Source organism: Crinia signifera, chromosome 5, assembly GCF_055691185.1.
Source record: "Crinia signifera chromosome 5, ASM5569118v1, whole genome shotgun sequence".
Taxonomy (NCBI): domain Eukaryota; kingdom Metazoa; phylum Chordata; class Amphibia; order Anura; family Myobatrachidae; genus Crinia; species Crinia signifera.
In genome coordinates this window covers 66,321,006-66,393,094 of record NC_139221.1, presented here as the reverse complement: position 1 = coordinate 66,393,094, position 72,089 = coordinate 66,321,006, and the positions used below count along the sequence as shown (strand labels likewise).

Genomic DNA, 72,089 nt, shown 5'->3' with positions numbered 1-72,089 from the left:
AATTAACACTTCTGACTGGGGCGCGCGTGCGTCTCACACACACGCACATCCCAGTTTCAGGATGGCGCAGCTGTGGGTCCCTGCCCCTCTCCACTTCAGGGAGATGAGCAGGGATAGGGGGGGCGGCGAGGGGCACTGGGGAAGGCGGCAGGGGAGGCGGCGGGTGGCGGAGAAAGCTCCATAGCCATGGGGCATGCGCAAGCGTCTTGTGATCGCGCGCCTAAGGAGAGCTGGCCGCTGGCGGGGGCTGGCGATAGAATTGCCAGCCCCTGCAAGAAAGAGGCCGGCTTTATCTGTATTATCCCATCCTGAGTAAATTTAAAGTATTTCTAATTAAATGTTGTACATTGCCTACATTATAAAATGGTTGGCCTTGTTGAGATGCTATTGTTTTGGTGTTTATATTAAAAGATGAAAAAACAGCTTTTGGTTCCCTTTCTTGAAATTTCAATTAAAAAAACTTTTTTTGTCCATTTAGGATAAATTTGTTTTTATAGCCATGATAGAATTAGTAAAAAGACTAATGATATCTTCAAATTCTAAATACAAATTCTTCGGAAAACAAACATGGAATCTCATGTGTGGGTAAAGCATTAATGGAACGATTTAGACCTAAATATCATATGGGTCAGAATTATACCCCATTATTGGTGATTGGGGGGTCTCGGTGGCAAACGCTGGACTTTTAGAGGGTGGTTTCCAAATGTAATCCAAAATCTCCCATTCTGCAGTGCATTGGATTAAGAATGGGAGTATGGGGGAAAGGTAACAACCCTGAAAATTGGTCTTTTTATTCACTGGATACTGTATGGAATACAGCATTACTATTTAACAGTACAGATGGTCTATAATATAGGCTGTATCAAACATATTTAGATAAGTGGTCAGGAAAAGGTTGAACAGATCCATAATAAATGCACAAACATTATAGAACCATTACTGCACTTTCTAAACTCACAATCACCCACTTCATGGTAAGGCTCCTGTCTCTTCCTCTTGGCAGCTACTATCTTGTCCAGTGCAATGTTTGAGCGCTCAGATCCACACCTACAGTAAATGTGGTAGAAGAATCTGGTACACTAGACATGTGCAGCAGTTCTGCTCTGTCCCTTATGCCGGCCGCACATCAGAACACTGCAATGAGAAGAACAATGTGATGGCAGCTCTATTGATCATATTATATACCAGTGCTATTGTCATAACTTGAGGAGGGGGGTTTTCGAGCACCCAGACACACCCCCCCCCCCCACAGCGTTTGCCTATGGGTCTGCGGATGCGGAACATGCACATGTGCAGACCCCCTGTGCGATCGCCATTCGGCAAATATCATACTCACCATTTGCAGGGGAGGGTGCAGCACCAGTGGAATGACCAGTTCGCTGACCTGTCCGCTAGGCTGCGAGTAAATGCAGTCTAACAAACATGTCTGAATTAGGCCCCAAATACTCAATGACACTCAAGTTTTGGAACCAGGGCCGGTGTAAGGCTTCTCAGCACCCTAGGCAAAACTTAAACCTACTCCCCCCCCCCCAAAAAAAAAAAATCATGTGGTCTTCCCAGCCCACCCAGGGAAGATGGGCAAGTCCCCTGCTTTCCTGGAGGCCCTCTACACCCTTCCCTTTGCCACCCACAAGAGTAGAAGGAGGAATGTAGGCTAGTATGTCTCAAGGGAAAGTATGGAGGTGAGGTCTTAGAAGTTCCACAGTAGCCACCTGCATTAAGGACAACAAAGATCCTCATAGACGTCCTTGATTTTTTAATTTGCAGACTTGGTTGCGCCCCCCAGATCCTGGCGCCCAAGGCAGATGCCTAAAGCTGCCTAATGGTAGAGCCGGCCCTGGTTGGAACGTGATGAGCGCTAATTATTTTCTAAGCACATGACCAAGAAAACTCTCAGCAGTAAATAAGTTGAAGAAATTTGTCAGAACTGTTTTTCCTTAGAGAATGTCATTCACCATTACAGAAATTGTTTCCAATTTCGACTGAGCAAAAATAAATTATTCTATTCCCCTAAAAATTGACTAGCAAACTGTTGTTATTTTTAGAAGTCCACCATCATTTATACATTCCTATCTCCACAGTATAAAATAAAACATGCATTACTTATAGCGCCTCACTAATAAGAAGATGTGCATTAATGCAAGCATTTAAAAGTTGAACTGTATAAAGTATATTTATACTTCACAAGACAGAGTCGCCATGCATTACATTGTACACAGTATTTTATTTTAATTTTGGAAAGCTGAGTAAAAAAAAAGCATTACTAATAATTACTTGTACTCTGTTCGGGATCCATTTGTACATTAACATTTTACACTGATATTTTTGGCTGTTAAACTAATCTGACATGTTTTACACAGCATGCCTCTGTTTCATCTACTTACAGCACACTCTTACCATTTTCAACACAAATAGATGGTATTCAATTAAATATGGTACAGTGGATACATTTAAAATTTGAGAAAATTAGGTCTTTAATTATGCGGTTGCACTATATGGGTTGTGTTGTTATGCCCAAATTGTACTACATTAAATTTCTGAGCACTGCGCTGTTCTGTAAATATATTCAGTAGACTCCTGGTACAAATAAATCAACATCCACTTACCACAAGTATTGTCAGCTTATTCATCTGTCTACGTTTGTCTTACCTAGGTGAGTGTCTATATGTACAGTACTTTCGAGATCATTGAATTAATTACTGGTGAATTGCCATAAATCATGTTTGATTCTTGCACACACTAAAAGTGTTCGTTATTTTAAATAACAGTATGTCTAATGTTTCCAAATTACTATAAATAGGATATTATACCTCCCCCACTTTTCTCTGGTTGGTATTTTGGAGAGTAATTAACGTAATTCAGTTTTGTAAGGATCTCTATTAAATGATGTGCCGCATGTAATGATGCTCGATTTCAGTGACCGGGTGTGGAACGCCAACTGAAATTGGAAGTCTTTTTTAAAGGGGCAATCACTTTCAAAGCAAAACCATGCCTTGTTGCCCCTTTGAAAAATGGCAGCTTACATTTGGCCCAGTGTAGTTATATTCTGTTGTATGATTCCATCATTGGCCCAGATTTTGCATTTCCAGCAAGTCGGGCACAATTGCATGTATGGCAAAATGTGGATATACTGCAGTTTGCACAGTTACATACATATATGTAGCCGCACCCATTATCCCTCCATCTGTGAAAGTAGCCATCATTACATTAACTGAGGAATTTTATTTGCCAACTGTTTGTTTGGCACAAGACATCCATCTGGAACAAAGGCATAAAGAATGGCAACTATAATTTTGATTGGCCTACATTCAGGGCTGGCGTAAGGCCTCTCCGAACCCTATGCAAAACTTCAACCTATAGCCTCCCTTCTAATTACACACACTGCCACCAGTACCCACTTTCCAGTCCCTCAAGTGTACGGTAGTGTAGAAGTTCCAAAGGCCGAAGATATCTTTCTTATGACATCCTTAATTTTGTCACAAAAAGGCTTCTAGCAAGGTACCGGAGAGGGACATTTTGTGATAGGCCATTATCTAAATACCGAATACTAAATGTTGCTAACCAGGATAATTCTAATAAACTCATTATAACACAGAGTAAATTTTTAGGTGCTTAGCATTATTTTGGCCCAAAAAATTGGGCCACCAACTGCGAGCAGGTGTGCTCATCTGGTGGGTCCCTAACACTAAGGTTCAAGGGTAGGGTCCTAAAAAGGGTAGGGTCTCAGCAGGCTTTGCTGAGGGAGGAGGGGGTGTGGCCTAGTGCCTTAAGCCCTGTTTATGTCTTTTTTATGGGGGGTGTGCCCAGTCCTGTCTGAGCAGCTCCTCTACCTACACTTAGATGCTGTGCACATAATCTGAACATGACAATAATTCACTATACTCTACTCTACTGGAACTACATACGTTGGAACAAATCCAATCTCTCATTATTCTCTAATGCTGGCATAAGCGATAAACAATCTCTGCACTTGTTAACCATCCATATTCTTTCCCAATAAGTACTAGAAAAAAACATCAGCTTTCACAATATCCTATCCTGTTCTCCAGCAAATCAAGCACTCTTTAATTTATAGAAACCAGCAAGCAGTCTCACCCACCACCTGTTCCAAAAATTGTAGGTTATTTTTGTTGCCTGGAAGCCTAAAGATTTGAATTGAATGCAGCATTTACTGTACATGTTCCACTTCAGCAGTGGATGGGAAAAAAAGAGAAAAAAGTGCTATATAAAGTGACAAGGTCAACGTAGAAATTAAAAGTAGCAGTTGTTTGTGAAATGAGTTTATAGAAAATCTTCCCAATCTTTGGATTTACAATCATTATTATTATATGCTGAAAAAATGCATGAGAGGTTTTTTTGTGTTTTTTTTTTTCTTTTAAGGAAAGCTGCAATTTTGGCTTTTGGAACATTTTATTCTAAAGTGAAGGGCAGACCTTGAAACGAGATGCTCATCAAGATAATGTCTGCTATCAGAGGGACAGTGATTTTAAGCTGTCTGAAAGCAGTTTCACTTACTGATGCAATTAGCATTTCACTTCCCCAGATGACTTTTTAAATGATAAATTCCAATGGGGAAAATGCTTTTGTCAAACAGAAAAACAACATCAATATAATCACATAGGTGACTGGAAAATGCATCTACATAATTTTTTTGGGCAAAGTCTATCCAATAATATACATTGGCAGGAGTCACCTCTAAGCATATGTTAGTCGTTTTGTGGGCGTGGTATAGCTCACAGACAATGCTAATTTGACAGAGAAAAACAGGAAGTGTTAAGGCCCCCATACACTAGCCGATTTTGGTCAGATTTAGGCCAGATCAGTCGGATCTGGCATAAATCGGACCAAAATCGGCTAGTTTTGATGTCCCCTCAGATCCGATGCGCGGTCCCGTGCGCATCGGATCTGCGTCGGGTGGTCGGACCTGCTGCACGTCCGACCACCCGACTTAGGACCTTGTGGGGCGGTGCGGCGGTGGAGGGAGCAGGGGGGGCTGGGGACACTGCGAGGGACACAGGCGGCATAGAGCCGGGCGGGGGGAGCCGGGAGCTGTCAGCACTGAATAAAAAAAAAAAAGCCCATACAATGAATGGGCGGCCTGTGATTGGCTGAGCGCTCTCTCAGCCAGTCAGCAATTGGCTGAGAGAGCGCTCAGCCAATTACAGGCTGCCCATTCATTGTATACAGTAGGCTTTTTTTTCTAGCACTGACAGCTCCCGGCTCCCTCTGCCCGGCTCTATGCCGTCTGTGTCCGCCGCAGCGTCTGTGTCCCCCGCAGCGTCTGTGTCCCCCGCAGCGTCTGTGTCCCCCGCAGCGTCTGTGTCCCCGCAGCGTCCCCAGCCCCCCTGCTCCTACCAGCAGCCCCCCCCCCCCTGCTCCCTGGGTTTATTACATGTGATAAATCGAGACGATTTATCACATGTAAAAAATGGCACATCAAGTGCCAATCTAATCAAGCTCCCCCGGGGAGCAGCCGGGGAAGCTCAGGGGGAAGTCGGGGGCGACTTGTCCTAAGGACAAGTCGCCCTAGTGTATGGGGGCCTTTAGACTGCACTAAAATCACATAAGTAATTGTAACAGTGATGTTCAGTAATAGGTTATAAATACACTACTCTAGGTTATTGAATTATGATAATACACTAAAATTAAATGGAATAAGTGGGCAGGTGTGCAAAAATCAAGATAAAAAAAGAATATTTAATAATGTAATTAAAAAATTAAAACCAATTAATAGCAAATGACCAGACAGACATTTATAAATAATGATACATAGTCACCCTTATCTCAACTTGTCAAGTCTACAGTAGAGCCTGAATATAGTCCACCCATTAGGCAACGGTGCAAGGAATGGAAGATTGGTTGAGAGTCCACATCCACTTGTAGTGTTCGGGCTTTTTAAGGAGGTGGCATGCCCACAAGAAGAATTCTGTGCCGCAGAGTGGTGAGGAACCAAAACTTTTCGGAAGATAATTTTTTGTAATCCAGGTGGTTGGAGAAACTGCCTTGCTTTTAAATGCTTCACTTGGTCCTCTAGGGTTGAGAGGCAAATAGTGGAAAGTCTCCAGGCAGGGAGATGCGGGTGGAGAAAAGAGATTGCTGTCTGGTTAAAGCCAGAAACACCTTACGCTTTTCACTGCTATCTGCAGCTTTTTCAAAGGTGACTTGTCTGTTACACTGTCAGAGTTTAAATACCCTGTTTGATAATCAAAGGTCACACACCTGACCACTGTAATTACGAGATTAATTAACTAATAAATTACCCAATGCTATGTTGACATTGACAAAAGGATGACACATGAAACGGTTCCTGATTTTTTTTTGGTGGTAATGTCGACCCTAAAACAAGGTGACCCCCAACTAGTGTACCGCGATTGATCGGCATCCTTCGAGTCAACGTAGATGGTAAAGTATCAAAAACTTGTATTGACCTTTTTCATGTGAACCTTTTACTTACTTATTGTGGGATGCAATATAGAAATAATATACAGAATCTGATTGTTGCTATGGGCAACATCACCTCTTTTCATTTTTAGAAGTTTTAGTAAATTGACCTTTGGCCGTCAGCCATCTGGATACAAAGTTATCTTTCAATAGTTCCAATCATTTTCTCGACAGGTGAGCTATCATTCGCTATGGTTAATAAATCATAGACAGGTACCCCACTTGAAATGGCACTGGCTACGTGTCGAGGCCCAGCTTCTAATCTAGCACTGTTATGGTCTCCTTATAATATTCCTATTCAGCTATGTACATTTGGTAAAAAATCTAAATGATTCGAATGGAATTTATAGTTACGGATCATAGAATAGTCAGTACAGTGAAACCAAACTAAAGGAAATATTTTGAGCATTTAATTAAATCTCTAGTAATTATTTTCTTACAATCCACTATGTAACTTCACTTGTCCTTGCACTACGAGTGTCATATCTATTATGGGTGCAGTGCATGGCCCACACTCTCCAACCACCTTGCCGTCACAGCCTGCATCGGCAAGTGTGTATACACTCGTTGCCAAGGGAGACAGAAATTGCTCATTGCCAAGGGGGACTTAAACTGTTAGTTGCCAAGGGGGACTGAAATTGCTTGTTGCCAAGGGGGACTAAAATAGCTTGTTGCCAAAGGGAACTGAAATTGCTCATTGCCAAGGGGGCTAGAGTAGCTTGTTGCCAAGGGGGACTAAAATAGCTTATTGCCAAGGGGGACAGAATCCTGCTGCAGCCCACTCCCTCGCCCGCTCCCTCGCCCGCCCAGCTCGCCCGCTCCCCACTGAGCCCGGCTGTCCGCAGCTATTTTCAATTCAAGTCTCCTACTGGACCGCTAGCCAATATGCGCTTGCAGTCCAGCAGCCACCATTGCTGCTGCTTCTGATTGGCTGCTGCCTGCGGCAGAGTTTGCGATGCACGGCTTCTGCGCCCTTTGATCTCTCGGCGTCCGGAGCTCGTGCTACGCCCTCGCTACGCCCCTGAGTATACACAAGTGTACCTGGCCAATAAAGCTGATTCTGATGAGTAGGTACAGTAGGACCGTACTACAAGTACAACATAATGACTGATCTTTTGCCAAGTTAAATGGTGTTGGAATTTGCAAAAGTTTACCTTTGAGTTCATACTGTAATTATTTGATCAATACAGTATGTACAACATTTTTGTTAGAGTGGAATGACAAGAGAGAGACACACAAACAACTACTTTGTCATGGTTCTTTAATGGGAAAAACAGGGGATGAGCTTTGACAACAACAGTATCTATTGAAGCAAAATAAACAGCAGTTCAATAGGTCCAAAGATATCATTGCTGGAATTGCAGGGGAAAGGTTTGTTTAAAGGCAGTGAGAAAATGTCAGGACTCAGCTACAGTACAGCATACCTCCCAACAAATTGAGAAAAGATGCCATCCATGCCGTCGACACTTGCTATCAAAATGGGGCATGACCTCAGAGAAAATGCCATGATTGCAATCCACTCTCCCCATTGTCATCACTGTGGGGCAGCTGGGCAGCACTCTGGGAGCTGCTATAAATGACCCTGCAGGGTTGGACTGCTCCACGAGGTAACAGGGGAAACCTCCACTTCCTCTTCCTCTGGGGAACTGGTTCCAGGCTGTGCACTTTATTTATACATTATATGTGTTACTTTATACTGCACAGGAATATGGAGTGTTTTCTAGAGGGCATTGCTGCTATTAATCTGGTACATTACATGCATGCACTAGCAATGCTTACTATACTGTATATTATTTATCTATTAACAGGTTTGTATATAGCATACACATATTCCACAGCACTTTACAGAGAATAATTATGAGCAAAAACACATACAGAATTAAAGCACAAGACAGTTTAAGACAAGTACCTGGTAAATATGGATAGTTGCATCAGGGGACAGGACAATGCAGCAATCATCAGGGTGGCAGAGGTTTATATATTCTAAGAAAGGCACATGAGGAGAGAGGGCCCTGCTCGTGAGAGCTTACTGTACATTCTAAAGGGGAGGGTTAGACAGACAGGGGTGACACAGAAGGGGTAGAAGTGGCCATAAACAGGTTAGGATGAGAGATAGTCAGGTTTATGCAGGAGGGTGGGAAGAGGTCAGCTTAGTCTTTGATATTTTAACCCCTTCCCGACATTTGACGTATATATACGTCATGGTCGGGAAGGACTTCCCGACACATGACGTATATATACGTCATGGCTTTAAACTGTCACCGCGTCTATAGACGCGGTGACAGTTTGGAGATGTCTGCTGTCCCTGACAGCAGACATCCCCCCTCGCCGCCCAGGGGGGGCAGGGGTGCCCCCCCGGTCGGCGATCGCTGCGATTGGCTGTTCAAAAGTGAACAGCCAATTGCAGCGTTTTCTGTGTTACCGGCGGCTAAGCCGCTCGGTAACACAGAGATCGGTGGTGATCGGTGCTGTTAAGTACAGCACCGATCACCACCGAGCGGTTTTCCGCCCTCCCACCCGCCCTTCCACCCGCCCGGCAGCCCGCCCTCCCTCCCGGCAGCCTCCCTCCAGCCCTCCCTCCCACTCAGCCAGCAGCCGCAGCGCCAGCCCCCCTCCCACCCCCCCGCCAGCAGCAGCACAGTTAAATATTTGATTTGGGGTAGAAATTCATTTATATGACCTATATATATATATATATAAATATAAAGATATATATATATATATATGTGTATATATGTATATATATATATATATACACACATATATATATAAATATATATATATATATATATGTGTGTATATATATATATATATATATATATACACATATATATATATATACACACATATATATATATATATATATATATATATATATATACAGTGATCAGTGCTGTTAAGTACAGCACCGATCACCACCGATCGCCAGCCCCCCCCCCCCCCCCTCCCACCCGGCAGCCCCCCCTCCCACCCACCCGGCTGCCGCAGCGCCAGCACCCCTCCCACCCCCCCACCAGCCGCAGCGCCAGCCCCCCTCCCAAAGCTGGTGAGCAAAATGGGGTCACATGTGGGGGGGTTCCACTGTATTGGTGCTTCGGGGGTCTTGCTAATGCGACATAGCACCCACCTTTCATTCCACCTCCAAAAATCACTCCTTCCCTTCTGAGTCCTGCCATGCACCCAAATGGTATTTTTGGGTCACATATGAGGCATTGCCGTACTCGGGAGAAATTGGGGCACAGATTTTGGGGTGCTTTGTCTCCTTCATTCCTTGCGAAAATGAAAAATTTTGAGCCAGAACTGCATTTTTGTGTAAAAAATTACATTTTTTTACACAAAAATGCAGATCTGGCTCAAAATTTTTCATTTTCACAAGGAATGAAGGAGACAAAGCACCCCAAAATCTGTGCCCCAATTTCTCCTGAGTATGGCAATGCCTCACATGTGACCAAAAAATACCAGTTGGGTGCATGGCAGGACTCAGAAGGGAAGGAGTGATTTTTGGATTTTGCAGCACAGATTCTGGTTGAATGACCCCTGAAGCACCCATACAGTGGAACCCCCCCACAAGTGACCCCATTTTGCAAACTACACCCTTCAGGGAATTCATCAGGGGGTATAGTGTACATTTCAAACCCCCAGGGGTTTCACCAATTTTGATACAACTGAGCTGTGAAAATGAAAAATTAATTTTTTTCATTTTCACAGCCCAGTTGTATCAAAATTGGTGAAACCCCTGGGGGTTTGAAATGTACACTATACCCCTAAATGAATTCCCTGAAGGGTGTAGTTTGCAAAATGGGGTGACTTGTGGGGGAGGTTCCTAACTTTTAGCACTTATGGTGCCTAGAAACCTACATGGTGCCTAAAAAAAAATCTCATAAAAAGGAGGCTCCAAAATCAAGTAGGTGCTCCTTCTATTATGAAGCCTGTGGTTTGGTCAACGTGCACACTAGGGCCACATATAGGATATTTATGAAAACAAAAGAATTGGGGGAATCAATTTTTAGTCACATTTCTCTAGTAAAATCTACTGTATTCGTTAGAAAAATGTATTAAAATTGAAACTCTGCAAAAAAAAAGAAATTTTGAAATTTCACCTACACTTTGTTTTAATTCCTGTGAAACACCTAAAGGGTTAACAAACTTCCAAAATGCTGTTTTGAATACTGTGAGGGGTGCAGTTTTTGAAATGGCATCATTTATGGGGGTGTCTCACATACAAGTCCCTCAAAGTCACATCAGAACTGAACTGGTCCCTAAAAAAATCAGTGTTTGAAATTTTCTTGAAAATTTGAGAATTTGCTATTCATATTTGAAGCCTCCTAGTGTCCAAAAAAATGAAAAGGAGGTTGAAATAATGATGGCAACATAAAGTAGACATATGGTCTTTGTTAGTTATTAACTATTTTGAGTGGTATGTTTATTTGTCTCTCAAGCAGAAAATGTGACATTTTGCAAATTGCAAAATTTTCCATTTTTTCACGACATTTTGGTATTTTTCACAAAAAAACACAGACTGTATCGACCCAAATTTACCACTAACTTGAAGTACAATGTGTCACGAGAAAACAATCTCAAAATCACTGGGATAAGTAAAAGCAAAAAAAAGTTATCCCCACTTAAGTGAAACATGTCAGATTTGAAAAAAATGGCTCTGTCAGGAAGGCAAAAACTGGCTGTGTCAGGAAGGGGTTAAGTCTAAAAAAGCGCTGGGTCATCCAAGAGTAGAAAGCAGAGAGACAGTTGGAGATATGAGTGAGGATAGAGGGATAGAGATCAGGAAAGGATCGGTAAATTTCAATATTATCAGCATAGAGGTGAGAGTGGAATTCGAGTGAGCAAATAAGCTCAGAGGACGTATAGAGATAGAGAAGAAGAGGGCCAAGAATAAAATGTTGGGGGGACACCTACTATCAATGGAAGAGCAGGAGAGGTGAAGTCATTAGAGGTACAGCTGGGCATTTTCAAAACTGACAGTGCAAGTACAAGCTTTAACAGTGATAGTAAAAGTTGTTTGCAGATGTAAAAATCATGATATTATGGTTGAATAGCCAGATTAAGCAGCCAGGGGTAGTATGTTGTGAGAATGAATTGAACTCACTTAAAGCAGTCTTTGGTTTTCTCAGTTGTTGTTTTCTGTCCTTCTGTTTCACTTCAGTGTATCGCCTGTATAACGCTGCAGTTATATTTAATTTATGCCACACTTTAAAAATGATGCACTTCAAAACTATTATGCACACAGCTACACCATGCACACAGCTACACCATGCACACAGCTACACCATGCACACAGTTACACCATGCACACAGCCTATACGGCCCACAGCCTATGTAGTGATCTTTAAATGCATGTGCACTCATTAATTGGACTCTTCCCACCCAATGAACGGTACCCAACCCCCCTACTACAATGAATGGTAATAAAAGTGGCTTATATAAACACCCATGCATTCCAAGATAGCATGTGACATTATGAGTTATAAGATATTCCTCCCTTCACATAGGCAACAGAGATTTGCTTTTTAACTTAAAAAATTAAGTTGGTCAATAACACATTTCTGATATCTAAAGCAATGTGCAGAATGATCAATTACCAAAGCATTTAAATACATCCAGCACCTGAGGTGGAATAATCTGTTGCCCAGCCCAGTATATATGAAACAAAGTTGTGTACTATCTTTGGTTTTGGAATAATTTGGATAAAAAATATCTGGGTAAGTGATACTTAACCTGTATTTATCAAGAAGCCTAGCCTATGTGCTATCTCATGGATGGCAAACCAATGTGGCGGCTAGCCACACCTCCTTACGAGACTAGCCACACCGCCAAATATGGGCCCTGACCACTGCATTCCCTGTAGGCCCTTCATGCCACAATCTGACACTGGCCCCCTGTCCCTCTGTTAATGTAAATAGATGCTGTGCGCATGCACACAGTATCTATTTACCGCAATACCTCTCATCAGTACCAATTTCTGGAGGACTGCCCCCCTTTTTTTTTTGCACACAGCGTCTATTAACGGCAAGCATTGAGACTGGGGTCATGGCCAGCAACTCACAGGGAGCTCGCCATGCCCAAAAGTGGGCGTAGCTTGAGGCTAGAATCCCATTTTTGGGAATGCAGGAGTACCGATTTAGTAACCCTAAAACTTCCCTACATACTGCAGCCTGTGGGTGGGACAGCAGGACAGTGCCTAAGAAATAGGACTTTCACAGTTAAAAAAATGGGATCGTTGGGAGGTATGAGTACAGAAAGTAACTTTTAGTATTATAGTTTTTACTTACTGACTTTAACACATTCTTCAGTACTTCACACAATTATATTTGTTCTAGTTTTATGTTTCTATTCAATCTGCCAGACGTGATGTGACTTGATATATATATAGGTTGCACAAATGTTGGCGTTTTTGCAGTGATAAATCAAGAATGAAATCGTTAAGCTGAGACTTTAACACACTTTGATATATAGACCTCTAAACTCTCATGCGCTTATACTAACAATTGACTAATAGCTGGTGTGAGACAGGCAGCATTCAAGAACCTCAGTACTGTAGGGAAGGTCAAAGCAAGGAAATAGATTAAAACTGTCTTTGAATTCCAGGTAAAGAGAGATGTGGAACATTTTTGCCTTTTAAGCTAGCACTGCCTAAATGTTTTAGCATTGAAAAGAAAATATATTCCATTTTCCAAAAGTATTCTTAACGCACAGGCGTCTCTGAAATGTTTTATATGTCTTTTGTTATATTCCAGCTATTTTAGGCCGTGTTCACTGTGCACTCACACACCAATATAAACAGCCCTTTATAATTCTGGAATAAATTCTGTTGTCTTATCTTATTTGGCGAAGATCCTTCGGCATTAAATGCATCTAAAATGAAAAATGTTTTCCTGTGGAAAAAAAGTACACAGTGATTTATGGAATCGTGTGTAGTTTCTGCGCAAGATTTTTTATTGCCGATGAAAGAGATGTGTTTATATAACCAATGAACTGAAAGTATTCATTCATTAAATAAAATGTAGACTATGAATGTTGAGGACATTCTTACAGATTCTCCCTGAAATAATGATGATTTCCCTGACTCCCTGAATGGTCTGCTAATCGGGATTAGGTGAAAGGAGAACCGGTCCAAACCTTGGCTGCTGTGGGGCTCTCTGTGCATATCTTACTGCACCATGTGCGGAGTGAAAGCTGTCTCATACATGTTGATGAGCACAGAGAGTTCCACAGGAAGTGATCTTGTTCCAGACCAGTCTAGACCAGGGGTGGGCAATTAGCGTCCCTCCAGTTGTTGATGAACGACACATCCAAACATACATTGCCTTAGTTTTGCTATTTGGGGTACTTGTTTCCTAGCACGGCCACCACGATTTATATTGTGGTGGTCGTGTCGGAAAAAATTGCGTCGGTCGCGTCGGGTGCATACCAGAACGCACACGACGCGACCGACGCGATGTACCCGATTTCTCCATAGGCTTCAATGTTAAAATAATTTAACATTGAAGCCTATGGAGAAATCGGGTCTCCATAGGCTTCAATGCTAAATTATTTTAACATTGAAACTGAGTACATTTAACATAGAAAAAAAAGGTAAATGGCCCAATATGGGCCATTTCTCATTGCCTATGGCCCCGGCATGTGTGTAAAAAATAATGGCCCCCCATTGTGGCCGCCACCCCCACGATTGACGCGAACCCGAAGCGTGGCGAGCGCAGCGAGCCCGCGAGGGGCAGCGGTGCGCGTCCTCCGACCGTTTCATTCCCCTACTATCCACGTCGGTGTGGAGTTGAGAATATATAGTGTGGCGAGCGTAGCGAGCCACCGAGCCCGAAGCGTGGCGAGCGGACACGGATACCCCTCGTGGGCTTGACAGGTATTCTCAACTCCACGCCGACGTGGATAGTAGGGGAATGAAAAGGTCGGAGGATGCGCACCGCCGCCCCTCGCGGGCTCGCTGCGCTCGCCACGCTTCGGGTTCGCGTCAATCGTGGGGGTGGCGGCCACAATAGGGGGCCATTATTTTTTACACACATATGCCGGGGCCATACCCAATGAGAAATGGCCCATATTGGGCCATTTCCCATTTTTTCCTATGTTAAATGCACTCATTTTCAATGCTAAAATATTTTAACATTGAAGCCTATGGAGAAATCGGGTACATTGCGTCGGACGCGCATAGGCTTCAATGTTGAAATATTTTAACATTGAAGCCTATGGGGAAATCGCGGGCATCGCGGGCATCGTGTGCCTTAAAGTTAAGGCACACGATGCCCGCGATTGTGGCCGTGCTAGGAAACAAGTACCCTATTTGGTCATGCTGAAACTAATGCAAGGCATGCTGGGATGTGTAGTTCATTAACAGCTGGAGTGCCGCTTATTGCCCACCCCTGGTCTAGACCATACTTGCCTACTGAAAGGCTGACACAGTAGCTATGGGAGCAAGTAGCCATAGCACAGGAAAGGGTGTAGAGATGGTCTGGGGGCTCAAAGATCCCCCTATAGAAGTTTTTAAAGTGGCGGCTGGGCTATGATGACATGATTTAGCACAAATAACGTCATTGCCCCTGCCACTTCTCATGGGATGTGGGCAGGGGCTTTCTGGCAACGCTAAGCCTGGGTGGCAAGTCCAGAGCACTGGCCCGTAAGTAATGGCCCATTTTCCTCATGCCATGTGCCAGTGTGTTTGTGCGTAGTACTATAGCATATACACATAAGAATCTAAAATGAACTGAAATTGAGCTGGCAATTTGATGTGGTCAGGTGGAAATCAGGGGGACTGCTGCTGCGTTTTGAGATGTCAGCCTGCCACTGCTCCTCCTTGCCTCCCACAAGCAGCCCCCCCCCCCATTGCTGTAATCTAGTAAGTGGCCTGTGGCAGGTGTACGAGAAGGCTCCGGGGAGCAGATTATAGTGAATGATATACTGATATGCTAAATACCTGGTCCATTAAACAAGTGTACAGTAAATAAATGTAGAAAATTCTCCTGGCTGCAAATCTCTGAACCTACCATTTCCGAGTCAATCCTCGCTGGCAGGCTGCTGCGTGCACTTGGGAGGAGCGGTGCAGCTCCAGGTACCGGCGCTGGACATGACATGCCGGCAGGGAACTAGGGAGAGATGCTGGTTGGCTGCTGGAATACTTGCAGCTGAGAGGCGCGCCAGTTCATCTTCTGTGCCAGCCAGCCGGGTGCAGTGAAGCCAGCGTCTGAGCGGGGGAACTTAGTGACTGTGTATGGCTGAGCTGAGGATTGGCTTGCGGTGACGTTCCCTCACACAGTCAGGCCCGGGTCGGCTGTCCCCTGTCATCGGGCCTGCCCACAAGCCAGGACTTGAAGGGGAGGAGTTGAGAGGAGAGGGGAGAGTGGCTCTTCCTCCGCTTACAGCGGCAGCCTGCCCTGCTCTGAACTGCTGTGCTGCTGACACTGATCGAGACAGGGCTGGTGGCAGGTCCCGCAGCGGCTGCTGGCGGTATGTGAAATACCTATACAGTTGGATCACAGCCACTGGACAACCAGGTCTCTGAAACAGGTGGCCTGAGGCATTAGCTCACAGTGCAGCCCATATGGCACTCTGCCCCCCGGCCCAGCCCGCCACTGGATGTGGGAGACTTGCCCACATGATTGGGGTTCGGCATGCCACGTCATTTTCGTGAGCTTCACATCCATTCCGGTAGAGCAAGTAAGTATGGTCTGGACCATTCTGGCTGTGCTGCTCCCATTCTATCTGCCAAAGTGCAACAACTGCATGGCTGGAGGGGACACGCTCTCCATGCACCACTGGCTGTGTGTGATTACATGGGGACACAAACAAAGAGTTACACAGCAGAACAACATTCCGAAGTTCGGACAGTTCTGGCGTTCATCCAGTCCTCTGATAATCTCCCTGATGCATGGTCTGGTGGGTCTTACAAAGTGAGGTGTCATTACTCTCCACCTACAATGGAGGAAATAATGGACTCACCAGCTCACTGCTTATTACTTGTGTGACTTTGTGCTGATACCAGTGCTAGGGGTAGTGATGGGGGCAGTAATAAGGATTGTAATGGAGCAGTGATGGTAATATGGATAGTGGTAGGGATTGGGATAGTCATGGGATCAGTAATAGCAGCAGTGGATGCATGTGAATACATGTGATATAATGCACATTTACTGTATTCCCACTGCCACAATCTGAAAAAAAATGTCAGTTTTACAGTATGTTAATCAAAAAATCAATAAGAGGGAGACTTGGATGCAGAGCAGCAACTTCCAGGGAGGAGTGACGACTGCAATCTGATCCATCAATCATTGGCATTAGTTACAACTTACAAGAAGCTTGTGTGACTGCAGTGGGAGGGGTCACAGAGGGATCCCAAAGTCAGGAGGGTGAAGAAGAGGGGTATCTGCCTGTCATATGTGAAAGAGCAGGATGGGGATGGTGATATCATGGTGGCAGCACTGGGGAGTATCAAGAGGACATGGGTGCAGCATGGCCACGACAAAGGCTTAACGTAAGAACTGCCCTTTACGATAATAGTCACATATGTTAGTGCATATGCAATAATTATCGATGCGGTAGCCAGCGATGTGCGGCAAAGTGTGTGTGTGTGTGTGTGTATGGGGGGGGGGGGGGGGGTCTGGGCTTTATCCTCTCTAGCCAGCAGCGCAATAGATTCTGGGCAGTAGAGTACCCTAGCGCTATCCCAGAGTCTACTACACACGCGCAGGTCTCTGGGAAAATGATGCAGTAGCCATTTTATGACTGACTTTCTTACTGCACATGTGCAAAACACTGGGAAAATGGTTGTTGCACCATTCCCCTGGTGATCCCTACAGCACTGCTGCTGCCGACACAGGACTCCAGGAGATAAGCATTGAAATTAATAGGTGTGGTGTGGGACCCCTGGACCCTGCTGCCCATGTGCACCACACACTCATATCAGCAGTGGAAGACTTGAACCAGGAAGCAGGATTATGATCAGATAAATACTTGCATTACAGTTGCCTATAGGCTATTGCTATATCCAGATGCATTAGGTGTCAAGATCAATCACAGGAATGCTTAGCATTCCTGAGCTAGTTAAATCCAACAATATAGAATATAGCACTTAATTGAAACCTATGGGGATTGCTTTGCATTTGGGAATTGAGGGACCAGGGCATAGGCAAACGCTGGGGGAGTTTCTGGTTGCACAGAAACCCCTCTTCTCATGGCAAGTGCCTTAAATTATGACAACAATAGCACTGGTATATACAGTCGGGCAAAAAAGTATTTAGTCAGCCACCAATTGTGCAAGTTCTCCCACTTAAAAAGATGAGAGAGGCCTGTAATTTTCATCATAGGTATACCTCAACTATGAGAGACAAAATGAGGAAAAAAAATCCAGAAAATGACATTGTCTGATTTTTAAAGAATTTATTTGCAAATTATGGTGGAAAATAAGTATTTGGTCAAAAACAAACAAGCAAGATTTCTTGCTCTCACAGACCTGTAACTTCTTCTGTAAGAGGCTCCTCTGTCCTCAACTCGTTACCTGTATTAATGACACCTGTTTGAACTCTTTATCTATATAAAAGACACCTGTCCAACACTTCAAACAGTCACACTCCAAACTCCACTATGGCCAAGAGCAAAGAGCTGTCAAAGGACACCAGAAACAAAATTGTAGACCTGCACCAGGCTGGGAAGACTGAATCTGCAATAGGTAAGCAGCTTGGTGTGAAGAAATCAACTGTGGGAGCAATTATTAGGAAATGGAAGGCATACAAGACCACTGATAGTCTCCCTCGATCTGGGGCTCCCCGCAAGATCTCACCCCGTGGGGTCAAAATGATCACAAGAACGGTGATCAAAAATCCCAGAACCACACGGGGGGACCTAGTGAATGAAGAAAAAATGTACCAGCGCGGGCTGAAAAAAATATATAATCAGAACGGTATCCTGTACAGTAAATTTTATTAAAACGATTTCTATAAAAAGCTGTATTATTGGTATCTTGATAAATTTATCAATAAAATAGGGGGTTACAATAAAACATTGGACATTCAATATGCATCACAATATATTTTTAAAAAGGCATATATGGGTATATTACCACACGGACATCTCGGATGTTAGTCCCATTTGAAGCATGTGACCAGGTGGCCAATCGCGATCCCAAAAACAGAGTCCAGTTGTTGTATTGGTTTCTCTGATGGGGAGAGATGGTTAACCTGGAGGATGGGTGTAATTCCAGTCGCTGCCTCGGAGTTGTACTTCCGGATGGGGTAGTGCTATTGCACTCGAGAGTCCGTTAGAGGTGTAAATTTCGCCTGCCTTGTAAGGATGCGTTTTAGAATATAGTCCAATCTGTGATGGGGAATTGTAAAAGGCTCAACGCGTTTCTCTGGGTCCAGCACCCAGCTTCTTCAGGAGCTGGGTGCTGGACCCAGAGAAACGCGTTGAGCCTTTTACAATTCCCCATCACAGATTGGACTATATTCTAAAACGCATCCTTACAAGGCAGGCGAAATTTACACCTCTAACGGACTCTCGAGTGCAATAGCACTACCCCATCCGGAAGTACAACTCCGAGGCAGCGACTGGAATTACACCCATCCTCCAGGTTAACCATCTCTCCCCATCAGAGAAACCAATACAACAACTGGACTCTGTTTTTGGGATCGCGATTGGCCACCTGGTCACATGCTTCAAATGGGACTAACATCCGAGATGTCCGTGTGGTAATATACCCATATATGCCTTTTTAAAAATATATTGTGATGCATATTGAATGTCCAATGTTTTATTGTAACCCCCTATTTTATTGATAAATTTATCAAGATACCAATAATACAGCTTTTTATAGAAATCGTTTTAATAAAATTTACTGTACAGGATACCGTTCTGATTATATATTTTTTTCAGCCCGCGCTGGTACATTTTTTCTTTTTTCTACCTTGTATTTAATTGGGACCTGACAAGCCCTAGTACCGGCTGCAGATAGTAGCGCACTGATCAATACACTTTTCTTGCGGACCTAGTGAATGACCTGCTGAGAGCTGGGACCAAAGTAACAAAGGCTACCATCAGTAACACACTACGCCGCCAGGGACTCAAATCCTGCAGTGCCAGACGTGTCCCCCTGCTAAAGGCAGTACATGTGCAGGCCCGTCTGAAGTTTGCTAGAGAGCATTTGGATGATCCAGAAGAGGATTGGGAGAATGTCATATGGTCAGATGAAACCAAAATAGAACTTTTTGGTAACAACTCTACTCGTCGTGTTTGGAGGAGAAAGAATGCTGAGTTGCATCCAAAGAACACCATACCTACTGTAAAGCATGGGGGTGGAAACATCATGCTTTGGGGCTGTTTTTCTGCAAAGGGAACAGGACGACTGCTCCGTGTAAAGGAAAGAATGAATGGGGCCATGTATCGTCAGATTTTGAGTGAAAACCTCCTTCCATCAGCAAGGGCATTGAAGATGAAATGTGGCTGGGTCTTTCAGCATGACAACGATCCCAAACACACTGCCCGGGTAACAAAGGAGTGGCTTCGTAAGAAGCATTTCAAGGTCCTGGAGTGGCCGAGCCAGTCTCCAGATCTCAACCCCATAGAAAATCTTTGGAGGGAGTTGAAAGTCCGTGTTGCCCAGCGACAGCCCCAAAACATCACTGCTCTAGAGGAGATCTGCATGGAGGAATGGGCCAAAATACCAGCAACAGTTTGTGAAAACCTTGTGAAGACTTACAGAAAACGTTTGACCTCTGTCATTGCCAACAAAGGGTATATAACAAAGTACTGAGATGAACTTTTGTTATTGACCAAATACTTATTTTCCACCATAATTTGCAAATAAATTCTTTAAAAATCAGACAATGTCATTTTCTGGATTTTTTTTCCTCATTTTGTCTCTCATAGTTGAGGTATACCTATGATGAAAATTACAGGCCTCTCTCATCTTTTTAAGTGGGAGAACTTGCACAATTGGTGGCTGACTAAATACTTTTTTGCCCGACTGTAATACTGTTTGATCGGATTCAGTATTAAATCTAAAATATATAGTACTAATTTATTCTCCCTCCGGGGGTGTCGTGGACACCCCCGGAGGGAGAAAGTGTCGGGATTTCAGCGGTCGGGATTTCAGCGGTCGGGATTCCAGCGTCGGGATTCTGAATGCCGGGATCCCGACCGCCGGGATTTACACTGCATCCCGTATGATCAATAGCGCTGCCACCACATCAGTAGTAAGCTATGTAGATTCGATGTTAGATTCGATTTTCTATTAGATCTGGCATTAGATCTTCCCATTCAATTTGGCATTAGATCTGTACTTTTGCATTAGACATCGATTTCGATACCGAATTCAATATACATTCATGTTACAATGTACACATTTGATTTGTGTGAGTGTGTCTATAACGCTGGGTGGAGTCATAGGCTAATAGCCTATTAAAGCCTCTGACTCCGCCCACACACACTCACACAGTGCCAGACACCCTCTGCCTCCCCATGCTGCCAGGCAAAGACACTGTGACTCCACAGCCACCAGGTGAGCAGCAGGTCTGCCAGCACCCCACCCTGGAACCCCGCAACCCCCCTCCCACAATTCACGGGCCCCCCGCGCCCCTCTCCCGCAATTCGCGGCCCCCCTCCCGCGATTTGCGGCGCCCCCTCCCGTGATTCGCGGCCCCCTGCGCCCCCTCCCACGATTTGCGCCCCCCGCGCTCCCCCTCCCGTGATTCCCCCCCCCCCGCGCCGCCCCAACCCCCCCTGCGATTCGTGGCTCCCCCGCGATTTGTGGCACCCCCGTGACCCCCTCCCGCGATTTACGGCACCCCCCTCCCGCTATTCGCGGCCCCCCGCGCCCCCCTCCCGAGATTTGCGGACCCCCACCATCTCCTGCTATTCGCTGACCCCCCCAACAATTCACGCCCCCCTCCCGCGATTCATGGCACCCCCCCCGCCCCTCCCGTGATTCACGGGCACCCGCGCCCCACTCCCGCGATACACGCCCCCTCCCACGATTCACGGCACCCCCCTTCCCCGATTCGCGACCCCCCCTCCAGATTCACACCACCCCCCCCGAGCCCCCTCCCGTGATTTGCGGACCCCCGGCTCCTCCCGTGATTTGCTGACCCCTGCGCCCCCCCTCCCGCGATTCTAGCCTCCCCCTGCGCTCCCCCCTCACTTCATTCACGGCACCCACCACGATTCACGGCACTCCCGCGCCCCTCCCGCGATTCGCGGCACCCTCGCGCCCCCTCCTGCGATTTACGAACCTTCGCAACCCCCCAACTGCAATTCACTGACCCCTACAACACCCCTCCCGCAATTTTGCAGACCCCTTCTTCCCGCGATTTGCTGACCCCCACACCCTCCTGCAATTCGCAGAGCCCTCCGCCCCCTCCCGCAATTTGCAGACCCCCCTGATCCCCTTCCAGCAATTCCACTCCCTAGCAGACCCCAGCGACCCCACTCCCGCATTTCACATACCCCCGTGAGAATGGGGGATCCTGTATCGCCACAAGCAGGTGCCGCACCTAGGTGAGAAATCCGTCCCTGGCTGCCGCGCTGCAGGTTCCCCCACTGCCAGAAATGTCCCCACGGTCCTCTGCACCAGCACCACAACTTTTATCAATGTTTTGCCCACATACCACTATTATACAGCCTCCTCCTCTCATGCACCCCCTTACTCCCTCCCAGTGGGAGGAGACGCTCACCCACTGCCGGGAGCTGCATACTGTCCCCCACCCTCCTCCAGTTCTAGGGATGCCCATCGACCATCAATGATTTCAAATCATCGATGGTTTATGGTCGATGTTGAATACTTTTGCCATCAATGTGGGAGGACCAGATGGTTTCCCTACATCGATGGCAAAGGAGAACCGATCAAGTTTCAATTTTTTTTATGGTGCCGAGACACGGAGCATAGCTCCGTCCCCCACACCCGACAGTCCCGTCACCGAGTTCTGATTGTCCCACGGCCTATTCAGTCAGATATAATGGATGACCATCGATAGCTACAACAATCGATGGTTATGCAAGTAATATATTACTACTATCGATGGCAGGGTGCAAAATCACCATCAATGCCAACCATTGATGGTGTCTGCACCAATGCCAATCCCTACTCTGCAACAGGCAAAAACCTTTACTACCCCTCATGCCCACACACCTCTATCACTGCCCTGCCTCCTGTTCTCCTGCCCCGTAACTTCCGCCAGTGGGTACCCGCTCACCCTGTGTTGCCCACATTCCCCTATCATGCTTTACCACCAAGCCTCCTGCTCTCATGCACCCTAACTCCCACCCAGTAGGAGGAGACACTGACTCAGGGCCACCGTCCTGTACTCCTGTGCTGCCATGCTGGACCCTTACCCACTGGCAGAAGCTACACAGTGTCCCCCACCCATATTTCTCACAATACAAACGTACACAAATTAAGGGGGCGCAGCCCCTTACGACAGTGTGAAGAGCGCCCGTAGGGCACTATGAATCACCTAGTTCCTAATAAACAGCATTTATTAGTATATTTGTCTTGCTTTACTGTGAGTCTTGTTCTGAAATAAGAAAGCTGACAATAAAGACCCGATAGAGTGCTATACTTTCATTGGTCATGCCAGCTGCAAAATACTACAAATGTATGCATGTTGATGAAAACTAGTATATAAGTATTTGTATGATACTCAAGCAGGCACAACAGGGGACACTTCCATTTATTTTGAAATAAATATATTTAAAAAAAAATTATTAACACAATCTGCATTACAGTTTTTGAGTAAATTTGTTATAAATGTCCCAAAATTATACCTCATGAGTTCTTGACTAGATTTAAGAAAACATATGTAAAGTGTGACTTACTGTACATTGTAAGCTGTGTAAAGGGACATTTATGTATACTACAAGTTGAAGAAATCTCAAATGCAGTAAGTAAACTGAATCTAAAATTAAAAAGCAGATATTCCACCAGGGAATTTCGCACTGTTCTGGTTGCAGGGACTATATGACCAGCCAAATATAAAACCTGGAACTCGATCAAAAGTTTGTCCAAATCACTAACAGTTGGCCAGAATCACAGAGTCAACTATACAATTATAATGTTGAATCATTTTTTAGAATCAGTGTAATTAGTGACACAATAATTGCAGCGAAAAAGAGGGGTTGCCGAGAGAAGGATAAAGAGTGGGCAGATAGAGAGATAGGGAAGAAGAGTGAGACATACAGGAGGAGATGGTAGACAAGGAAGGTAGAGATAAAGGGATTGGGGAGAAGTTGGTTTTCTGTTGCTGCATTGTTACGTTGTAGTACCTTCCTTATAATATGCAAAATAACATTTAAAAAGGTGCTAAAATAAAGTATTGACAGGCATATTATATCAGAATATAATTATATTAAATAATGTGAAAACCCCCTTTCCCCATTATTCACTATCTCCTGGATACATTATAAATGGAGTGTTGCGGCCACAGCGGTACATGCATCATCTCATGCTGAGAAGCGTGGTAAAAAGGAAGCATCTTTCTCACAAGCTCTGTCCCGGTATGTATTCAAATATTGCATTGTAGATTTGGGCACATTTATCACATCCCATCTGCATGCGAGATCCGGATTGTTGATAAATATGCCCATGAGAAACTTAGATTTTTTTTCCAAAGTTACTCTTTACTTATATGCTGCCTAAATCCTTTCTTTTACTGACATCAAACTTTCTGCCTGCAACACAGATCATTGCACACTTCGGAGTCATTCTATGAGAAAACGCACAGTGGCCCTTATTCTGGTTCACTCTCAAAGGCAAATTCCTTCTCAAATAGACAAAACCATGTGCACTGCAGGTAGGTAACATGTGCAGAGAAAATTAGATTTGGGAGGGATTTTACTTCAAAGTGTTATCTATACTGCAGTGTACAAATAAAGCAGACAGTATTTTCCCTGCACAGAAACAATATAATACCCAAATCTAACTCTCTCTGCACATGTTACATCTGACCCACCTGCAGTGAATATGGTTCTGTCCAATTGAGAAGGAATTTGCCTTTGTGAGAGATCCAGAATAAGGGCTAGTGACACACAGGAGAATCATTATATATATATATAAAGGCTAACTAACTCCTCACCTCTGAGGTGACATACCGGCAGTGACCACTAGAGACCACTCGATGCAACAAATTACTCTTTAACAGAAAGTGAAAGGAAAATGATCTGTTTAGACTTGCTAGACATGGAGAGAGGGAGCTGTGAAGACAGAGATTGGAGGCAGGAGCAGATAAGGGACTAAGCCATCATTTTTCAGGCTTTTAACTAGAGTACTATATTTCCTCACCCAGTCACTTTATGATGTTCAGCATCCCACTGGTCAGGATGCTGGCGTTCACTATACTGATGCCAGCATCCCGACTAGTGCTGGGAGACTGATGTAAGAATCCTCACATCAATTAGGATGGTGGCACCAGAATCCGGTATACTGTCGGTATATTGGGGAGAGCTAGCATTATGCCAGCAAAGGGGGGGTTAGGTTTAGGCACTAGAGGGGGGAAGGAGAATTAGAGTTAGACTGTGTTGGGGGGTTAGGGTTAGGCTGTGGGGAGGGGTTGTTGGGGTTAGGTACATACAGTATTAGGGAGATAGGGTTAAGCTGCGGGGTGATGAGGTAGGTTTAGGTGGTGGGGTATAGGGGTTAGATTAGGCACCCTGTTGGCATCCCCACCACCAGTCAACAAATATGTATATTTACAATGTAGCATCAATAAAATATTAATAATATTTGTTTTCTTTAGTGTCTCAAAAATATCTTATATTCCCTGTCCACCTACCATAAATATATGTCATTGCTTACATAATGGAATAATAATAGAAATAAATAAAAAATAGTAAAAGAAAATTATGGAAAAAAAAAACCAATGGGCGTTTGAAAAGAAAAAAAAACAATCTTGGGCATTAAGGCTATAACAATGTTTTTCTATTACCAAAACTGCAATAATAGATTTATATATTTTTTCTGTTAAAAAAATCTGATCATAGACATTGGCAGTGTGCTGTTTTTTAACTTGTTGCCCTCTAGTGGCCAAATATAGCTTTATATTTACATTGCTTCTCCCAGGGAAGTGAGGACATGAAACACAATGCAAACATTTTGTCTGTAGGAACCAGTTCATAAATGCTTTATAGTTAAAGACCCATTAAATGTAATGTGAAGACATTTTTAAATACAGGAAGAGTACACAAGAATGTATTCATTTTGTAATACAAATGTGTAAATTGTGTTGATTTTTTAGGTAAATAAAATTCTTTCGATTTCTGCAATTCTTTTTTTAACTGAGATATTTTTAATAAAGAAATTTTACATTACAGATCATCCAATACATTTTTAAATGAGTATATAAACAATTGGATAATAAGCATAAACATTGGATCTGAAATTATATTAAGGATAAAACATTGATATAAGAAAAAGAATAGGGGGAGGGGGAAAAGATGCCAAATACAGACTGAAGAAATCAATCAGACAATAAAAATCTAATCGGAAATTGAAAATGAGATAAGTATGCACATGCCTTTATGTCCTGAATTTATAGGACTTAAAAAAAATTAAAAGAATAGAAGGACCATGTTAATCTTCGAGAGCAGAAACTTATAAAGAGTAAGGACTGAAAGGAAAAATAGTCGCTTTAAGTACATGGCCTACAGTATATACAGAGGTAGAAAATATTGTAAGAATACAATTTCAGGAAGAAAGGGGAGTGATAATATTTGTTTAATCGGGTCACAAACCTCTATCCAAAGCTGTTTAATAATAGGGCATGACCAAAGGGGTGTGGATCAACAACTAGGTCGACAAGCATTGGGTCGACACCACTAGGTTGACATGCAGCAAGGTTGACATGGGTTAAGGTTGACATGGGTCAAGGTCGACATGGGTCTAGGTCGACATGAGATTAGGTCGACACAAGCATTAGGTCGACATGGGCTAGGTCGACAGTCAAAAGGTCGGCATGGGGTTTTTCACTGGTTTTTTTACCCGAATGTCGACATAGTCAACATGGACACAGTTTGAAGTGCACCACATCCCCTTGCATCGCTGCTTCGGCACGGTGCCTCGCTACGCTCAGCACACTATTTTATTCTCCCACCACGCCCTAGTGGATGGTAGGGCATGAAATACCACCTGTTGCACATGTCAGCTCAAAAAACAGTGGAAAACCCCATGTCGATCTTTTGACTGTCGACCTAGCCCATGTCGACCTAATGCTTGTGCTGACATAATGTCATGTCGACAAAACCCATGTCGACCTAGATCCATGTCAACCTAGACCCATGTCGACCGTAACCCATGTTGATCTTGCTGCATGTCGACCCAGTGGTGTCGGCCCAATGCTTGACGACCTAGTTGTTGTAGACCTAATGACCATATCCCAACCAAAGTATATGTACTGTATTAGTGTTCCCTCTAAGTCACAGTGTCTCCAGCAGAATTTAGAAAACTCAGGCCGAATTCTGTGGAGTCTATTTGGGGTGTGGTAAAGACCATGTATTAATTTGAACATCATTTCCGAATGTTTTGTGCATCTGGAAAAAGGGCATAACTACCATGGGTGCAAGGGGTGCAGCTGCTGTGGGGCCCAGAGCTGAAGGTCGCCCATCTTTACTGCCTAAGTAATATATTTTACATACATTTATCACCATCAGTTGCTAAATAGGGGCCCCTTACAAACTTTTGCTATGGGGCCTACTTACTTGGGCTCTAGTTACGCCCCTGATCTGGACATTGTAGCTCTGACTCCCATCTAACTTGGATTTGAAGCTTCAGTTTAGATTTCTGCTATTCAAAATTACAATTAACCACAGATGTATCATCTGTATTTTAAAGTCTAATGATATTCTCCTGTCAGAGCCATCAGTATGTCATCTTGTTCTTTTACTAATATAAGCAAATCGTAAGCCAATGAGCAAAGGAAAACTATTTACGCAGCATTACATCACCTTAGATGTTATTTACTAATAGTGCAAATGTGCAGTAACTCATGGTTAACCACTACATTTGCTTTTATACCCCTTTCACATCGCACTTTTAAAACGGTAAATTGCCGTTTTTTTCCCTTTTTAAAACGTTTAAGCCTGCACTGTGAATGCACCACAGCCGATTTACCGTTTAAAGTTAACTGGCATTTCGAACCGTGTAAAAAGCAGAGTCCTACACGGTTCCTTGCCGTTTTTTGTGCAATGTGAATGTGTACAATGCTATGCATTCACAGTGCAGGCTTAAACGTTTTAAAAAGGGAAAAAAAAAACGGCAATTTACCGTTTTAAAAGTGCGATGTGAAAGGGGTATAAACCGGTATTTAAAACGGTAATCTGCGGCAATGTTAAGGCTCTGACCCGTTTTAATTACCGTTTTAAATACCGGTTTTTAAAACGTGTCGGCGATGTGAAAGTGGTATATGTGTTTACCTTGGTCTACTGTGATCAAAGCTCTCAAATTTCTAATAGGTTGTTACATGTTGCTACCAATTTACATCTTGTTAGTATATAACACACAGGTTTTAATATAAAAAGAAAGTACATCCTAAAAAAGGTATTTTGGTAGATTGCCGTTTGTGACACCTACCGAACATGGATTACATGTCTGTCTTTTTAGGGTATCGGATAATGAATGAAACACACAGTTCAATATATGATTTGTTTATTTGTCAGAAATAGATAGCCTATGTACAATTGGCCAGTGATAAGTAAAGTAGGATACATATGATGAGCTCGTATGTCCAAATTGCGTGTGAATTTGAGATCGATCGAGGTATTGCCAAGTGTAGTAGGCATTTAGAGTGGGCAAAGCGAGAGCCCATATTTGCATAAGCGAAAGATGTGGACAAATGAGATGCTCTTCTTACGCAAATGTGATCGGTGGTGCACTTGCGCAGTTCACCCTTGTGCCAGAGGCGATCGCTGACACCGCACACATGGTCGTAGAAATTGTTTAGAGATAGCTTGGGGAGCTGATTGTCTGCGTCAGAATAGAGCGACAACACTGCTGGTTGCTTTAGCAACAACATTTAAGGCCTGTGTTGGGGTCCATTGTGACCATGGTTAGGTCAGAAGTGGTCTCGTCAGCTTTGTCTTAATTTCGCAAATACAAATCCAACATACTGTACCTGGTTTTTTTGGTGGCCCTCCCGCGGGACCCCGCCATGGAGAAGCGGCGCACACGCCATTTTACTTCGGCAAGCTAGTATTTGGAGCCCCATAACTTCTTTCATGGTGATCGGATTCTCTTAATTTTTTCTTGTTCTTTATACCTGCGGCTCCACTTTGCCAAAGTTAATTTTTTCAGAGTAGATCAATAGTTGATGCATTAAAGTGAGGGCTCTATTAAGCCCTTTTGAATTAGTTCTCACTCGCATCCATGGCACTTTGTGCTGAAATTTGTCTGAAACGCGATGGCGTACCACCTGAAATGATAAGGTGAACACTATAGAACAATGTAATTTTAATGATTAGGCAACCTTGCTTCGATGATCGGTACATGTGCGCAGTCCGGCATACGAATGGAGAATGAGTGGCGGGGTGAGAAGTGGTACATGTTTTCATGATAGGGAGTGCATCCTGCATTACCCCCCGAGAAAGACATGAAATCCATGTCAAAACATCTTGGACACCATTATTTAGTCTGCACGTGCATGAGGCCATCTTGTCACTGTCTTTGAATGTCAATTGAGTACACACACTGCTTTGGTGTCACCAAGCACCCACACTGTATGGGGGGGGACATTGGGCAAAGCCCCAAGTGTGATGAGAATAAGGCCTGACATACAGTCACGCCCCCAAATGTAACACATGGAGAGACCTGGATTAGAGGCAATGCCACTCTCATGGTTGTATGCAGGGCTGAAACTAGGTTTTTCGGCGCCTGGGGCAAGGCAGTCACTTGGTGCCCCCCCCCAAAAAAAAAAAAAACAACCAACAACAACGCACTCCCCACCCAGTCTTCAAAGTGGGATAACCTCCACCACCCTGGACACTGTGGCTGCACTCCTGGGCAGGGTCTGCATTCTGTCCCGTCCCGGAGTCAGCATCTCCCTCAGGCTCCTGGCACAGAGCAGCAAAGGGTGGAATCTCCACACAGGCCCAGGAAGTGGGCTGCAGCCTGGGTAGGCATATAGGAAGGGGCACCTTCTACAAGGAATATAGGAAGGGGCACCTTCTGCAAGCCCCTGCTAGTGTCGGGCACCGAGCACTCTGCCTGGGATCGGTCCGGCTCCACCATTGTGCCTGGCACAGTCCTGACCTTTGCAATGCTGTCCCTTATAAGGATGCGGTTGCTGTGGAGACCGGACTCCACCTGTGTCTGTGCACTTTGCACTTTTTGGAACAAATGGAGAGGGCGCAGGGAGGAGATCGATGCTGGCTGTCAGCCCATACTACAGCTATGCCACCTCCGGAGGGAATGCGGGAGGGGTGGTACGGCAAACCGGCACTCTAGTCCGGCGGCTTCCGGTTCTTGAGGTTACTCAGGTGCGCCCCCCATATCCAGCGCCCGGGGCACCTGACCCCCTAGCTACCCCTAGTTTTGCTATGTGGCCATGCTGAAACTGATGCAAGGCATGCTGGTATGTGTAGTTCATCAACATCTGTAGGGCCGCAATTGCCCAGCCCTGCTATAGATTGTAAGCTTGCAGCAGGGCCCTCTAACCTCCAAGTCTGTCTGTTGTTACCCAGTTTGTTTTATCACTGTCTACAATTGTAAAGCGCAACGGAATCTGCTGCGCTATATAAGAAACTGGAAATAAATAAATAAATAAATAATGAACCCAGCAGTAAAATACATATCATGCCCCCCAGCAGTAAGATTCATATAATGCCCCCCAGCAGTAAGATTCATATAATGCCCCCCAGCAGTAAGATTCATATAATGCCACCCAGCAGTAAAATTCATATAATGCCCCCCAGCAGTAAAATACATATAATGCCCCCCCAGCAGTAAAATACATATAATGCCCCCCAGCAGTAAAACACACATAATGCCCCCAGAAGTGAATACATAGGCCCCTGACACCACCTGTTAATCATAGAAGTAGAAGACATTGGTTTCTTCATAACTCACACTGGCTGCTGCTGGCTGGCTGCAATCACAAACTCACTGGAGCACTGTCACTGATGATGATGGGCTGCTGGAGCGGGAGGCAGCGGCACTGGCGTCCAAAACACTTGCTGCTGCGTGGTGGCATGTTCTGCTGTCCCACCTTCACTACTCCCAGCACGCACCGTAGTGGCTGGCGGAGGGACAGACAAGTACTGAGCCGCCCGCCATCCACGTCACCGTGTGCGTCACGTGGGGTTGCGCCGGGCTGAAGTGAATGAAACAGTAGCTGCACCTGAAGTGCCAGGGCAGCGGACGGTGGCCGCGGCGAGCTAGGGGCGAGCAAAGCATGTAAAAACATCGCCCAGCCGAACGCCGTCGCCCAGCAAAGCTGCCGCCCCTAGGCACGTCCACCAGTCAAAATATGCACCATCACTACTTTTAGGTGAAATATGAAATAACTGCTGATAATCGGGCAAATATGCAAATGCATAAAATCCGGTCTCTAGTAATAATAATACATGTATCTTTTTATAATAATTGCTTTGTGTCAACAATAAAAGAAAATGAGAATGTACAACTTCTGCCATATGAATTCCCTTGCGTCACAACATTCTGCTATATACAGTAAATACTGAAAATAAAACAAGCTGTAAACTCTATACTACAGCTGGAACTGCTTTGAAACTACGGCATAGCTGGGAAGAATCTTATATACTTTGTTAGTAATAACTAACAGCATATATAACCGTATATCTAGTACTGAATGCTCCCTCTAACTTTGTTCTGTTCTTCCGAAATTTTGTTAAAAGACAAATAAACTTCTGCAGCTACTTAGATCTTAGGTTTAGTGGTCTATAAAAGCTGTTTCAAGAGATAACCTTTTGTTGAGTATTTTCCTGGTGTTTTGTACATTAACATTGCTGAGTATAAACCTTATGGCCGTTATTTGTTACATGTCTAAAAATATATATATTTTACAGTGAAATGTTTAATACATTTTTAGTGCCTTGTATTTTTTTAATAATAAGTCAGCCCAATAAAGACCATTGGTAAAAAATTACGTTATCATCGGGAGAAATATTATTGTACCTAATAGGATATAAGCGGGAAATAGAGACCTTTAAAACCACTCACTCATTGGTATTATCAGAGGCGTCACTAGGGTTGGTGTTACCCAGTGTAGTGACTCATGGTGTCACCCCTCCCCCTCTATTGGGCCTCTTCCCGTCAGGCACCAGAGTACATTGCAGAGGGAAGCTATTATAGCATGGGTCCTCAAACTGCGGCCCTCCAGATGTTGTGAAACTACAATTCCCAGCATGCCTTGCCACAGTTTTAACACTCCCTTATAGGAAAACTGTGGCAAGGCATGCTGGGATTTGTAGTTTCACCACATCTGGAGGGCCGCAGTTTGAGGACCCATGTATTATAGGGATAGCTGCACTTTGTGTTACTAATCAGCCCCCGCCCTGCGCCGTGGAACGCCCGGGGAGTCCAAGCCTCACTCTGGGTGCCGCTTTGGGATCCGTTGCCTTGGAAACGGGACACATCTATAAAACATAATAATACATATTAAAACGTGCAAAACAGTATGTTAAGAGGCTTCATTTGAAGCCAATTAAGAGACACCAATCTGGTGTCATAAAAAGCCGCAGCTATAATGCCGCAGATGTGCAAATAATTACATGAATAAAAAAATAAAAAAGTTAACTCAGCAGCATTCGATAAGTCTGGCGCTTGTTATTTGTACAATTAGACTAGACCTATCCCTAAGAGGACAACACTAATGTTACATCATAATATTATTATATAACATTTGATATTAGATAAAATACTGTAATCCATGTTGTTCGTTGAGTCCCCTAGGGGAGAGTGTATCCAGCAAATGGATCCATCTGGATTCTGCTTGTAAAAGTTTTCTCTTCCTGTTACCTCCTCTAGAACTTACGGGTACATGATCTATGATTTTAGATCTAATGCTCGCCAAGCTGTGTTTTTTTCTCTACAGAGTGGTAAGATACTGTCTGGTCACTTCGGCATGTATCAAGTGCTTGTCATATGGCCATACAATGATTGGCCATACGTTTTTTGAATTGGCATTCTGTCTTGCCCATGTAGTATAACTCGCATGGGCAAGTAGAGTGTACACCACGAATTTTGTGGAGCAAGTTACGGAATGTCGGATTTTCAAACTTCCTCCCTGTATGTGTATGACTCGCAGTGTCTCCTGTAAGCATTGAGCTGCAGGTTGTGCAGCCCACACACTTAAAGCAGCCCTTAGGTCTAGACAAAAAGTGTGATGGAGTGCTTTTTTTAATTAGTTTGGAGAAACTGTTAATAATTAAATAAATAAAGATCCAAATAATGAATAAAGTGATGATTTTCCAATAATGTATTTTATTTCTCTCTTCAATAGTAGTATGACTTTTGTCATACTACTATTGAAGAGAGAAATAACATACATTATTGGAAAATCATCACTTTATTCATTATTTGGAGCTTTAAGGAACGTGTGGACCAATGAAATACTCTGGGCGCTATACCACTGTTGGGGAGTGATATATATATATATATATATATATATAGATATGTGTGTGTGTGTGTGTGTGTGTGTGTGTGTAAAAGAATAAGGAAAGAATAAGAAAAGGAAGCCAGTGTGGTTTACTAAAGAGGTATCAACTAGTGAAAAAGCAAAAAAGATGGCCTTTAGGACATACAAGCAGACTCAAAATAATAATGACAAAGAAGTGTATCTTGCAGACACAAAGAGGCTAAGAAAGTGATCAGGTGTGCCAAGGCACAAGCTGAGGAGAAAATGGCCCAGTCAGTAGATAAAGGAAACAAAACTTTTTATAGTATATAAGTATATAAGTGAAAGGAGAAAATCAAATGGAGGAATAATAAGACTGCGGACAGACACTGAGAATTTGGTGGAGGGAGACAAGGCAATTGCAGATTATCTAAATAATTACTTTTGCTCTGTATTCACTATAGAAGGAGAAGGGAAGGGACCACAGTTAAGTTGCAAGGACATTCATAAAAATAAGGTAGATGGAGGTACATTTATTAGGGAGAAAGTCCTAAATGAACTTTCAAGACTGAAAGTGGATAAATCAATGGGGCCAGACGGAGTGCATCCAAGGATACTAAAAGAACTAAAAGATGTGTTGGTAGCGCCATTAACAGATTTATTCAACCAGTCACTAGATACAGGTGCAGTTCCAGAGGACTGGAGAAAAGCAAATGTAGTTCCACTGCACAAAAGTGGAAGCAAAGAAGAAGCAAGTAACTACAGACCAGTGAGCCTTACATCAGTAGTAGGGAAAATAATGGAAACACTATTAAAAGAAAGAATAGTGGAATATCCTAAATTAAACAACTTACAGGATCCAAAACAGCATGGTTTTACTGCAGGGAGATCATGACAAACAAGTCTCATTGACTTTTTTGACTCCGTGACCAAAATACTAGATGAAGTGGGGGCTGTAGATGTGGCATATCTAGACTTTAGTAACGCATTTGACACTGTCCCACATCGCAGGCTGCTAAATAAACTTGAAAGTGTGGGATTGGATTATAAAACAATTAAATGGATAAGAACCTGGATAGGAACCTGGATAGGAAACAGACAAATGTAGTAAATGGAGTGCATTCTATGGAGGAACATGTCACCAGTGGAGTACCCCAGGGATCTGTACTTTGACAAGTGCTCTTTAATATCTTTGTTAGTGACATTGCAAATGGTATTGAAGGGAAAGTATGCCTTTTTGCAGATGACACAAAGATATGCAACAGAGTAGACACACCAGGAGGGGTAAATCAAATGACTGATGATCTAAATAAACTTGAGAATTGGTCAAGAGAATGGCAACTACAGTTTAATGCTAAAAAATGCAGAATTATGCACTTGGAACTCAAAAACCCAAAGGCTCAATATAGTATCAAGGGTACTATAATGGAAACTACTGAGGAGGAAAGAGATCTAGGAGTCACTATTTCAAGTGACTTAAAGGCAGGGAGGCAATGTAACAAAGCAATGAGGAAGGCTAGTCAGATGCTTGGTTGCATAGGGAGAGGAATCAATAGCAGAAAAAAAGACGTAATAATGCCACTTTATAGGTCATTGGTACGACCTCATCTGGAATACTGTGTCCAGTTCTGGAGACCATATCTTCAGAAGGATATAAATACATTGGAGAGTGTACAAAGAAGGGCAACTAAAATGGTTCATGGCCTACATCACAAAACTTACCTGGATAGACTAAAAGATCTTAACATGTATAGTTTGGAGCAGAGAAGGGAAAGGGGGGACATGATAGAAATCTTCAAATATATCAAGGGTTTTAACATAGTACAGGTGGGAAATTTTCTTCAAAGGAAAACAAGTAATAAAACACGAGGACATGCACTGAAACTGGAGGGAGGTAGGTTCAGGGGAAATGTTAGAAAGAATTACTTCACAGAAAGGGTAGTGGATAAGTGGAATAACCTCCCATCAGAGGTGGTAGAGGCTAAGACAGTAGAACAATTTAAACATGCTTGGGATAGGAATATGAATATCCTTACAAAGAAATAAGGATTAAAAAGGGTTGAGTTTACCTGAAGGGTAAAAAAAGGGGCAGACTAGATGGGCCAAATGGTTCTTATCTGCCGTCAAATTCTATGTTACTATGTTTCTATGTAAGAATGGAAGGTGGCGCTAATCCCAATGGGAGTATTGCTGTACACACAAGCTGCTGGTCCTCGAAAGAGGGGGCCACCCTCTAGGTTTGTTTTATGGAAATAGGGGGGTATAAAAGCCTGCGCTCAAAGTATGTAATATGAGAACACTCATAAATCAGTTGAGGAAGGAAGATAATAATATGGTGAGGGAAGAAATTAAATCGCCTTGATGAAAATCACACTAAGTCCCAGTGATTCCGGACTGCAGTTACCTCCACAGAGATTTCCAGGACAAATGGAAACAAAAGGTATCTGTCAGAAAAAAGCAGAGGAGGAGCGCTCCATAGTGTAAACTGACATTTATTAAAAGCACATTCTGTGCAAGGGTACAGCCAATCAGTACTTCTACCAAGTAGAAAACTGCTGTGGGCTGGATACCACAAGATTCAAATTTGACAAGCCAGGCAAAGTTCCTACCACCATCCAGAGCACTGCGGACACGTGCGAACCCACGCCGACAACATTACAAGCGGAGGTGGCATGCCAGGGATCCAAACAGGAACAGATGCGTTAGGGAGATGCGAAGCACGTATCGAGCTAGCGTCACCAAGCCCCGCCCTAACGTGTTTTGTATCAAACTTCATCAGAGTGCGTGGCTGGTGACCGACAGCTCGTAGATTAAAACAGAAACAGCGACCAGTCATAGTTATCAATTTAAAAAGCAGCCTAAACATGCTCAAAACATGCTCAAAATATACATTGGGTACTTGTGTATTATAGCGGCGCCCCCGATGTGCATTGCGCAATGTTTTCATTGCGTCGCATCGTATGACATGCATCGCATGGAATGTGATCCGATGCAACGCGATTTTTGCCCCCTATGCGATGAAAGATCGTATAAGCACCATAAAGGGTGCTTTTAAGCACCCTAATGGGTGCTTACAATGTGAAATGCACCCCCACCCCACCCCCCCCCCACTATAAACGTGAACCCGAAGCATGGCGAGCGCTGCGAGCCCGCGAGGGGCGGCGGTACACATCCTCCGACCTTTTCATACCCCCACTATCCACGTCAGCGTGGAGCTGAGAATAGAAAGTGTGGCGAGCGCAGCGAGCCACCGAGCCCGAAGCGTGGCGAGTGGATGCGGATACCTTCACAGGTATCGGAGTCCCCTCGCGGGCTTCACAGGTATCCGCGTCCCCTCGCTTCGGGCTTGGAGACTCGCTGCGCTCGCCACACTTTCTATTCTCAACTCCACGCCGACGTGGATAGTGGGGGTATGAAAAGGTCGGAGTACGCGTACCGCCGCCCCTCGCGGGCTCACTGCGCTCGCCACGCTTCGGGTTCACGTTTATAGTGTGGGGGGGGTGGCGTGGGGGTGCATTTCACATTGTAAGCACCCATTAGGGTGCTTATACAATGTTTAATCGCATCGCATTGTATTGCATTGTATGCCATGTACAATGTCATACAATTTTAAAATTGTATGACATTGTACAGTATCGCGCGATATCGCGTCGCATCGCATACCATCGTATGCCTTATGGTATGCGATGCGATGGGCGCCGCCAAAATACACAAGTACCATACATTGTATATACAAATTGTTTAAGATCTGGAAAAGCATGTGTATATATGCCAAACAGTTACAAATGGTTTTCTCTAAACCATACACATTATGCATACTCCACTAGCCTCCAAACTTTCAAACTTTCCCTGAAAACTCTCCTCTTCAGGCAAGCCTATCATATTTAAGTTCCATATGCATAACCCTCTGAGGCACTTATGTATTATATAGCTTCCCTTCTGGACCTACAGGCTATGCTATTACTGGTGCCTGTCCTTGTGTTTCCCTCCTATGTCCCTATAGATTGTAATCTTGCAGCAGGGCCCTCTTACCTCCAAGTCCGTCTGTTGTTACCCAGTTTGTTTTATCTCTGTTTACAATTGTACAACGCAACAGAATCTGCTGCACTATATAAGAATCTGTAAATAGAGAAATAATTGGGGGCACTGTATGTCATCGTGTTAATTGGGGATACTGTGTGGCATAATGTGTACTGGCAGTCCTACAATATTACATAATGTGAACTAGGGCACTACTATGGTTCATAACATAAACTAGGGCACTACTATGGGGCCTAACATTAACATATGCAGCATGGACAGTGTAATGGTTAGCACTACTGCCTCACAGCACTGAGGTCATGGGTTTGATTCCACCTTGACTCTGCGTGGAATTTCTATATTCTCCCGTACTTGCGTGGGTTTCCTTGGTGTACTCCGGTTTCCTTCCACAATCCAAAAATATACTGGTAGGTTTATTGGCTCCAAACAAAATTAACCTCAGTGTGATTGTCATTGAAGAAAGACTTTGTAATTAATAATAAATAACTACTACGGCGAAGACTCCCTTTAGAAGCATTTGGACAGGGGTCCCTTTAAAATGTTACTTTAGGGGCTACAAAGTGCTGACTATGCCCCAGAGAGACACCTTACAATTAGGCTGAAAATTATCAAGGGTCTATACTGAGAAGTGGAAGAGCTGTAACTATCAGCCCCAGTGTATCCCTGTATGTAAAAAGCAGAACATATTTTTATTCAGGAACATAGAAATACAAGTACCTTATTATGATTCATGGCCTGGAGCTGTAGTCCCAACTGTCCCACTTTTAATCTGACCCTAGATAGATAGATAAATAGATTATAAATAGGTAGCAATGTAATATGCAGGATGTGCATTTTCAACTCAGTATGCTTGCTCTCTTCACAAACAGCCTTTGTGATGACACTCATACAGTATTTAATAGTAAGGTCACTAATTTGAAGAAATCTGCCAGATATCAACTGTACCTGCTGATATGACATCTCACCATTTAGGTATGTTTATTTTAACCTAAATAATATATGAAAATAATGTTATAGATATTTGTGATGTCATTCAGATTTGATGGAAAGGTCACTGCTGTGTAGAGAACTGTCAGTTCTAAAATGTGTCTACTGATATGAAATCTCACAGTGTAAGGTATGCCTATTTCAGACTAAATACAGTACTATTTGAAAATAGCGTTATATGAAGATAGATAGATAGATAGATAGATAGATAGATAGATAGATAGACTACTGAGTTGTAGAAAACTGTCAGATATCCACTGTAACTGCTGATATGACATATCCAAAATGATATGCTTATGTTAATGTAAATATTATATGATGATATTTAGACATTAGGTAAGTAGGGGAGAGGGTAAGTACAGATAGAGCCATCCTCATGTAGCCCTTTAATAGGTGAGCAAGAGCTGTCAGACTTACTCCTATGCTAATCCCCTACTTTATTGTTCTATGTATTGTATTGCAGATGAGAACAATAAGCCTTGACTCACCATGGCTATCCAGAGAAGGCTAGATAGAAAAGGCTCCATCTGTCAGGATTGTCATTATCAGAGTGCTGCTGTCAGTCTTCTGACCGATGGCAGTCTAATCACAGGGCACATGCACCCATTCTGCTGAATTTAGGCCCAAGTTCTCTTAGACGCTAGCACTTATATACCAACCAGGCATTGTTGCCATTTCAAAACCCAATCAACAAATTTATATGAAACATAAATATTTTCATGCTAGATTGAAATGATTTCTGAGCAGAGGCAGAACTACCATAGGTGCAGTACCCCTGTCCCCGTCTTCCTGTCACCTACTGTTTTTCCCTTTCACAATCTGCCTCCCCCTTTCTCTCCCTGTCACCAACTGCAAATTGTGAATATGGTAATGGGTGGAGGTAGGGGGGTCCAGATTATATTTTTGCACCCACAACTTCCGCCACTGTTCCTGAGAACTAAAGTTGACTAAACCTGTTAAATCTTGGCTTGTTTTTCATTGATTTGTCAAAATAAACCAAATGAAAACCTTCAAACAAATGATTTGATGAAAATATAAACAATAAAATAAATTAAAAAGAAAAAGTGTGAGAAGGGCGCCTACTAGTCTAGTATTTTAGTGTAATGTGGCTCCCACCACCACTATAGGACAGAACGGCACCCCACAGATATAGTAGTACCGTATGCAGTGGTATCCCATTACTGTTATTTCAGCTTGTCACAGCATATATTCCAAAGGCCAGGTTTACCATATATTCTTTCTTCTCATGTGTATTGACACCAATATATACAACGACAAGGATAGAAGAAAGCAGAATAGTGTAATATTGCTAAAAAAAATTATTATTACCGCATCAATGACAATAAGAATGCGTACAATGTTTAAAAAAAATCAGTGCTTATCTGATACTGGCTCCACATCCGCTCAGTCAGGTAAGTATCCCCATATGGCATATGGTTCACGGACTCTCAGATAGAGGAAATATCTCTGTGTTGCTGTACAGAGGTTCAGCAATAGCCCCGCATTTGTCACGGGGCTCCGGAAGCCGTAGTATGGTTGTTGGATAGAATATTTGAAGTTAAATCACTGTTGGTCATATCTCTGTAAGAAAACCGGAAGCCCCGTGCGTGTCACGGGGAACCGGAAGTAAATCTGGATGCGTTCCAAATGCCGATTTCCGGAAGTGGTGACCGCGAAAAGCGGGAAACCATGCCAGATTAGCATTAATTGCCAATACTATATATATAGGGGATAGGAAGCCTATATTAGACACACTCCTGAAGAAGTCCAGGTTGAGGAAACGAGGACGAAACGCGTTGAGGGACTCTCCTATGCCATATGGGGATACTTACCTGACTGAGCGGATGTGGAGCCAGTATCAGATAAGCACTGATTTTTTTAAAACATTGTATGCATTCTTATTGTCATTGATGCGGTGATAATAATTTTTTTTTAGCAATATTACACTATTCTGCTTTCTTCTATCCTTGCCGTTGTATATATTGGTGTCAATACACGTGAGGAGAAGGAATATATGGTAAACCTGGCCTTTGGAATATATGCTGTGACAAGCTGAAATAACAGTGGTGGGATACCACTGCATACAGTACTACTATATTTGTGGGGTGCCGTTGTGTCCTATAGTGGTGGTGGGAGCCACATTACACTAAAATACTACACTAGTAGGCGCCCTTTTCACCCTTTTTCTTTTAGACTACTTAAAAAGGTTTCTCGGAACAGAAATCATCAGGAGAGGAGCTGCCGCCCTGAAGAGGGCCTGTGTTAATAAGAACCTAAGAACACAAAAACGGTGTTTATGTGGACAGCAGTGTGAGACTACTAATATCAGGGCTTTCAGCGCTAGTACCACCCCCCCGTATTTGAATAAAATAAATTACTTTGTGAAGTCAAACTTCAGACAGCTGGGACAGGACAAGTGTATTTGTTATTATTCTTCTTAAATGTGCACCTTGATTAAACTACTAAAAATAATCACATATATTTGTGAATTGTAAAAATTGTTTGTTTTATGATCCCACTTAAATTTGAGGTTTTATTATTATTACAAGTGGTTTTCAGTGCCATACATACGGTATACATCAGGACAATACAATTGATCGTTAGAATGTTGCTAGGTCAGGTAGGTTTAAGGGTCCTTAAAGGACTCAACATGTATCTTAGTGACATGCTCCTGAAAAGCAGACATACATGTATACATTCAAATAAAGGTGTATGGCAAATGGAAATGTTAGAAACTACCTGTATTATCATTATTGCAATAAAAAAGTGAAACAATCTTTCCACCAGCGCTTGTAATAAATACAATCACTTCCCTTATAGTTCTCAATGGCACTCCGTTTTTCTTCAATGAAACAGCATATTTTTGTGCCTTGTATCAAATTCGGATGGGTAGTGCATGAAAAATAGAGGAATGGGGTATCATCGCATAAAATGTATTTTTAATCAAACAAACACAATAAAATGAACATGCAGTCTAAAATCTCCTAATGTACAAAATACAAAGGCACAGAATAAAGTGACATTGTGCAGGGTGCTCAAAAGGGTAATTACCGGTATGGGGATGAACTGTAAGGGCAGTATTCAATAAAGATAATCGCGGCGTGTTTAGGATTCGCTGCACTGTCGCCGTGTTCCGGAGCCTCGCTGTCCCCCTGCTATCCCCGTATTCAACGTTGCAGGGGCTCGCTGCCCCTGACGGCGAATCTTAACCCCTGCGGCGTCCCGCAGGGAGCTGGGGGACGGCGGCAGGCAGGGAGATGGAAGTCACCCTGCCTGCCCCAGAATGTATGTGAAGGGAAGGAGGGCTCCCCGGGACCCAGGAAGCACAAGCTGCCCCCCCAGGAGAGCCAGCAGGGGACCGGGTATTCACTGCTCCTAATCGTGCATATGTAGTGATCGGGAGCAGTGAATATATGAATATCTAATGAGCGGCTCTTGGCTCCCGGCCCCCTGCTGGCTGTTATGTGTAAAAAAAAAATTAATCATTTAAATTAAATATACTATAAGCACATGAATAAAAATAACATGCCCATTCACAGAATAAAATTCCTGATTTTTTTACACCAAATGTAAAAAAAAAAAAAACTTTATTTTAAAAGTACACATTCCACTCCACCATGAAAAAACAGCGACACACGGCAAAAAATCACTTAGAAAGACGGCGAGAAGTGCACGTTGAATAGGGTGATTCACTTTCTGACACAAAAAATCAACTTCCAACGCGAAAATAGCACAAATTCGCCATAAAACATGGCGAATTGGCCTCATTGAATACTGCCCTAAGACACAACATTTCAAGCAGGCATATGAATACAGATATGGAGCCCGAGTCACATACAGCACTCAGCTCCGCTGGCAAGCTACCCCCAAAACAGTCTGCGTGTCACCTTCACCACCACTGCGTTTCCGATCTTCTCTGGATCCTTGATATCTTTTTCAAATGCAAAATATATAAAAAATCTTCTAGCTGGGTCCGTCCCATATATAAATATGGAGATAAAAGAAAAGCAAAAAAAGTTATTGCCTTTGTGTGACTTTTTTGGTTTCATCTATAAAATAGACCCTTATATGTTTTATTATAAGGGTAAAGATGGATAATGTGTCAGAGAGCTAATCTACCTTGCAACCGAAGCTAGCTGCCATTCACATGCCACATACAAAGCAATTATGGGAAAATGATTTTAGATGCTCAGTGCATTTCTATAATAATTATGTAATAAAATGGCTAATTTCCTTTTCTACATTTCCATCAAGGAAATAATTCATACTTTAATGTTGCTCAATAGAATGAAAACGTCATATTATTTTAATTCGGTCTGATATTGCCAGCTGTTTTCTGTCCTTAATGCTCCCTTTGAATGGAAAAATCATCATCATCATTATCTCCTCTTTTTTTAGCTCTTTTGCTTAGGCTAAAACTTTGACCTCATATCGTTCTGTTCTCTGTACATTCAGCATTCAGCGGCAGACATGCCAAAATTAACAGTCGCTATTTGTCCATGAGATCACGGTTGGAAAATGAAAGCATATAAAACTAGTCTGAAACGACATATTTAATCTAAATATGCCATTTTAAATTAATAGCGCTATTTGGCTTTTATGTTCAAGAAGGGCCGACTTATATTAAAAGCTTAAATTCCTAAAACATTTATAACACATTTTGTAACAGCAGACTATAATCCTGTGCTATTTGAGGATACTGTACTGGAGGATTTTATAATGCTATCATGATTTTACTCATATTATTTAAAGAAAAACAACGCTTAGCACAAACATAAGTTCCAGTGTGGTTTAATGCATGCATGACATTAAACAGAGCATTTATTTATTTATTACAGTTTCTTATATAGCGCACACATATTCCGCAGCGCTTTACAGAGAATATTTAAACATTCACATCAGTCCCTGCCCCAGTGGAGCTTACAATCTATATTCCCTACAACACATATATATGCACACAGACATTCTAGGGTTAATTTTGTTGGGAGCCAATTAGCCTACCAGTATTTTTGGGAATGTGGGAGGAAACCGGAGTACCTGGAGGAAACCCACGCAAGTACAGGGAGAATATACGAACTCCGCACAGTTAGAGCCATGGTGGGAATCGAACCTATGACCTCAGCACTGTGAGGCAGTAATGCTAACCATTACACCATCCGTACTGCACCAACATGTATGTTTGCCACTTTAGCAGTTTTGCAGATTGGGTGTTGAGTAGGGACAATAAATAGACGGAATCTCTGTAACTACATCTCCTGATTGGTTGTAAGACAAAAGTAACAATATTGTAATACATTGCTAACTGTTGTTAATTTGTTCCTCTTTTTCTCCATGACTTATTTATTTATTTATTTATTTACAGTTTCTTACATGATGATTGGAAATGGCTGACTTGCTTCACCAAAGACTTTTTGAACTTTAAGGAAAGTTTATTTCACCACTATTTATTTGTGAAAGTTTGAACGCCTTTAAGGTTATAAATTGATATTATCTGTATGTTGTCAGTTTGTTGTTTTGGGTACGACTAAGATTCCCTAAGGCTGACTATACCCCATTGGCATGTTATTATGCATCACATTTGCTTGGATACTTCTTTGTGGCTCCAGTGGTCACCTGGTAGCCATTTTGTAAGTTAGTCTGGTTCGTAGAGTAAAGCATATAAATTTCAGACAATAGGGTCCTGGTACGAGTTGGGCTCCTAACCTCAACTAATTGATAACTACTGCTGCACTGTACTGCCTGTGATACAGAACAAACACTAGAATCTGGTTGGATGGTATGTTCCAGAACATTCTTATACTTTGTAGCATTTTGTGAACTACAGTATGTCCACTTATGCTATGTACACACTGGTGCGATGGGCAATCAGGCCAAATTAAGGGACAGCTTCCATTGAGCCTTAGTGCCTGTACACAATGGAAAGATTTAGTGAAGGATGGATTGATAACTTTTGGTCCTTCATTTAGAAAACATAGGTCACAAGCGACTGACATTAGTTTGAGTGTGCAGCAGTGCCGGCATATGTTGATTGCTTTACCCTGTGGTAGTGTGCAAATCATCCATACATTCTGAAAATGTAGCCGATTTCTCGTTACGAGACGGAAAACCGGGCCAACATCACCACAGTGTTCACCCAGCTTTAGATTTGATAGTTATAGACTGGTATAATGCAATGATTTTAGAAAGTGCATGTTTTTACTGCTTCTTAAAAAGGTGAGAGGTGAAGTGAATATAGCAGAGGGCATGACTTATGGTGCAGTGCACAATCAGGGGGAACCACTGACCCGTAAATAACTGGAGCACATAACTCACTCATCTATTATTATTATTTAACATTACCTAGAGGATCCCATTATTGGATGGGTTTCTGAGCTGAAATTGGCTGGGTATAGAGGACAAATCAAGGTGCACTAATAGCTCATATACAGTAGCACCAGATAATTGTGTGAAAACACATTTTCCCTTCAGGTCAAATTCCATTCTGCATGATGGCAAATTCATAACGGTCATTATAATTAATGATGATATTCTATAAAGACATATTAATGCATGTGTTAAAGAACCCTACCTTAACTGAGAGAAGTGTTTATGCTTTCTGACATGCCGCTCTGTCCTCATACACTGTGGCTTCAGACGCGCGTCCTTTTTGCTCAAAATGTGCAATTTATTCTAAATGAAACAGCAGAGAGAAGCAATCCTACACTGCTAGGTCACACTGATCAATCTGATGGGTGATATTTATATTTATACGTCTGTGTGAGACTGAATCTGCAAACAACGGGCTATGATGCAGCTACGCCAGTTCTGTTGTGTTTCATTTACAACTTTGGGAGCCAGATGCACCAAGTTTCAAAAAGAGATAAAGTGGAGAGTGATAAACAACTAGCCAACCAGCTCCTAACTTACATGTTAAAGGCTGTGTTTGAAAAAATTACAAATAGGAGCTGATTGGCTGGTTGTTTAACACTTTCCACTTTATCACGTTTTGAAGCTTGGTGCATCTGGCCCTGTAAGTGCTAGAAACTAATTTCTCATACCACTTTGTCCTGTACAGCACAGTCTGTACCGGCAAGCAGAGCTGTACCTAATTGTACCAGATCCCTAGCAGTGCTGCGGGAACAGACTCCTGTAGTGCTAGTGAGCTAGTGAGCTGCCAGGTGACCCCATCCTTTGTATGGGCAGTGACATCAGGCCATTTCCACTTTTTCTGTCGCCATACCCCTTTACCCACAGTCACATACTTTTACCATAGGTAGACCACACTCATTTACAAATGGCCACACCCCCTTTACTATACGTGTACCGGTCTTCAAAAGTAAAATGTTGGAGGGTAGGATTCCTGTGCTGTTAAAGTCACAGCCTATCCTCTTGAGTATATTGTGATATGCTGCATTAAACACTTTTGTTGGTAAGCTGCTCAATCAGAGATGTGTCACTCAGGTGCCAAAAGGGAGGGGTAATTCTGTCTAGGAAAAACATTTGGTATCCCAATTGCACACTGAGTGAAACATAATTATTATTACATTGATTATTATGTGGTTATGTTTCACTCAGTGTGCAATTGGGATACCAAATGGTTTTTTTTGTAGACAGAATTACCCCTCCCTTTTGGCACCTGAGTGACACACCTCTCATTGAGCAGCTTACCAACAAAAGTGTTGTGCAGTTGAGAGAGGCATAGATGGGTCAGCATTAGGAGGGATTGCTGACTCCTGAGTGCCATTGGAGAAGCCAGGGGTAGCTCCAGGTAAGTTGGCTCTCAGATGTAGTAAGCCATTATCATGTGGCCTTTTACTTGGCTATTAAGCCCAGACATGTATGTTACTGCTAATGGGATGGGTTTGGGAGTGTGGTGCCCCCTGTATTGGTAGGGCTGGTCTGCTCCAGGTTAGCACACCCTAACACTTTATTAACACTTATTTTTTCCTATCACATTGTATATATTTTGTATTTTAATCACACCTTCACTTCCCTACATAGCACCTATGTGCTTCTTATTAACCCCTACTAATTTTCATTTGTGTGCTGCCCTGGAGTCCTCAGCCTGTGTCGGCATGTTGGGGGCCCACACCCCAGACCCATACCCAGTATTAGGGACCCCCAGTGACAGAGATGCCTTGACGTACGGCCTGGGGGCTTAGCCCTATATCTGCAGATATACGCAACCAAAATCTCTGTGTTATCTGATTATTATGTAGTTATGTTTCACTCAGTGTGCAATTGGGATACCAAATGTTTTTACCTATGCTGCATTAAACACCTGCAGTCCTATAACTATACCATTGTACCTCAGGGATCATCACAGCACACAATGGCATATTTATAGATCAGGTACTTCCTTAAGAAGATATGGTATTACTGCGATCTGTGGAAGGGAGTTGGGAACTTCATATGCAAGAACTGTTACTACAGTTGATAATTACAGATGGAGCAGGTCTTATTATTACCACCTATGGCGATGTTTCCGACACACGCCATGGCGCATACATGTAGCGAATCGCCGTGGCGCTTCACGACGAGTGCAATATCACAGACCAACCACCAGATGTCACTTTTAAAAACCTCATTTGCGCATGCGTAAGATTTGTGCTTCAGCGCGTGCATGATGCGCAGGAATTACATGAACTTTATTATACGATGAGCACCTCTCTAATGCCGCTGGCACGAGCGTGATCCAGTCTCTTCAGCCGAGAGTGCATCATGCTGATGCGGACAGAGAGTGTCGTACATGTACTGTACGTCATGGTCGGGAGGTACTTCCCGACACATGACGTACATGAACGTCATGGCTTCTAACTGTCACTGCGTCTATAGACGCAGTGACAGTTAGGAGATGTAGCCGCACAGACGCTAATGCGTAACATCAAACACCGTACTGTAGTTCTAAAGGTTGTACGACACGGACGCTATGCGTCTCAGTATACAGTACAGTATTGTTCTAAAGGCGGTCACAATATTGGAAACTTGGTCACAATATGGTTTTGCAGCATTACATTCACAGTATTGTGCGGTAAGTTACTGATGGGTAGATTTACAGTATGAAGCGGTGATAGGGGAGGAGAAGTGGAAAATGCCGTCCAATCAGCTCCTGACTGTTAAGCTACAGGCTGGGTGTAGAATCAGTCATGGTAGTATAGTAGTCATTACACTGTACAGTTCTTGGCTGTAGTGTAGTGGTTATCTGCATGGTGTTTCACGCCGGAGACCCGTGTTCGATTACGGCGTTAAACCTTTAATATTATAGTATCAAATTTTACAGTTTTAACTAAGATATAATTATTGACAATATACTGTGTGATTAAAATATAATTATTTATATATATTATATATATTTACAGTATAGTATTACATTTTACAGTATATTGTATAAGTAATGTATTACAGTATATAAAAACTACTGATAAACTACTGATAAACTACTGTACCCACTACTCAGCGGGGGGCGCACAGAATGGGACGCTGTTCCGCACAGGACGCACGGCGCATAGGACGCACGGCGCATAGGACGCACGGCGCATAGGACGCACGGCGCACACGCTATTGCAGTATACTGTAGGCGCCATTATCAGTATCGCTAGTACTGTTCCTGGACCTGTTCAGTATGTCGGACACTGGCAGAGTCAGGAGGGCAAGGCCCTTTGGCAGAGGGGAGCTCCTCACCCTGGTGGCTTGGCGGGACAGGCTCCTGGTCTCTAATCGGGAGATTGTGGAGGCCTACCAGGGGGCCCGTCAAGCCATCAGGGTGAGGTTCCATAGAGACAGGCCAGTTAGGAGCCTCCAGAGGAGATGGTCCGACCTGGTCCGTCGGGACCCTCAACTGCTGGACTCCCTCAGGCAAAGTAAGTACTGTACATACCTGTACAATGTTGAGTGCTATTGTATACAGTATTTTTTTACTTGTTGCCATGGGGGATTTTACAGTATACTGTACCTGTATTTTTTTTTAATGTGCTGATTGCTGTACAACTGTTCAGGTAGATTTTACAGAACTTGCTATTAGAATTAGAATTTAGAATTAGGGGGTGTGTCATTCTCCACCTGAAGGGTGTGTCTACAGTACTTCCATACAGTACACTACTGTACTGTACATGGAGATACTGTATTGTGTGTGGGGGGGGCGCTGACCTGGACAGAGAGGTTTTTTGGACCGGGTCTGAGAGCGCCAGAGTCAGCTGTTCAGCAGTGGTATTGATACAGATTTGGGGGGAGCAGTATTAGACAGGTCCTTCTGAGCATTGTTCCGCTCTCCAACTCCAGGGCCTGGACCCCACTTCTTACATTCCCATTCCTGCAGCCACCAGACCTGGTTTCCAGCCCATGGTTGGGGTGATGTCAACATGTTAACCCCCGGAATCCATGGCAGATCATGTACTGTACAGTAAATTCTTTGCAATGAGCATGTTAATCCCTTCCAGAGTGTGCAACACCTGGAAGACCAGGTTCATCCCATGGCAACGAGCATGTTAACCCCCTAATATGCAATGAGCATTATAGTGTGTGTAGTAATGGACATTATGGAATGTGGTAAAATACTGTACATACTGTACTGTAATACAGTAGGTACAGTATTTTGGTGTACAGTATGGCATAATGTGTAGGACTAATGAGAGAGAGATGGAGATTGCTGCTACAGTACTGTGCAGTATTTCAGGGAGTCTCCTGCTGAAGAGGGAAGGCAACTACTGTATGCTGTACAGTACATGCTTGTTGCCATGGGTGATTTCCTACAGCATTGGTTTTCATGACATACTGTACAGTACTGTACAGTAAATTGTGGGCCCTTACAAACTTTTGATATGGGGCCTACAAATACTGTATCTGCAGTAATTACAGTATGCCTTACGCACTGTATTTCTTATTTTTCCAGGTATCAGCAGGATGACGCTGCGGGAGAGACAGCACCGCCACTGTAAGTACAGTACAGTATACTGTATACAGTACAGAGCGGAACATTGCATATTGACTTTCAAACATGTGGGATACTGTACAGGACCACAGCATTTCATCCCTCCTGGAATGGGTCATTTTGGCAGGTACTGTACTGTACTGTACTGTTATGTACTGCACAGTACAGTATGTACTGTAGTGTTGATACAGTACCTTAACACATTGTACTTTATAGTACAGTATGTTCGTGTTAGAGAATATACAGTACTGTACAGCACAGTAGTTTTTTTGTGTGCTTTTCCGCAGTCCCAGTGGATGTCGCAGCTCCAGAAAGCCTCCCTGCCGCCACCCAGGAGGAGAGGGCCACCTCTGCCCCCACCCAGCTGGAGGAGGAGTCTCTGAGCGCGGTTGGTAAGTATTGTACAGTATAACACCAGGGCTCTCACCATCTGTACCGGAAAAGTATTTTTGAACAGGCTCCAGCATGTACTGAGGCCCTTGTTCTTCTTCACTCTCTGACAAAATCCTTCTTGGATGGACAAACCCATGTGCACTGCAGGTGAGGCAGGTGTTACTGGACTTGCGCAGAGAGAATTACAGTATGTACTGTACAGTAGATTTGGGTGTGTCATTTTGCACTGCCTCGCCTGCTGTGCACATGGGTTTGTCCATCTACTGTGGGGAGGATTTTGTCAGAGAGTGAAGCAGAGTAAGGGCATCAGTTCCTGCTGGAGCCTGTTCAAAAATACCCCTGCTTGCACGATACAGCCTCTTTATTTTGTCCTTTTTTTTTTTGACATTTGCAGCTCCAGAAAGCCTCCCTGCCGCCACCCAGGAGGAGAGGGCCACCTCTGCCCCCACCCAGCTGGAGGAGGAGTCTCTGAGCGCGGTTGGTAAGTATTGTACAGTATAACACCAGGGCTCTCACCATCTGTACCGGAAAAGTATTTTTGAACAGGCTCCAGCATGTACTGAGGCCCTTGTTCTTCTTCACTCTCTGACAAAATCCTTCTTGGATGGACAAACCCATGTGCACTGCAGGTGAGGCAGGTGTTACTGGACTTGCGCAGAGAGAATTACAGTATGTACTGTACAGTAGATTTGGGTGTGTCATTTTGCACTGCCTCGCCTGCTGTGCACATGGGTTTGTCCATCTACTGTGGGGAGGATTTTGTCAGAGAGTGAAGCAGAGTAAGGGCATCAGTTCCTGCTGGAGCCTGTTCAAAAATACCCCTGCTTGCACGATACAGCCTCTTTATTTTGTCCTTTTTTTTTTGACATTTGCAGCTCCAGAAAGCCTCCCTGCCGCCACCCAGGAGGAGAGGGCCACCTCTGCCCCCACCCAGCTGGAGGAGGAGTCTCTGAGCGCGGTTGGTAAGTATTGTACAGTATAACACCAGGGCTCTCACCATCTGTACCGGAAAAGTATTTTTGAACAGGCTCCAGCATGTACTGAGGCCCTTGTTCTTCTTCACTCTCTGACAAAATCCTTCTTGGATGGACAAACCCATGTGCACTGCAGGTGAGGCAGGTGTTACTGGACTTGCGCAGAGAGAATTACAGTATGTACTGTACAGTAGATTTGGGTGTGTCATTTTGCACTGCCTCGCCTGCTGTGCACATGGGTTTGTCCATCTACTGTGGGGAGGATTTTGTCAGAGAGTGAAGCAGAGTAAGGGCATCAGTTCCTGCTGGAGCCTGTTCAAAAATACCCCTGCTTGCACGATACAGCCTCTTTATTTTGTCCTTTTTTTTTTGACATTTGCAGCTCCAGAAAGCCTCCCTGCCGCCACCCAGGAGGAGAGGGCCACCTCTGCCCCCACCCAGCTGGAGGAGGAGTCTCTGAGCGCGGTTGGTAAGTATTGTACAGTATAACACCAGGGCTCTCACCATCTGTACCGGAAAAGTATTTTTGAACAGGCTCCAGCATGTACTGAGGCCCTTGTTCTTCTTCACTCTCTGACAAAATCCTTCTTGGATGGACAAACCCATGTGCACTGCAGGTGAGGCAGGTGTTACTGGACTTGCGCAGAGAGAATTACAGTATGTACTGTACAGTAGATTTGGGTGTGTCATTTTGCACTGCCTCGCCTGCTGTGCACATGGGTTTGTCCATCTACTGTGGGGAGGATTTTGTCAGAGAGTGAAGCAGAGTAAGGGCATCAGTTCCTGCTGGAGCCTGTTCAAAAATACCCCTGCTTGCACGATACAGCCTCTTTATTTTGTCCTTTTTTTTTTTGACATTTGCAGCTCCAGAAAGCCTCCCTGCCGCCACCCAGGAGGAGAGGGCCACCTCTGCCCCCACCCAGCTGGAGGAGGAGTCTCTGAGCGCGGTTGGTAAGTATTGTACAGTATAACACCAGGGCTCTCACCATCTGTACCGGAAAAGTATTTTTGAACAGGCTCCAGCATGTACTGAGGCCCTTGTTCTTCTTCACTCTCTGACAAAATCCTTCTTGGATGGACAAACCCATGTGCACTGCAGGTGAGGCAGGTGTTACTGGACTTGCGCAGAGAGAATTACAGTATGTACTGTACAGTAGATTTGGGTGTGTCATTTTGCACTGCCTCGCCTGCTGTGCACATGGGTTTGTCCATCTACTGTGGGGAGGATTTTGTCAGAGAGTGAAGCAGAGTAAGGGCATCAGTTCCTGCTGGAGCCTGTTCAAAAATACCCCTGCTTGCACGATACAGCCTCTTTATTTTGTCCTTTTTTTTTTGACATTTGCAGCTCCAGAAAGCCTCCCTGCCGCCACCCAGGAGGAGAGGGCCACCTCTGCCCCCACCCAGCTGGAGGAGGAGTCTCTGAGCGCGGTTGGTAAGTATTGTACAGTATAACACCAGGGCTCTCACCATCTGTACCGGAAAAGTATTTTTGAACAGGCTCCAGCATGTACTGAGGCCCTTGTTCTTCTTCACTCTCTGACAAAATCCTTCTTGGATGGACAAACCCATGTGCACTGCAGGTGAGGCAGGTGTTACTGGACTTGCGCAGAGAGAATTACAGTATGTACTGTACAGTAGATTTGGGTGTGTCATTTTGCACTGCCTCGCCTGCTGTGCACATGGGTTTGTCCATCTACTGTGGGGAGGATTTTGTCAGAGAGTGAAGCAGAGTAAGGGCATCAGTTCCTGCTGGAGCCTGTTCAAAAATACCCCTGCTTGCACGATACAGCCTCTTTATTTTGTCCTTTTTTTTTGACATTTGCAGCTCCAGAAAGCCTCCCTGCCGCCACCCAGGAGGAGAGGGCCACCTCTGCCCCCACCCAGCTGGAGGAGGAGTCTCTGAGCGCGGTTGGTAAGTATTGTACAGTATAACACCAGGGCTCTCACCATCTGTACCGGAAAAGTATTTTTGAACAGGCTCCAGCATGTACTGAGGCCCTTGTTCTTCTTCACTCTCTGACAAAATCCTTCTTGGATGGACAAACCCATGTGCACTGCAGGTGAGGCAGGTGTTACTGGACTTGCGCAGAGAGAATTACAGTATGTACTGTACAGTAGATTTGGGTGTGTCATTTTGCACTGCCTCGCCTGCTGTGCACATGGGTTTGTCCATCTACTGTGGGGAGGATTTTGTCAGAGAGTGAAGCAGAGTAAGGGCATCAGTTCCTGCTGGAGCCTGTTCAAAAATACCCCTGCTTGCACGATACAGCCTCTTTATTTTGTCCTTTTTTTTTTGACATTTGCAGCTCCAGAAAGCCTCCCTGCCGCCACCCAGGAGGAGAGGGCCACCTCTGCCCCCACCCAGCTGGAGGAGGAGTCTCTGAGCGCGGTTGGTAAGTATTGTACAGTATAACACCAGGGCTCTCACCATCTGTACCGGAAAAGTATTTTTGAACAGGCTCCAGCATGTACTGAGGCCCTTGTTCTTCTTCACTCTCTGACAAAATCCTTCTTGGATGGACAAACCCATGTGCACTGCAGGTGAGGCAGGTGTTACTGGACTTGCGCAGAGAGAATTACAGTATGTACTGTACAGTAGATTTGGGTGTGTCATTTTGCACTGCCTCGCCTGCTGTGCACATGGGTTTGTCCATCTACTGTGGGGAGGATTTTGTCAGAGAGTGAAGCAGAGTAAGGGCATCAGTTCCTGCTGGAGCCTGTTCAAAAATACCCCTGCTTGCACGATACAGCCTCTTTATTTTGTCCTTTTTTTTTGACATTTGCAGCTCCAGAAAGCCTCCCTGCCGCCACCCAGGAGGAGAGGGCCACCTCTGCCCCCACCCAGCTGGAGGAGGAGTCTCTGAGCGCGGTTGGTAAGTATTGTACAGTATAACACCAGGGCTCTCACCATCTGTACCGGAAAAGTATTTTTGAACAGGCTCCAGCATGTACTGAGGCCCTTGTTCTTCTTCACTCTCTGACAAAATCCTTCTTGGATGGACAAACCCATGTGCACTGCAGGTGAGGCAGGTGTTACTGGACTTGCGCAGAGAGAATTACAGTATGTACTGTACAGTAGATTTGGGTGTGTCATTTTGCACTGCCTCGCCTGCTGTGCACATGGGTTTGTCCATCTACTGTGGGGAGGATTTTGTCAGAGAGTGAAGCAGAGTAAGGGCATCAGTTCCTGCTGGAGCCTGTTCAAAAATACCCCTGCTTGCACGATACAGCCTCTTTATTTTGTCCTTTTTTTTTTTACATTTGCAGCTCCAGAAAGCCTCCCTGCCGCCACCCAGGAGGAGAGGGCCACCTCTGCCCCCACCCAGCTGGAGGAGGAGTCTCTGAGCGCGGTTGGTAAGTATTGTACAGTATAACACCAGGGCTCTCACCATCTGTACCGAAAAGTATTTTTGAACAGGCTCCAGCATGTACTGAGGCCCTTGTTCTTCTTCACTCTCTGACAAAATCCTTCTTGGATGGACAAACCCATGTGCACTGCAGGTGAGGCAGGTGTTACTGGACTTGCGCAGAGAGAATTACAGTATGTACTGTACAGTAGATTTGGGTGTGTCATTTTGCACTGCCTCGCCTGCTGTGCACATGGGTTTGTCCATCTACTGTGGGGAGGATTTTGTCAGAGAGTGAAGCAGAGTAAGGGCATCAGTTCCTGCTGGAGCCTGTTCAAAAATACCCCTGCTTGCACGATACAGCCTCTTTATTTTGTCCTTTTTTTTTTGACATTTGCAGCTCCAGAAAGCCTCCCTGCCGCCACCCAGGAGGAGAGGGCCACCTCTGCCCCCACCCAGCTGGAGGAGGAGTCTCTGAGCGCGGTTGGTAAGTATTGTACAGTATAACACCAGGGCTCTCACCATCTGTACCGGAAAAGTATTTTTGAACAGGCTCCAGCATGTACTGAGGCCCTTGTTCTTCTTCACTCTCTGACAAAATCCTTCTTGGATGGACAAACCCATGTGCACTGCAGGTGAGGCAGGTGTTACTGGACTTGCGCAGAGAGAATTACAGTATGTACTGTACAGTAGATTTGGGTGTGTCATTTTGCACTGCCTCGCCTGCTGTGCACATGGGTTTGTCCATCTACTGTGGGGAGGATTTTGTCAGAGAGTGAAGCAGAGTAAGGGCATCAGTTCCTGCTGGAGCCTGTTCAAAAATACCCCTGCTTGCACGATACAGCCTCTTTATTTTGTCCTTTTTTTTTTGACATTTGCAGCTCCAGAAAGCCTCCCTGCCGCCACCCAGGAGGAGAGGGCCACCTCTGCCCCCACCCAGCTGGAGGAGGAGTCTCTGAGCGCGGTTGGTAAGTATTGTACAGTATAACACCAGGGCTCTCACCATCTGTACCGGAAAAGTATTTTTGAACAGGCTCCAGCATGTACTGAGGCCCTTGTTCTTCCTCACTCTCTGACAAAATCCTTCTTGGATGGACAAACCCATGTGCACTGCAGGTGAGGCAGGTGTTACTGGACTTGCGCAGAGAGAATTACAGTATGTACTGTACAGTAGATTTGGGTGTGTCATTTTGCACTGCCTCGCCTGCTGTGCACATGGGTTTGTCCATCTACTGTGGGGAGGATTTTGTCAGAGAGTGAAGCAGAGTAAGGGCATCAGTTCCTGCTGGAGCCTGTTCAAAAATACCCCTGCTTGCACGATACAGCCTCTTTATTTTGTCCTTTTTTTTTTGACATTTGCAGCTCCAGAAAGCCTCCCTGCCGCCACCCAGGAGGAGAGGGCCACCTCTGCCCCCACCCAGCTGGAGGAGGAGTCTCTGAGCGCGGTTGGTAAGTATTGTACAGTATAACACCAGGGCTCTCACCATCTGTACCGGAAAAGTATTTTTGAACAGGCTCCAGCATGTACTGAGGCCCTTGTTCTTCTTCACTCTCTGACAAAATCCTTCTTGGATGGACAAACCCATGTGCACTGCAGGTGAGGCAGGTGTTACTGGACTTGCGCAGAGAGAATTACAGTATGTACTGTACAGTAGATTTGGGTGTGTCATTTTGCACTGCCTCGCCTGCTGTGCACATGGGTTTGTCCATCTACTGTGGGGAGGATTTTGTCAGAGAGTGAAGCAGAGTAAGGGCATCAGTTCCTGCTGGAGCCTGTTCAAAAATACCCCTGCTTGCACGATACAGCCTCTTTATTTTGTCCTTTTTTTTTTGACATTTGCAGCTCCAGAAAGCCTCCCTGCCGCCACCCAGGAGGAGAGGGCCACCTCTGCCCCCACCCAGCTGGAGGAGGAGTCTCTGAGCGCGGTTGGTAAGTATTGTACAGTATAACACCAGGGCTCTCACCATCTGTACCGGAAAAGTATTTTTGAACAGGCTCCAGCATGTACTGAGGCCCTTGTTCTTCTTCACTCTCTGACAAAATCCTTCTTGGATGGACAAACCCATGTGCACTGCAGGTGAGGCAGGTGTTACTGGACTTGCGCAGAGAGAATTACAGTATGTACTGTACAGTAGATTTGGGTGTGTCATTTTGCACTGCCTCGCCTGCTGTGCACATGGGTTTGTCCATCTACTGTGGGGAGGATTTTGTCAGAGAGTGAAGCAGAGTAAGGGCATCAGTTCCTGCTGGAGCCTGTTCAAAAATACCCCTGCTTGCACGATACAGCCTCTTTATTTTGTCCTTTTTTTTTTTGACATTTGCAGCTCCAGAAAGCCTCCCTGCCGCCACCCAGGAGGAGAGGGCCACCTCTGCCCCCACCCAGCTGGAGGAGGAGTCTCTGAGCCCAGACAGCTCTGATAGTGGTAATCATTGTTATGGTCACTATTTTCTACTATTATTTAACTGTATACTGTATGACGATACTTGATACGTACTCCATCTTTTACACACAGGACGCCTGGTGATTGATACCAGTGAGGAGGAGGAGGAGCAGGAGTTGCCCAGTGCAGATGGTAAGTACAGTATTGTACTGTACAACAGCACACCGCATGTACCGGATATTACAGTAATTGTGGGCCCAACATGTGTACTTAATCACATCTGTGGGCCCACCATGTGAACCCTCTAATACTGTACAGTACTGTACATACTGTACAGCAGGGGTGGCCAAACCTTTCCTCAAGATCTACAGTACCAACAGTTCATGTTTTTCAGGCAACCCGTGGATCTGTATAGTAGGAATGAATGCAGCAGGTTTGAAAATGTGACAGTTACTGTACTGTAGTAATGACTGCAGCTGTGCTCCAGCTTGGTGATATGGAAAACCTGGACCGTTGGTAGATCTTGAGGACCGGTTTGTCCGCCCCTGCTGTACAGCAAAGTACAGTACAGTACTTGTGGTGCCCACATGTGTGCCATATACTGTACTGCACAGTACTGTAACTGTGGGTCCACCTTGTGCAACGGAAAATACTGTATAGTACAGTACAGTATCTGTGGGACCGACATGTGTACTGTGTAACACCTGCTTCACTCTCTGGCAAAATCCTTCTTACTGTAGATGGACAAACCCATGTGCTCATCAGGGGCCAGATTCTATAAGCTTCAAAAGAGATAAGTTTCACAGTGATAAACAGCCAGCCAATCAGCTCCTGCCTGTTATTTTTCAAACACAGTCTGTGACATGGCAGGTAGGAGCTGATTGGCTGGCTGTTTATCACTGTGAAACTTATCACTTTTAAAGCTTATAGAATCTGGCCCCTGGTGAGGCAGTGTTACTATACAGTACTTGTGCAGTTAGATTTGGGTGTGTCATTTTGCACTGCCTCCCCTGCAGTGCACATGGGTTTGTCCATCTACTGTAGGAGGCAGAATAAGGGCATCAGTTCCTGCTGGAGCCTGTTGAAAAACACCCCTGCTTGAGATTATACTGTACAGTGTCTTTATTTCGTCTTTTTTGTACATTTGCAGCATCTGAAAGCTTCCCCCCCCACCTCGAGGAGAGGGCCACCCTCGCCGCCACCCTGCCGGAGCCTAGTCCAAGCGCGGTCGGTAAGTACAGTATTGTAGGTACTGTACAGTACTGGTGTAATGCTGTATCTGCACGCCCGATATTATTGTACGATTGTACTGTATGCCTTAATTTAAGGCATACAGTACAATCCGATTCAATGTGATTATCGCATCACATGCGCCCAAATTGTACTGTATGCGATGCGATTTTCCATACGATTCAACATACAGTAGAATTGTATGGGAAAAAGGGTCCATGTCATTGTGTGTACCTTATACGGTACCTACTGTACTGTATCTGGGGTCCAACCATGTGGCACATCTGGATGCCTCAGCCAAAATAGATTTTGGTGACCATAACACTGTACAGTAAATTACAATATGTTGCAAACTAACCTCTTTTTCTGTTCTTTTCTGCAGTCCCACCCATACACATGACCCTCCGCCCCCGCCCCCGCAGACCAACCGAACCATCCCACCCCAGGCCAGTGGCAGCTGGTAAGTACTGTACAGTACTGTACATTACTCTGATTTCATCTGGGACAGAGACAGCATGGAGTCACTGAAAAAGGGGCTACTGTACATGGATTATACTGTCCATACGACTTCCCCTCTCCTCCCAGCATGGCGACTAGGGTGGCCAATCCCGGGGCATTTTTTCAATCCCATGATTCGCTCCCCATTAAAAAAAAAAAAAAACTCCCCGGCCGCCCCGCATATCTACTGTACTTACTGTACTGTACATTGCGGTGCGGCCGGGGAGCCTGTCGGGGGGGCGGGCGGGCTGTGGCGGTGAGCGGTGGGCGTCGGGAGGGATGTCCGGCGTCCTGCGGGGGGCGGGGGCGGCGTCCTTGGCTCTGCGCAGCGTGACCTCTGCAAACAAACCTACAGTTTTTCACTGTACTGTACTTTGCATTTTCACAGACAACCGTGAGAGGCTGCGGCTTCTCTGGCCACTTTTCCATAGGATGATTCGGTTTGTCTGCAGATCTGTGGCAAACAGCCATCCTCTCCCCGAGGACCCAGTATCCAGAGGTAAATCATATTGCACTGTACTGTAGGTACAGTAGTAACTGGAATGCTGATTTTTGTGACCTCTAGATTTTAGTGACCTTAAATTTAGGCAGACACGATAATCTCGTCGATCACATCACATCCGAAAAAATCGCATGTGATGCAACCAACGCGATCGTCCCTATTTTTACATAGGATGCAATGTTAAAATGGACTGAGTCCATTTTAACATACAGTACGTAGAATTTTATCGGAAAAAAGGGACCTGTTCATTTCCCTACTATCGAACTACGCACGGAGTTGGATATATGTACTGTACTGTAAACCTGGCCAAGCCCGAAGCGTGGCGCCCCACGATAGAGCGTGGAATACTGTACTTTTTAACGAATCCGCGTGTGCTCGCCACGCTTCGGGTTTACAGTACAGTATATCCAACTCCATGTGTACTGTAATTGGATAGTAGGGAAATGAAAAGGTCCCTTTTTCCCCTACAGTATGTTTCTATACTGTACTGTAGTTACAGTACAGTACTGTACTGTATGTTTCTTAAAGTACAGTAGTTTTTTGCTTACTGTATCGTACAGTAATACTACAGTATCCTTTTTATTCCCCAACAGAAAACTTCCATCGCACCATGGCCAACATAGAAGCCATCATGCACCAGCTCGTGGACCATGCTTTTACGGTGACCTTCCAACGGCTGTAATTTTTTATTTTTAATTTACAGTATGCTGTACATAAAAGGGTTTACTGTATGTTCACTACTGTAGTATTGTCTCTTTATTGACAGCACATGTGCGACAAGGGATATACTGTACAGTACAGTAGTCCAATCAGTGGGGAAAAGGTTACAAGGTGAGGAAGACACAAATTTTTTTTTGGGGAATTTTTTATTTTTTTGGGTTGGAGGGATGGAGGGGGTTACCATTACTTTGGAACACTGACACACACAGAGGTACTGAACAGTAAGCCTGCTGAAGGAAAATATTGGATGCAGTGGGGAAAAAGGTAACCACGACACAGAACAAGAAAAACCATGTTAACAAAACACACAACTTTTTTTTTGCTTTTTGGAATTTTGTATTTTTTGGGTTTTTTTTCCCTTTTTTGGAGGGATGGAGGGGGTTACCATTACTTTGGAACACTGACACACACCGAGGTAAGCCTGCTGAAGGAAAATATTGGATGCAGTGGGGAAAAAGGTAACCACGACACAGAACAAGAAAAACCATGTTAACAAAACACACAACTTTTTTTTTGCTTTTTGGAATTTTGTATTTTTTTGGTTTTTTTTCCCTTTTTTGGAGGGATGGAGGGGGTTACCATTACTTTGGAACACTGACACACACCGAGGTACTATACAGTAAGCCTGCTGAAGGAAAATATCGGACGCAGTGGGGAAAAAGGTAACCACGACACAGAACGATGAAAACCATGATAACAAAACACACAACTTTTTTTTTGCTTTTTGGAATTTTGTATTTTTTTTGTTTTTTTTTTTCCTTTTTTTGGAGGGATGGAGGGGGTTACCATTACTTTGGAACACTGACACACACAGGTACTGTACAGTAAGCCTGCTGAAGGAAAATATTGGATGCAGTGGGGAAAAAGGTAACCACGACACAGAACAAGAAAAACCATGTTAACAAAACACACAACTTTTTTTTTGCTTTTTGGAATTTTGTATTTTTTGGGGTTTTTTTTCCCTTTTTTGGAGGGATGGAGGGGGTTACCATTACTTTGGAACACTGACACACACCGAGGTAAGCCTGCTGAAGGAAAATATTGGATGCAGTGGGGAAAAAGGTAACCACGACACAGAACAAGAAAAACCATGTTAACAAAACACACAACTTTTTTTTTGCTTTTTGGAATTTTGTATTTTTTTGTTTTTTTTTCCCTTTTTTGGAGGGATGGAGGGGGTTACCATTACTTTGGAACACTGACACACACCGAGGTACTATACAGTAAGCCTGCTGAAGGAAAATATCAGACGCAGTGGGGAAAAAGGTAACCACGACACAGAACGATGAAAACCATGATAACAAAACACACAACTATTTTTTTTGCTTTTTTGGAATTTTGTATTTTTTGGGGGTTTTTTTTTTCTTTTTTTGGAGGGATGGAGGGGGTTACCATTACTTTGGAACACTGACACACACAGAGGTACTGTACAGTAAGCCTGCTGAAGGAAAATATCAGACGCAGTGGGGAAAAAGGTAACCACGACACAGAACGATGAAAACCATGATAACAAAACACACAACTATTTTTTTTGCTTTTTGGAATTTTGTATTTTTTTGGGGTTTTTTTTTCCTTTTTTTGGAGGGATGGAGGGGGTTACCATTACTTTGGAACACTGACACACACAGAGGTACTGTACAGTAAGCCTGCTGAAGGAAAATATTGGATGCAGTGGGGAAAAAGGTAACCACGACACAGAACAAGAAAAACCATGTTAGCAAAACACACAACTTTTTTTTTGCTTTTTGGAATTTTGTACAGGTATTTTTTTTATTTTTTTATTATTATTATTAATTTTTGTTTTGGGTAATTTTTTTTTTTAGATTTACAGTACTGTCTTTGGGGTGGGGTGTAGGAACAGCAGCACACACACTCGGAAAACTGACCGGTGAAGAGAAACACTTTGCAACTTTTTTATTATTATTATTATTATTATTATTATTTTTTTTTTTTTAATGATATCATGTTTTGTTGTTATTCCTGTATACAGTAGTAATGTATATTTGTACTGTACAGTATGTTTTGTTTTACTGTAGGTTTACTTTTGAAGGAACTGAGACAAACTCACGGAAAATTCAGTATTCGGTTAAAAGTACAGTACAGTAACACCACTGCTTCATCACCGAGTTGTGCACAAGGGAGGGCAAACTGTTGGCAACGGTGGTAACGGTTGCCTTACATGATCGAGGCGTCTCCATGCTGTTCTCCTCTTCATTCGTAGTAGTCCGTTGATGGTATTGATGATGGAAGTTCTATGGTGCTTCTGAAGTACAATCCGTTTGCCACATCTTCTCATGATGTCTTTTCTTACATTTTTTGGCAGTGCAGATTTCCCATTCTTCCCATTGTAATTCACATGGTTTGCCCATGACAAATAAAGGTCATGTGGCACATGTTCTTGAAAAATAAATTGTGCATATCTGTTCAGTTGTTCATGTGCCTTTCCATAAAGCAGGTCGTCCGTTGCATCTGTGATGTCGCACAGTGGAATATTGGGCAGAACAGGTCCACAGTCTGTCTCGTTGTCTGGCTCTGCAGGGGTGCTGCACTGAGTGGGTGCTCGAGGAAGCTGCAGAGTCACTTCACCAAAGTCCAGCACTTGGTGTGCTGTAGAAGGCAGTTCTACGTGTCTATTCACGACTATTGTGGTGTCCACTTCACTGGGTGCATTCACTTCGCCGCCAAAATCCACTTCACAGAGTGCACCCAGTTCGCTGAATGTAGACACTTCGCCCGGGCCATCCAATCCACCGAGTGCACCCAGTTCGCCAAATGAATTCACTTCACCCGGTTCATCCAATTCGCAGAGTGCATCTATTCTGCCAGGTCCATCTTCAATTCGACACATCTGCACAGCTACTTCATGGGTTTGTGGTGTTGCTTTTTTTCACTGTGTTAACGATGATGTCTTCCATTGCGCAGATGATCCGGTCATTCACTGATGTTGTGATGGTGTGAGTCGCTGATTCGATGAGGGTATTGACTGATGTCATGATGGTATTACTTACCGATTTGATGAGGTCTTCTTTCACTGATTCAATGAGGACCTCCTTCATTGATTCAACGGTGTTCTTCAATGTATCTTTTAATACAGCATTTTCGATCTCCAGCCGATGTACCTTTTCTTGAAGCTCCTGTGCACCATGGTCGTCTTGCAGGTTGTCCATCAATTCTTTTGTTCCTGAAAGATTTCCAAAATCCAGCTTTCTTCTTGGTGAAGAATGTCCTTCTAGACCTGGGGTCGAAACAAAATCCAAAACAACAAACTCCTCATTTGGATCAATACTTACTGCCTGTACCAGTGTTTGATCAATGCTGACCACTGGTACAGGTACATCTTTAGCCAACACAGTCTCCTTGTATGAAGGACCAGCTTCAATATCTGTAATAGAGAAAGGGACATTGTTATCGTTACCTACAATCTGCTCTAAAACACCATTCTTTGCCTTGGCATTTTTCCTTGGCTTTACTGTGACTGGAATGTTCTCTTTTTTGGCAGTAGTCTTCTTTGCCTTTTTGGGTGCACACTGTGGAACCACAGCCAAGGCCAATTGTCTCTTGTTGGAACGTGCACTGCGTTTTCCATAGAATGTTGCACTTGATACATTCATTGTTGTTTGTCTACAATAAAATAATTACACATGAAATTGTGTTCCACTATCCAGTAAAGCAGTTTTACAGTAGCACAATAATGTCCAGTAGATTACAGTACAGTACATGACTGTACAGTACTGTATGTACTGTACTGTCATGGCCGTAACTACTGTACCATACAGTAGGTGCAAGGGGTGCAGCTGCTATGGGGCCCAGAGCTGCAGGGGGGCCATCTTTACTGTTTAAGTAATATGTTAATAGAGTTACACAAAATGGCCGCCAAATGTCTAGGGGCCTCGTGGAAGCGGGGGGGAGGGAACACTGGGAGAGGTTTGGGGAAAAGTTGGAAGCACGGCTGCACGTAGAAAAGACGGGGAAAGCAGGACCGAGCAACGGGGAGCGGATACCGTCGTTGCTGCTCGAGCGTCTCATTAGCTCGAGCGTCCCATTAGCTCGAGCGTCCCAGGCTCCGGGGAGGAGGGGTCGGTGTGCTATACGGGCAAGCGTCGGTCGCTCGATATGCCGCCAAACGCCTAGGGGCCTCGTGGAAGCGGGGGGGAGGGAACACTGGGAGAGGTTTGGGAAAGGTTGGAAGCACAGATAAAGAACGGGGAAACCAGGGCCGTGCGACGGGGAGCGGGCATACAGTAGCCCCGGGGAGGAGGGGCAGCGTCGCTCGCGAGCGCTCGAGGCAGTTTCGCTCGGAGGGCAGGGTTACACAAAATGGGCCGCCAAATGTCTACGGACCTCGTGGAAGCGGGGGGGGAGGGAACACTGGGAGAGGTTGGAAGCATGGCTGCACGGAGAAAAGACGGGGAAAGCAGGGCCGAGCGACGGGGAGCGGATACCGTCGTTGCTGCTCGAGCGTCTCATTAGCTCGAGCGTCCCATTAGCTCGAGCGTCCCATTAGCTCGAGCGTCCCATTAGCTCGAGCGTCCCATTAGCTCGAGCGTCCCAGGCTCCGGGGAGGAGGGGTCGGTGTGCTATACGGGCAAGCGTCGGTCGCTCGATATACCGCCAAACGCCTAGGGGCCTCGTGGAAGCGGGGGGAGGGAACACTGGGAGAGGTTTGGGAAAGGTTGGAAGCACAGAGAAAGGACGGGGAAACCAGGGCCGTGCGACGGGGAGCGGGCATACAGTAGCCCCGGGGAGGAGGGGCAGCGTCGCTCGCGAGCGCTCGAGGCAGTTTCGCTCGGAGGCAGGGTTCACACAAAATGGCCGCCAAATGTCTACGGACCTCGTGGAAGCGGGGGGGGAGGGAACACTGGGAGAGGTTGGAAGCATGGCTGCACGGAGAAAAGACGGGGAAAGCAGGGCCGAGCGACGGGGAGCGGATACCGTCGTTGCTGCTCGAGCGTCTCATTAGCTCGAGCGTCTCATTAGCTCGAGCGTCCCATTAGCTCGAGCGTCCCAGGCTCCGGGGAGGAGGGGTCGGTGTGCTATACGGGCAAGCGTCGGTCGCTCGATATGCGCCAAACGCCTAGGGGCCTCGTGGAAGCGGGGGGGAGGGAAGCGGGGGGAGGGAACACTGGGAGAGGTTTGGGAAAGGTTGGAAGCACAGAGAAAGGACGGGGAAACCAGGGCCGTGCGACGGGAGCGGGCATACAGTAGCCCCGGGGAGGAGGGGCAGCGTCGCTCGCGAGCGCTCGAGGCAGTTTCGCTCGGAGGCAGGGTTACACAAAATGGCCGCCAAACGCCATGGGGCCTCGTGGAAGCGGGGGGAGGGAACACTGGGAGAGGTTTGGGAAAGGTTGGAAGCACAGAGAAAGGACGGGGAAACCAGGGCCGTGCGACGGGGAGCGGGCATACAGTAGCCCCGGGGGAGGAGGGGCAGCGTCGCTCGAGAGCGCTCGAGGCAGTTTCGCTCGGAGGCAGGGTTACACAAAATGGCCGCCACATGTCTACGGGCCTCGTGGAAGCGGGGGGGAGGGAACACTGGGAGAGGTTGGAAGCATGGCTGCACGGAGAAAAGACGGGAAAGCAGGGCCGAGCGACGGGGAGCGGATACCGTCGTTGCTGCTCGAGCGTCTCATTAGCTCGAGCGTCTCATTAGCTCGAGCGTCCCAGGCTCCGGGGAGGAGGGGTCGGTGTGCTATACGGGCAAGCGTCGGTCGCTCGATATACCGCCAAACGCCTAGGGGCCTCGTGGAAGGGGGGGGGGAGGGAACACTGGGTGCAATGAGCGTTTACATACAGAATACAGTTTAAAAATAAGGTATATTTATATCGAAATACTGATAGAAAAAGATTTACCGTTCAGGAACTTTTGCTAGTAGCACTTGAACCAGCCGAGTTCCGTGAGGCCAGCAAAGATTTCAAATGCAAGCAGAAGTACAGGAACGGTATTCGGAAGTACAGGAACGGTATCAGGAAACTTCAAGAAGTCTTGAGAGGAGAGGAGCCGAACAGCAAGTCAGCTTACGAAGAAACAGGTTTGTCGAGTGGTAGCTGGAGTGCCTGGGGACGCCCTTTTTATGTGAAACAAACAAAAGGTTTTTCCCGCCCAAGATCCAGACCCTGAGATTGGTCTCTGCCAGATATGTTTGGGGCGTGAACAATTTCCATAATCCAATCACAGGACCTGCTTTGGGCGTGGAAAAAACCTTTTGTTTGTTTCACATAAAAAGGGCGTCCCCAGGCACTCCAGCTACCACTCGGCAAACCTGTTTCCTCGTAAGCAGACTTGCTGTTCGGCTCCTCTCCTCTCAAGACTTCTTGAAGTTTCCTGATACCGTTCCTGTACTTCCGAATACCGTTCCATGTACTTCTGCTTGCATTTGAAATCTTGCTGCCTCACGGAACTCGGCTGGTTTCAAGTGCTACTAGCAAAAGTTCCTGAACGGTAAATCTTTTTCTATCAGTATTTCGATATAAATATACCTTATTTTTAAACTGTATTCTGTATGTAAACGCTCATTGCACCCCAGTGTTCCCTCCCCCCCCCCTTCCACGAGGCCCCTAGGCGTTTGGCGGTATATCGAGCGACCGACGCTTGCCCGTATAGCACACCGACCCCTCCTCCCCCGGAGCCTGGGACGCTCGAGCTAATGAGACGCTCGAGCTAATGAGACGCTCGAGCAGCAACGACGGTATCCGCTCCCCGTCGCTCGGCCCTGCTTTCCCCGTCTTTTCTCCGTGCAGCCATGCTTCCAACCTCTCCCAGTGTTCCCTCCCCCCGCTTCCACGAGGTCCGTAGACATTTGGCGGCCATTTTGTGTAACCCTGCCTCCGAGCGAAACTGCCTCGAGCGCTCGCGAGCGACGCTGCCCCTCCTCCCCGGGGCTACTGTATGCCCGCTCCCCGTCGCACGGCCCTGGTTTCCCCGCCCTTTCTCTGTGCTTCCAACCTTTCCCAAACCTCTCCAGTGTTCCCTCCCCCCCGCTTCCACGAGGCCCCTAGGCGTTTGGCGTATATCGAGCGACCGACGCTTGCCCTATAGCACACCGACCCCTCCTCCCCGGAGCCTGGGACGCTCGAGCTAATGAGACGCTCGAGCTAATGAGACGCTCGAGCAGCAACGACGGTATCCGCTCCCCGTCGCTCGCCCTGCTTTCCCCGTCTTTTCTCCGTGCAGCCATGCTTCCAACCTCTCCCAGTGTTCCCTCCCCCCGCTTCCACGAGGCCCGTAGACATTTGGCGGCCATTTTGTGTAACCCTGCCTCCGAGCGAAACTGCCTCGAGCGCTCGCGAGCGACGCTGCCCCCTCCTCCCCGGGGCTACTGTATGCCCGCTCCCCGTCGCACGGCCCTGGTTTCCCCGCCCTTTCTCTGTGCTTCCAACCTTTCCCAAACCTCTCCCAGTGTTCCCTCCCCCCGCTTCCACGAGGCCCCTAGGCGTTTGGCGGCCATTTTGTGTAACCCTGCCTCCGAGGCGAAACTGCCTCGAGCGCTCTCGAGCGACGCTGCCCCTCCTCCCCGGGGCTACTGTATGCCCCGCTCCCCGTCGCACGGCCCTGGTTTCCCCGCCCTTTCTCTGTGCTTCCAACCTTTCCCAAACCTCTCCCAGTGTTCCCTCCCCCCCGCTTCCACGAGGCCCCTAGGCGTTTGGCGGCCATTTTGTGTAACCCTGCCTCCGAGCGAAACTGCCTCGAGCGCTCTCCGAGCGACGCTGCCCCTCCTCCCCGGGGCTACTGTATGCCCGCTCCCCGTCGCACGGCCCTGGTTTCCCCGTCCTTTCTCTGTGCTTCCAACCTTTCCCAAACCTCTCCCAGTGTTCCCTCCCCCCCGCTTCCACGAGGCCCCTAGGCGTTTGGCGGTATATCGAGCGACCGACGCTTGCCCGTATAGCACACCGACCCCTCCTCCCCGGAGCCTGGGACGCTCGAGCTAATGAGACGCTCGAGCAGCAACGACGGTATCCGCTCCCCGTTGCTCGGTCCTGCTTTCCCCGTCTTTTCTACGTGCAGCCGTGCTTCCAACTTTTCCCAAACCTCTCCCAGTGTTCCCTCCCCCCCGCTTCCACGAGGCCCCTAGGCGTTTGGCGGCCATTTTGTGTAACCCTGCCTCCGAGCGAAACTGCCTCGAGCGCTCTCGAGCGACGCTGCCCCTCCTCCCCGGGGCTACTGTATGCCCGCTCCCGTCGCACGGCCCTGGTTTCCCCGCCCTTTCTCTGTGCTTCCAACCTTTCCCAAACCTCTCCCAGTGTTCCCTCCCCCCCGCTTCCACGAGGCCCCTAGGCGTTTGGCGGTATATCGAGCGACCGACGCTTGCCCGTATAGCACACCGACCCCTCCTCCCCGGAGCCTGGGACGCTCGAGCTAATGAGACGCTCGAGCTAATGAGACGCTCGAGCAGCAACGACGGTATCCGCTCCCCGTCGCTCGGCCCTGCTTTCCCCGTCTTTTCTCCGTGCAGCCATGCTTCCAACCTCTCCCAGTGTTCCCTCCCCCCCGCTTCCACGAGGCCCGTAGACATTTGGCGGCCATTTTGTGTAACCCTGCCTCCGAGCGAAACTGCCTCGAGCGCTCGCGAGCGACGCTGCCCCTCCTCCCCGGGGCTACTGTATGCCCGCTCCCCGTCGCACGGCCCTGGTTTCCCCGCCCTTTCTCTGTGCTTCCAACCTTTCCCAAACCTCTCCCAGTGTTCCCTCCCCCCGCTTCCACGAGGCCCCTAGGCGTTTGGCGGCCATTTTGTGTAACCCTGCCTCCGAGCGAAACTGCCTCGAGCGCTCTCGAGCGACGCTGCCCCTCCTCCCCGGGGCTACTGTATGCCCGCTCCCGTCGCACGGCCCTGGTTTCCCCGCCCTTTCTCTGTGCTCCAACTTTCCCAAACCTCTCCAGTGTTCCCTCCCCCCCGCTTCCACGAGGCCCCTAGGCGTTTGGCGGCCATTTTGTGTAACCCTGCCTCCGAGCGAAACTGCCTCGAGCGCTCTCGAGCGACGCTGCCCCTCCTCCCCGGGGCTACTGTATGCCCGCTCCCCGTCGCACGGCCCTGGTTTCCCCGTCCTTTCTCTGTGCTTCCAACCTTTCCCAAACCTCTCCCAGTGTTCCCTCCCCCCCGCTTCCACGAGGCCCCTAGGCGTTTGGCGGTATATCGAGCGACCGACGCTTGCCCGTATAGCACACCGACCCCTCCTCCCCGGAGCTGGGACGCTCGAGCTAATGGGACGCTAGAGCTAATGGGCCGCTCGAGCTAATGAGACGCTCGAGCAGCAACGACGGTATCCGCTACCCGTCGCTCGGCCCTGCCTTCCCTGTCTTTTCTCCGTGCAGCCGTGCTTCAACCTCTCCCAGTGTTCCCTCCCCCCCCTTCCACGAGGCCCCTAGGCGTTTGGCGGTATATCGAGCGACCGACGCTTGCCCGTATAGCACACCGACCCCCTCTCCCCGGAGCCTGGGACGCTTGAGCTAATGAGACGCTCGAGCTAACGAGAAGTTGACGCATTAGCAACTGAGTGCTGTACAGTACATCATTGTCAATTATTACCACCAACGTTGTTTTTTTTGGGGGGGGGGGGAGGGGGGGGGGTAAAGGTACTGTAACATTTTTAAAAAAATGTTTAATGTACTATAGTAATTTGTATTGCGAAAAAGTCCATGTACTGTATTTCTAAATGTACTGTCTTCTCTTCATACAGGGAAGTCTCTAGTACAGCTGTCCAAAATGCCAGTTAAGATCAACAAGGCGATGAGCAAAATAATTGCAAACATGAAAAAAGAAAATAAAACTACCAAAGAGATCCAGGCTTGGCTGAGGGAAAGTGGGATTGTAGTCACTTTACAAACAGTGCGCTATCATGCTTTCGAGAGAACAACGGCCAGAAAGGAAATATTTGCTCCAAAGTGCTCTTGGTAAGATCAGTGTTGTGTAGTAAATTACCTGTAATGTACTGTACTGTATTGTTTGTTAAACTGGTACTGTATAAACTACTGTACTGTACAGTATGTCCAGTAGTATTAACCTTTGCTGTACTACAGTAATATAGAACATGAAACGTTTCAGTCATTGCCTTGTACTGTACTGTACTGTACATTAACTCTTATTTACTGTGTGCACTGTAGGAGAGCTGAAAAAATTGTGGAGAAAATAACTCGTGAGAATGATGAAATCTCTGCTCGACAAATTAAAAACATCTTCAAAACAGAGTATGATTTTGACATATCACTCACCAGCATCCGAAAAATGCGTCGGAAAATGGGATGGAAATATTGTGCTACAAGGTACAGTACAGTAAGAGTTTTGTATAGAGCAGTAATGCGCGCCATTTCACATTAACCCTTGAGTGGTGGGTTTTGCTGGGACAGTACAAACCTACAGTACCAGGGCAGCGGCGGCAGAGCTTGATGCTACTGTTCCTCATAGTGACAATGGCGTCATGATGAGGGATTTTCGTGGCAGCTCTGGAGGACTCGGCCTGAGCACTCGCCAGCCCCCACAAGCCGCACCAACCATACCCGGCAGTGGGGAGAGGGGTGGGGGAATTGACTGGAGGTGCTGCACCAGTGGTGCACACAAGGACACCACTGGCGTACACCTACTGTATAGTGGCATGCCTTGAGATTTTCCGGGACAGCCCACTGCACCAGCACAGCTGAATCCGGAAAATCTCCAGGCATTCAGTACAGTACCACTCAAGTGGTTTAATACCTACATTATTTGCATACAGTACTGCACGTTGTTTAATGATGTCTATAATACAGTACTGTATTAAATTACCTGTATATTTTTGTGCTGTTGACAGGATATAACTCCCATGGTTAGAGATGTCAACAAAGAGAAGAGAGTGGAACAGGCACGTCGTTGGATTGAGAGCGGTGAAACTTTTCAGGATGTCCTTTTCACCGATGAATCCTCAATTGCACTCGAGAAGGTTCTCGCGAATGTCATTCCGTAAGAAGGACCATATCTCATTGAAGCCACGGCCAAAGCATCCACTGAAAGTCCACGTATGGGAGCCATATCACGATTGGGAGCTGGCCCATTGTTAATGTTCGAAGGTACAGTATAGTACAGTACTACTGTGTACAGTATACAGTACCATGCGTTGTCTGTGTTTGTAAGAAATAATGTACTATACTGTACACTTACAATAATTAAAATTGAATGCAGTGGTTATTAATAAACAATACTGCTTTTTTCCTCTAGGGATCATGGATAAACAATTCTTTCAAGAAAGAATAGTAGAGGGATGTATGGTGCCATATGTGCGGAAACGTTTCCCATCGCATCATAGACTATTCCAGGACAATGATCCTAAACACTCTGCCTCTGCAAAATCATGGAAGAGAAAGGCATCAATTGGGAACAGGGAACGCACACCACCAGAGTGAGTATTGCTTTAATATTGTACTGTACTTTTATGGTTTTATCAAGATTGTATGCTTTTCTGTTCTAAAAGAAACATTATTGAAATACCTTTATTGTATCATACTGTTTACTTTAGATCCCCGGACATGAATCCAATTGAATTGGTATGGGCTCAAATGAAGTATTACATCAGGAACACTGCGAAGCCGACAACAAAAACAGCAGCTGTTGGATGGGATCCGTAAATTTGGCAAGAAGTGCTGACACCGGACCATTTGTAATAATTGCATAAATCATCTATATAAAGTATTGCCTGTTATAGTCAAAATAAATGGACAACCCAGTGGTATGTAGTACTGTATTAAAATAGTATAGAAGTACTTAATCAGTCTGTTTTCTGTGTGTTTCTCTATGAACCCCCACCCCAAAAATACTGTATAATAAAAATAAAAGTTGTGTGTGTGATGTTACAGTACTGTACAGCAGTGTTGCAAGCAAGGGGGTACGGTGTGGTACAGGAGTACTGTACCTGTAAGAAATACAGTATGTTGCAGGTACGCAGTACCACTTACTCCCTGACCCACTGTCAATTCTATTTTTAATTTAAGTCTAAATATAATGCATCCGCAGCCCGCCCACTCAGCGTTATGATTGGCGTAGCTACCGCTACTGCTGATTTAGCCTGTCACACTGACAGGCATCTGCAGTGGCGATAGCATGAAGAGCAGGCTCCACAATTGTAAGCACAATTCTGCCCAGCTCTCCGCCAAGCAAGAGCCAACCGACCCCCAGTCATTTCCTGCTTCTCATTCCCTGTCTCCTGATGCCACGCCACTATTGTCATTTAGGGCCTTATTCGCATTCACTCTTTCTGTCACAATTCTTCTTAGATGGACAAAACTGCAGGTGGGGCAGATGTGCAGTATAATGAGCAGAGAGAATTAGATTTGGGTGAGTTACAGTATTTTGTTTCTGTGCAGGAAAAATACTGACTGCTTTATTGTTACACTGCAATATAGAGCTTACTGTACTGTACTTTGAAGTACAGTACAGTAAAAACCCCACCCAAATCTAATTCTCTCTGCAATAGTAAAATCTACCCCACCTGCAGTGCACATGGTTTTGTCCATCTAAGAAGAATTTTGTCAGAAAGAGTAAATTCGAATAAGGCCCTTAGTCACTCTTCTAGCTTTGTGTGACCACCAACACTCATGACACATGGCCACACCCATACAGTATTTGGTAGAGCCCATGAGTACTGTACCACCAAGAAAAAAATTCTACCTGCACCACTGCTGTACAGTACCTTTTGTTTATTATTCTGTCCTGTAATGCACCTTGCTACTGAACTGTACCTTGTCCCCTCTGATTGTACTGTATGCCATATTATCCATCTGTTGTCAATAAAAGTATTTTACTGTACATGTGGATAACAAGTAGAAAAATGTTGATTCGGTGCGATGTACTGTACTGTAGACAGTCTGTTTTACTGTATTTGTGTGTCTTGCTGAACCCCCACCCCAAACAAATTAAAAAAAAAAAATAATCTGTGTGTGATTTTTTTTTTTTTCTATTCTGTACTGTACTGTACCTTGCTACCTTTTCCCCACTGATTGTACTGTATGCCATATCATCCATCTGCTGTCAATAAAAGTGTTTACTACAGTATTCAGTATTTGCAGTAGCATACAATAAGTTACTGTACAGTATCGTCTCACGCTGGAAAAAAAGACAAGGATACATTGGAGTAACAATAAAATATTTA

The 72,089-nt window shown here is 45.2% G+C and overlaps 2 long non-coding RNA genes across 3 annotated transcripts; both read left to right on the top strand.

The window, feature by feature from the left end:
* Nucleotides 1-56,032: 56,032 nt before the first annotated feature.
* On the top strand, nucleotides 56,033-57,772 carry LOC146079474 (uncharacterized). Its single transcript, XR_014474552.1, has 3 exons — nucleotides 56,033-56,077; nucleotides 57,186-57,266; nucleotides 57,648-57,772. It is a non-coding gene; the product is annotated as an uncharacterized LOC146079474 (long non-coding RNA).
* Nucleotides 57,773-58,913: 1,141 nt separating this feature from the next.
* On the top strand, nucleotides 58,914-69,211 carry LOC146079473 (uncharacterized). Of its 2 annotated transcripts, none has more exons than XR_014474551.1 (3): nucleotides 58,914-58,943; nucleotides 68,655-68,868; nucleotides 69,079-69,211. It is a non-coding gene; the product is annotated as an uncharacterized LOC146079473 (long non-coding RNA). The 2 variants fall into 2 exon arrangements; XR_014474550.1 differs by lacking the exon at nucleotides 58,914-58,943 and adding an exon at nucleotides 58,951-59,096.
* Nucleotides 69,212-72,089: the final 2,878 nt, after the last annotated feature.